Source organism: Muntiacus reevesi, chromosome 15 (genome assembly GCF_963930625.1).
Source record: "Muntiacus reevesi chromosome 15, mMunRee1.1, whole genome shotgun sequence".
NCBI classification, from domain to species: domain Eukaryota; kingdom Metazoa; phylum Chordata; class Mammalia; order Artiodactyla; family Cervidae; genus Muntiacus; species Muntiacus reevesi.
The window spans coordinates 24,459,300-24,524,413 of record NC_089263.1 but is presented as its reverse complement, the minus strand read 5'-3'; the positions used below and the strand labels follow the sequence as shown (position 1 = coordinate 24,524,413).

At 45.7% G+C, this 65,114-nt stretch overlaps 1 protein-coding gene and 1 non-coding gene across 3 annotated transcripts; one reads left to right on the top strand and one right to left on the bottom strand.

Moving 5' to 3' along the window:
* Window positions 1–17,928: 17,928 nt before the first annotated feature.
* On the top strand, window positions 17,929–61,746 carry CTXND1 (cortexin domain containing 1). 2 transcript variants are annotated; one of them, XM_065906345.1, is made up of 3 exons: window positions 17,929–18,063; window positions 60,675–60,837; window positions 61,034–61,746. In XM_065906345.1, the coding sequence occupies exon 3, from the start codon at window positions 61,096–61,098 to the stop codon at window positions 61,273–61,275; it is 180 nt and encodes a 59-aa protein (XP_065762417.1). In that variant the 5' UTR covers window positions 17,929–18,063; window positions 60,675–60,837; window positions 61,034–61,095; the 3' UTR covers window positions 61,276–61,746. The 2 variants fall into 2 exon arrangements, with proteins under 2 accessions (XP_065762417.1, XP_065762419.1); XM_065906347.1 differs by having other exon boundaries at window positions 60,987–61,746.
* Window positions 27,461–27,533, bottom strand: TRNAG-CCC (transfer RNA glycine (anticodon CCC)). The gene has a single exon. It is a non-coding gene; the product is annotated as a tRNA-Gly (tRNA).
* Window positions 61,747–65,114: the final 3,368 nt, after the last annotated feature.

Here is a 65,114-nt window from a genome sequence, read left to right as displayed (position 1 = left end):
TTTTCTCCTAAGCAATCCCCCAGCTCCTGGAAACTACTAATCTAGTTGTCTCTACAGATTTGCCTGTTCTGGACATTTCAGATAAATGGAATCATACAACATGAGGCCATCTGCCACTGGCTTCTGTAACACAGCATAATGTTTTCAATGTTCTCCCATGTGCTTCTTGACCATCTTGAACTGAGAGATGGTGATGAAGACTGACAGATAGATAGACAGATAAATATTCTATCTTGCACATATCTTTGCTGAAAAGTCTATTCAGATTCTTTGCCCATTTTTAATTGACTTGATTGTCCTTTTATCGTTGAGTTGCAGAAGTTTTTTTAATGTGTTCTGGATACAAGTTCCACGCCAGGCATAGGATTTGCATCAAATTGTGTTATTGAACTTAAACAAGTAATGGCAAGATAAGTGTAAACCTCCTCAGAAAAGGTATATTTCACATATTACGGCAAACAGAACATGCAATGTTTAAAAATTTCTTTGTGTAGAAACCATACTGGCTTTCAATCCTAGGACAAAACCCTTCCCACCGAACCCCCTGGTATGAAGTCAGGGAGGTTGACCTCAGATTATCTCATCTCAGATAATCAACGATTTCAGCCTCAGGGGAAGTGATGAAGGAACTAAAACACCTCCTAGCTTGGGGACAGTTTTCCAGTTATAGGCAAGGCCTTCCAGGAGGGACCATTCTTCCTCAAAAAATATGTGTCCAGAAATTCCCAGATTATAAACAAAAATCCCTTCACCATCAGACTGAAATCAGGGAGAATAACATCTGAATGGTGTTTGATCTTGCTTCTAGTGGAGGGTGAAGAGGTGGCAGGGAAAAAAAAGAAGCCTTTCTCTAGTCTCAAGTCTTCCAGTCTGGAAATCCTCTCCTATTTCTATGCTGTAAATAAATTGAAAGTTCCTCTGGGACCAAGGCAGATCTCAATGTGGATTTCAGTAAGGTCCTAAAATACCTCTATAATAATAGATTCTGCTTTACTCCAATTGCAATTGGAGCCATTTAAAGGACTTAAGCATTTAAAGGACTTAAGCCATTTAAAGGACATCCTGCTCACTTTCAAGGCTCAATGACCACCTCTGAACTGACAGCTCCCAACAACCAAGCTACCCTCTCTCTCCCGACCTTGATTTGAGTTATGAAAGATCATTTCAACCACATGATGAAGAATGGGAAGGGCCAGCCTGTAAATAAAAGTTAGGAGGTTGCTGCAATAATCTGGAAAAGAGAGGATGACGGGCAGACAACAGAGATGGAGGGAAATGGACAAATACCCCGGCTTGATTGTTGAGAGTGAGGAGTAGAGTTGAGCTCACGAATGACTTCTACATCTTGGATTTGAGAAGTTGGGTGGGTATGGTACCACCAACAAAGACAAAACACTTGGGAAGAGGAGAGGAGCTGGGGTAGGGAGGAAAATTATCAGTTGAGTCTAAGACATGAGGAGATAGACTGGCCTTATGCACAGCCAGTGGTGTTTGGAGGTGTGGGTTTGAAGGTCAGGAGAGGGTAGCTTGGTTGTTGGGAGCTGTCAGCATGGAGATGGTCATTGGAGCCTTGGGAGTGAGCAGGAGGTCTAGCTGATGGTGCATGGATGAGGCAAAAACAGGGCCCAGGACTGAGCCCTGCGTAGGGAGCTTCATTCCCTAAGAAGGACAGGCCAACTGGGCAGCCTAAGACAGTTACCAGAGAGGAGGAAAGCCACAGGAGATGGACACCGTGGAGTCAATGGAAGAAGGAAGGTGCTATGAACCGGACATTTGTGTCCCCTCAAATTCATATGCTGAAGCCCTAACCTGCAGTTTGACTAAGGGCTGGCAGACACCACCTTCTTCCTGTGTCTTTCCTTGGGAGAGGAAAGTGAGCTCTGGGGTCTCTTCCTCTAGTTATAAGGGCGCTAATCCCATCCTGGGGGCTGTACTCTCATGGCCTCATAAACCTAATTCCCGGGCTCCCGTGTAGAATACCAACTTGATAATAGCTTGAAGTGAGGCCTTTGGGAGGTAATTAGGTTTGTTTTTTATTTTTAAGTGCTTTATCTATTAATTTTTATTTCTGGCTGTGCTGGGCCTTCATTGCTGCGCTCCGGCTGTGTCTAGCTGTGGTGTGAGGGCTTCTCCTCGTGGCGGTTTCTCCTGCTGTGGAGCATGGGCTCTAGAGCACAGGCTCTGTAGTTGTCACACACGGGCTGGGCTGCCCCAAGACACGTGGGATCTTCCGGGACCAGGGGTTGAAACTGTGACCCCGTATTGGCAGGTGGATACTTAACCCCTGGACCACCTGAGGAGTCTGGGAATTAGGTTTAGATGAGGCCATGAGAGTAGAACTCCCAGGATGGGATTAGAGCCCTTATAAGAAGAGGAAGAGACCCCAGAGCTCACTCTCCACCAAGGAAAGACACAGGAAGAAGGTGGCGTCTGCCTGCCCAGGAAGAAGACCCCCGCCAGAAAGAGAACCTGCCAGCACCTTCATCTTGGAGTTTCCAGTCCCCAGAACCACGAGAAAGAAATGCATGTTGTTCAAGCCCCCCAGTCTATGGCATTTTGTTATAGCAGTCCAAGCTGTGTAAGACAGAGGACATGGGAACTGAGCTAAATGTTGGCAGAAGAAAGAAAAGGAAGGAAGAAGGGAAGGGAAAGAAAAAACAATAGGGCTGTTGGATTTAGTTATTTAAGGTCACGAACACCATAGGTAAGATAAGCTTTTTGGAGAGTTATGGGTAGGAAGTTGGACTGCAATAAATTGAGGGAGAGCTATAGAGAGAAAGTGCAGAGAACACACTTGAGAAGGGAAGCAGTGATGGAGAGGTGCCTGGAAGACCCAGTAGAGGACTGGTGATGTAATCTTATACTCCGTCTTCTTGGTCATCCAGAATTTAATACCCTGCAGTTGAACTTCACTTGATAATGTGTCTGCCTCCCCAGTTGGTTGGTAAACAGTTTAATTCCAGGGACAGTCTTATTTCTGTCTATTGCCCCAGTGGTGCCTAATACAGAAGAGCTGATCAATAAAACAGGGAGGATTTTAGTTTCTATTTGTCTATATGACAGGTAGTGTCTGGGGGAGAGGACCCCCTGCCCACTCCCCAGGGCAGAGTGCACGCTATGTGACCTGTTTCCATAGCACCTGGAAGGAGGTGACTGTTCCTCCACTTAACAGAAAAGCATACTGCGCTGGCTCAGTCACACGGGGAATTCATTGTTCTTCCCACCATATGGCCCGGTGCTGACAACAACCGGGGGAGACTCTGCTGGCTCCCACGAGCCCCAGGATGTGTGAGAGTGATGTAGAGCAAGGGTAATAACACAGCAAGATCGAGAAGCAGCCTAACATTCTTGCTAAGTCCAGACCCCAAAGATCCACTCTTTGCTGCCATGGCAACAACTGTCACAGACCCTGGGGCCGTCTGTACAACATTCTCTCAAGGACGCATTTGCCGGGACTTCCTTGGTGGTCCAGCAGTTAAGACTCTGCCTACTTTACTTGTTTATTTTTTTAAAGAGTCAGACAGGACTGAACAACTGACAAACAACAGTTAACTGTATTCCCCACGCTGTATGTAATGTCGCGTGACTTCTTATTTTACAGCTGGAAATTCGAACCTCTCAGTCCCCTTCACCTATTTTGCCCACCGCTCACTGTCCTCCCCTCCTCTGGTAATCGTCAGTTTGTATCTCCGAGTCTCAGTCTGTTTTGTTCATTCATCTGTTTTGTTTCTTAAACTCCACCTATATGTGAAATCATACAGCGTTTGTCTTTGTCTAACTTATTTCACGGAGCATAATACCTTCAAGGTTCATAAAACTCTTAGAAGAAAACACAGGCAGTTAGTTCTTTGACATCAGTCTTAGCAATTTTTTTTTTTTTTTTTTTTTTTGGATTATGTCTCCTTGGGCAAGGGCGACAAAAGCAAAAATAAACAAATAGAATAGCATCCAACTGAAAAGCTTTTGCACAGCGATGAAATAAAATTTATACTTTAAGGCAGGACAAAGAAAAATTAAACGTAAAATTCTCTGTGTGTGTGCCTGTGGGCCTTTGCCCTCCCTCCCTAATATGCAGTGTGCATCTATGTTACACATTAACCAGACCTCCTCGGAGATGCGAGTGCCTGCTCAAGCTTGAAGATCAATTTTCTTCCTTCCTTCTGATGCCAGCAGTGAACTTCTGAAAATAAAGACATTCTTTCCCGGCTCTGTAGGGGGTCATGGTGACTTGCTGCTCGCTTGGTACCCATGCTTCCCTGGACTATGAGTCTCTGGTGAACTTTATGTAAATATCAGTAGGTCATCTTGATGAATGATCCTTTATCTAGAAAACGAACATTTTGTGCTTTTGACTTTTAACAGGCACAATAGTTCTAAGAGCCTCTGAGAGTCTGTCTCCTGGCTTATCAACCTCAGTCAGGCCTGAATAAATTTTCCTATTTTTATTCTAAACTTGATTGCTAATTGAGTTTTTGAGGACAACAGCAAAGGAAACCATCAACAAAATGAAAAGGTAACCTGCTGAATGGGAGCAGACACTTGCAACCAAAATCTGATGAATTGATGACCCAAACTAGACAGGGACTTCCCTGGGAGTCCAGTGGTTAAGACTGGAAGACTTTGGACATTGGAAGACTTTGCCTGTCAATGCAGGGTATGGGTTCAATCCCTGGTTGGGGAGCTAAGATCCCACATGCCTCATGGCCAGAACCCCAAAATATAAAACAGAAGCAATATGGTAACAAATTCAATACAGACTTTAAAAATGGTCCACATCAAAACAACTTTAAAAAATTAAAACAATATTAAAAATATATAAAGAACTCATACAACTCAATATAAAAAAACCAACCTATTTTTAAAATGGGCAGAGGATCTGAAGAGACATTTTTCCAAAGAAGACATACAGATAGCTAGCAGGCACATGAAAAGATGCTGAACATCACTCCTTATCAGGGAAATATAAATTGAAACCACAGTGAGGTACCACTTCACCTCTGCCAGCCTGGCTATCATACAAAAGACAAAAAATAACAAGTGCTGGTGAGGATGTGGAGAAAAGGGAACACTTACATTCCTAGGAATGTAAACTGTGCAGCCACTATGGAAAACAGTATAGAGGTTTTCAATAAACTAAAAATAGACCTACTATACGATCTACTACGAGCAACGTTACTTCTGGGCACTTTTCTGGAGAAAATGAAAGCAGTTATTCAAAAAGATATACGCACCTCAACATTGATTACAGCACTATTTACAAAAAGCCAAAATATGGAAACCACTTAAGTACCCATTGATAAATGAACGGATAAAGAAGATGTGGTACATATACACAATGGAATATTGTTGTTGTTTAGTTGCTAAGTCATGTCTGAATCCTTTGCAACTGCATAGACTGTAGCCCGCCAGGCTCCTCTGTCCATGGGATTCTCCAGGCAAGAGTGCTGGAGTGGGTTTTCATTTCCTCCTCCAGGAGATCTTCCTGACTCAGGCATTGAACCCTCGTCTCCTACATTGGCAGGCAGATTTTTTACTGCTGAGCCACCTGGAAGCCTGAATGGAATATTACCCAGTCATAAAAAAATTAAATTTTGCCATTTGTGATAACAGGAGTCCTTTCATTATCACTAAACCTTGCTGATGAAAAAGCTAAAACTCACTAGTTTCATACTTTCTTTATTCTTTAAAACCTTTGCCCTCTCCTCTGTCTCCCCCATTCTCTGAGTATCAGCTGGCCTCATTTTTCACAGAGAGGACAGAAGCCATCAGACAGGAACCTCCTTGGCATCCACAGACTTGCCTTCATTTGCTCTCAGGCTTTGTCTTCCCACCTGATCCCATAGAGGAGCCCCCTCAATCCCCGCCTCCCAGTAGCAGTAAGCTCCTCCCCCTGCACCCCACTCCCAGCTTTCTCAGGGTTCTAGAATCCCCCATTAGCTTCACCAGCCTCTCCCTCTTTGTTGGATTCATCCTATCAGCCTCCCACTCCTTAAGTCATTCCTAGATGAAAAAAAAAAAAAAAAACACACAAAACAAAAATCCAGCAAGTGAAATAAACAAGAAGCCCTTTTCCTGAAGTTCTCATGCTCCCCCACCTCCACCACTCCTGGAGAGCTGTCAAGACCTTAGTTCCTCCACCTCACGCCCTCCTGCTCACTCCTCTGCCAGCTCCAACCTTTGTTCCCTCTACTACCCCCACCACACCTGTTCCAGTGAAGTTCAAGACTGTTCCCAACTCTGACATGCTGAGCCCCAGGCTTGCTTCTCCGTCTGCGTTGACTTGCTTTTCCCGGCCCTCGATGGCATCCAGCACATCCTCCTTGAAAGAGCTTCTCTTGGTGTAGTTGGCACCTTCCCCAAGATTGCCCTCTGCCACTCCATGCCCCTCTTCTTAGCCAGTTCATCTTCCCCCCTCAGGATGTAAACCCTGGAGCCCCGCTCTTGCAGTCTCTGCTGTCTCCCAGGCAGGCAGTCTGCTGCAGGACTTCAGTTACCCACACATCCCTACAATTTTGCCTTTCTTCTGAGCTCCTGTTCTGTGGATCTCATCCCACTTGAGTACCCCACAGACACCTAACACTTGACATATCAAGTCTGAACCAAAGATAGATTGTCCCCAGATTCACTCCTGACCTCAGGGAAGGACTTCTCGGCCCCAACCCCGCCTGATGGCTCAAGCTAAAACCCTGAGCGCTGTCCCTGGCAGGCCGCTCTCTCAAAACACCCAAAACTAGTTCCCACCGAGTCCCATTAGCTCTGATCTCAAACATGTCTGGATGTCCCCCTTCTCTGTCTTCCATCCTCACCGCCACCCTGGTCCCTCTGAATGGACACCTGCGTCCACCTTGCTCTCTTGTAATTCTCCCCAGGCGGCTTTAAGATGCAAATCTGGAGACTTCCCTGGTGGTCCAATGGTTAGGATTTCCTGCTTTCACTGCAAGGGTTCAGGCTCGATCCCTGCTCAGGGAACTAAGATCCCAAATTCAGTGTAGTGTGGCCAAAATAATAGTAATAATAATAAAAACTTTTCTTAAAAAGATGCAAATCTGACCAAGTGTCCCTCTTCCTAGAACCATTCTCAGGCTACCCACTGTTCTTAGAATGAGGGCAAAATCCTTGTGGGGCCTCCAAGGTTATTCATGTCTGACCTCTGCTCCCTGCTCTGGCTTTATTTCCTGCCGTGCCCACTCCTACCCTAGCCCTCCTTCAGCTGCTCCTCTGCTACATGGAGCTCATCGATACCTCAGGACCTTCACGCATGCTGCTACCTCCCTCTCCCTAATCCTTGCCTTCTATTAATAACTCCTTCTCACTGTAAGTATCCGCACAAATGCCACTGCCTCCAGGAAGCCTCCCCAAGTGCCCAAATCCTGTTACATTCTCTTAAGACACCCTGTGATGCTCCATGATGACATAGTACAATTGCAACCTGGTCTGCTTGCCTCACAACAGACCAATAACCAAGAGGTGAGGTGCTGAGACAAAGAACAGTGACTTTATTTGAAAAGTCAGGCATCTGAGAAGATGGTGGACTAGTGTCCTAGAGTACCATCTTACCAGGATCTGAATGCTGATTTTTTAGAGAACAGAGAAGGGGAGGAGGTGAGGTGGTAAAGTAAAATGGTCATGAGTCTTATAAAACATCTCCTGGCTTGGCCAGCACTGGGGACAGGATGTGTTAAATGGGGATGTGTTAATTCCTTCTTTCCTGTAACCACTCACATGTGGGCAGGGTCAGGGTGTCTCCCTGGGGGCTGAACAAAGGCACTTTAGTTTAACATCAGGCAGAGAGCAGGGTTCCCCGAGGCAGGCCATTATACGTGCTTATAGCTATAGACAGCATCCTTTCAGAGATGAGTGCCAGTAGCAACAGGAAGCAAAGGTTAAAGTAGAAGAAACAGATCCAATGTGGACTTAGGTTTTGTTCTTCTCTGTGGCATGTACACATTTCTTTAACGCAACTCTATCCACTGGATTATACATTTTGTGAAAACACAGACTCTGTCTTCTTTACTCACTGAATCTACAATGGCAACCTGGTAGAAACTTGTTAAATGAGTGTGTGTATGTATGTGTGTGTGAGAGAGAGAGACAGAGACAGAGGCAGAGGCAGAGAGAAGAGGGAAGAAGCATATATGTGTGTGTGGATAGGGAGGGAGAGAGAGAATGAGAGAAATATTTGTCATCCTTTGGCAGGCTTGTGGGGAATATGAAATTACCAGGCACAGGATAAGAGAAGAGCAGACAAAAACAACTGGGGTCCCCCTCCTTCTTCTGTAGCTAGAGACGGTATGTCATTGCCCTGCATTCTGAATGTTCAGGCTCTCTGGAGGCAGGTCATCGAAGGGACATCGGCAGTGATCATGGCAATAGAAATTATAGTAAAGGGTACCCAGAACTCTCGTCCCACTACTGTCTGGCTGACCCTTTTCAATGACAAATTCATCAGCCTTAGGGGAGAAGATAAGAATTGATGACAGACAGAGATTTGAGTGGTCTGAGATTTCATTTCAGCCTCTCTCCTACCTCAAGCTCAAAGCTTTTAAAAAGTCTTATCTCTCAGCTCTTCCTGTCTTCCGCTGGCTCATACCTTCATGGGGGCACAGCTTCCTTGAATTAGAATTGCGCCCCATCTGGCAGAAAATGCTGAGGTTTGGAGCCTGGAGTCAGAGGATCTGGGGAGATGCCAGTGGTGCCTGGCGCTGAGCCTTCATACCCAGCCCCGAGGGGAGCAGGATGCCTGGGGATTATGAGGCAAGTGATCCATTCGGGAGCGGGGATCCTTAGGGCTCTGCAGGGGACTGTGGGCTTTTGAGGGCCTCCTGGGAAGCCTCCGTCCAGACCCACCTGCAGGAGAGTCAGGAACCAGAGACCTAGGATCTGACTATAATGAGAACTCTGTGAGTCCCGGAAACTCTGCACTCCACCCACCCCTAGCCATTTGTCATTGCCTTCTGCTTGCCCAGAGCATCCCAGGAGCCCCTTAAAGCAACAGTGCGTGCCTGTCTCTGTGGGTAAAGCAGAAGGGAAGCTGGGGCTCAGTTCCACTTCAAGAGGAAGCCTGAAAGACAAGGTGAGATGGGGAGGCCACGTTCTCAGAGGAGGAGTAGCTCCAGGCTTCAGCAAGGATGGGAAAGAGGGTTCACAGTAGACGGGACGCTGCAGCATTAACTTCATCCTAATCTTCTTGCGGGCAGGAAGACACCTCAGCACCAGCTCTCAACACACATACATACACACATATACACACAGAGACACACATAGACACATATAGTTACATATACACACACATATGCACACATGGGCTTCTCTGGGAGCTCAGCGGTAAACAGTCTGCCTGCCAATGCAGGAGACTCAGATTTGGACATTGTACTGACTGGGTTATCCTGTGCAAAATGTAACTAACAAATCTCAGTGGTTGAATGCTACGAAATCTTTTTCTTGCTGAAGTTGTCCATGACCAGTAGGGGTCAGCAGGGAGCTCTGCTCCACATAGACCTTCAAGGAGCCTGACAGAAGTTCTACCACATTGCGGCTGTACCATTTGGAGTCCAGGCTTTTCTTTTTTTCTAATTACCTTTTATCAGAGAATAGTTGCTTTACAATGTTGTTAGTTTCTGCTAGTACAGCAAGGTGACTCAGCTATGAATGAAAGTGAAAGTGAAGTCGCTCAGTCATGTCCAATTCTTTGCAACCCCATAGACTGTAGCCTACCAGGCTCCTCCTTCCATGGGATTTTCCAGGCAACAGTATTGGAGTGGATTGCCATTTCCTTCTCCAGGAGATCTTCCCGACCCAGGGATTGAACCCGGGTCTCCTGAACTGTAGGCAGATTTACCATCTGAGCCACCAGGGAAGTCCAGCTATATGTGTACATATATCCCCTCGTTTTTAGATTTCCTTCCCGTTTAGGTCACCACAGAGCACTGAGTAGAGTTCCCTGTGCTGTACAGTTCAGTTCAGTTCAGTTCAGTCACTCAGTCGTGTCCGACTCTTTGTAACCTATGGACTGCAGCACGCCAGTCCTCCCTGTCCATCACCAACTCCAGGAGTCTACACAAACTCATGTCCATTGGGTCGGTGATGCCATCCAACCATCTCATTCTCTGTCATCCCCTTCTTCTCTTGCCCTCCATCTTTCCCAGCATCAGGGTCTTCTCAAATGAGTCAGCTCTTCACATCAGGTGGCCAAAGTATTGGAGTTTCAGCTTCAACATCAGTCCTTCCAATGAACACTCAGGACTGATCTCCTTTAGGATGGACTGGTTGGATCTCCTTGCAGTCCAAGGGACTCTCAAGACTCTTCTCCAACACCACAGTTCAAAAGCATCAATTCTTCAACGCTCAGCTTTCTTTATAGTCCAACTCTCACATCCATACATGACCACTGGAAAAACCGTAACCTTGACTAGATGGACCTTGTTAACAAAGTAATGTCTCTGCTTTTTAATATGCTGTCTAGGTTGGTCATAGCTTTCCTTCCAAGGAGTAAGCATCTTCTAATTTCATAGCTGCAGTCATTATCTGCAGTGATTTTGGAGCCCCCCAAAATTAAATCTGACACTGTTTCCCCATCTATTTGCCATGAAGTGATGGAACCAGATGCCATGATCTTAGTTTTCTGAATGCTGAACTTTAAGCCAACTTTTTCACTCTGTTCTTTCACTTTCATCAAGAGGCTCTTTAGTTCTTCTTCACTTTCTGCCATAAGGGTGGTGTCATCTGCATATCTGAGGTTATTGATATTTCTCCCGGCAATCTTGATTCCAGCTTATGCTTCATCCAGCCCAGCGTTTCTCATGATGTACTCTGCATATAAGTTAAATAAACAGAGTGACAATAACACTACTATACAGTAGTTATCTATTTTATACATAGTAGTGTATATATGTCAATCCCAATCTCCCAATTCCTCCCACCACCCTTTCCCCTTTGGGTAGCCATATGTTTGTTCTCTACTATGTGCCTATTTCTTTTTTAAGATTTATTTTTTCTCTGCCTCAGCAAGAAGATAACCACAGAAAAAAGTTGGGGCTCCCTAAAATTCCAAGTTGGCTACAAAAGTCTTCTTATCCTTTAGAGCCTTGCTAAACTCCAGAGGAAGAGAAGCTTGCAGCATCTCCTTGATTTCTCCCTACCTTTCAAGGGGAAAGCATGCAGCAGTTGTTCATCCTTAAGGGTCTCATTGGGGTTTCCCTGGTGGGTTGGACAGTAAAGAATCTACCTGTAATTCAGGAGACCTGGGTTCAATCCCTGGGTCAGAAAGATCCCCTGAAGGAGGAAATAGAAACCCACTGTAGTATTCTTGCCCGGGAAATCCCATGGACAGAGGAGCCTGGTGGGCTACAGTCCATGAGGTCCCAAAGAGTCGGACATTACACAGCAACTAAACTTCTTCTACTAAGGATCTCATTGTTCAGCCAAGACACACGTCTATTACAATGTCAACTTCTTTCTGTGACTTTCCTCCAATCCAAAGCAAAGAAGAATGAAGAGGTCAGACTATAGAAGAGCAGCATGTCCCTCTTTGGGGGACTGTGGGAACAAGGAACAGTGCCATGGGCTGGCCTGACACCTCCCTCCTGCACTTCCTCCGAACTTTGCTCCCTTCTCTGCGTTTCAGGCCCCGAGTGATGCTGAGCATCAACACCCTTGAGTCTTCCCCTTCAAGCTAAACACCCTGAGTTCTTGACTCGGCAGAACCTAGGGAGGTGGTAGACCAGGAGGTCTGGTGCCACATGGCCACACATTTGCAATGTAAACTTCAAGAGGAGGAACGTGACACTGGTAGGTCAGGTGGTTGAATGTGGCAGAAATTGCCTCAGATGAAGACTCAAAAGAGACAGCCTAGTTCTGGGAGTTGAGACTGAAGTCTCAGTACTTTGGACCAAGTACTTAACCTCTCTATACTCTTCCTTTCCTCATCTGCCAACTAGCTCTCACTTCCTGTCTCCTCTGCCCTGCCTGCACGGATTTTGTAGGAGAAAGGGCCCCGCATGCCCTGAGCTGGTCCAGCTGACAGGACCACCATCTCCTTTTCTGGAGAGAGCCCAGAACACAGACGGAAACACTACCAGGATTCAAGCAACAGCCAGCAGCTGTGGACTTTCCAAATCTTTCCCTCAAAAGCCGCTTCCTCCACCCATCCAGGAACGGAACGCCAGAGCTGAAGCTAAGGGTGTTCTAGTCCAGTGGAGAAAGGGCAACCAGAGAGAGCAAAGGGCTGGTTCCAGGTCATGTGCAGAATCCTGCCCCGGAGCCCTTTCCAAGCTTCTCCTGAAGTGACCCCTCTGGTCTTTCCTGGGGGTCTTTAGGTCTCCTCTTCTCAGGTCTATGAGGCAAGCAGCCTTCCTCTGGGCCACAACATGGCCAGACCCGGAGAAGCTCACAGCTGAGCTTTCACAGGCAGACCCCCTCTGCCAATGCCTAACACCCAGCATGGGAGGCAGGGGCTCTCTCATCCTCACCAAGGCAACAGGCTCACCTCCACACCAGGTACCCCACCTGAGCATCCAGGTCCTCAACTCAGGCCCATCGATAAAGACACAGAACCTAAGAAAACAGTGTCCTGCCCGTGTGAACATGCATGCAACTGAAGAGACAGACCACAAACAAATATACAAGTAAGTACAGCAGGGCTTCCCCGGTGGTGCTAGCAGTAAAGAATCTGCCTGCCAATGCAGGAAACATGGGTTCAATCCCTGAGTAGGGAAGATCCCCTGGAACAGGCATTGGTAACCCACTCCAGTATTCTTACCTGGGGAATCTCACAGACAGAGGAACCTGGGGGGCTATAGTCCATGGGGTGGGAAAGAGTCAGACGTGGCTGAGCATGCACATCAAGGATAAATGCTACAAATAAACAAAGCAAGGTAGGGGAGACAGTGGAAAGCTCAGAGTGCCTATTTTGCATACAATGGTCACAGGAGTTATCTTTGATCTTTGAGCAAAGGAAAGAGAGAAGGAGTTATTCTCATTGATCTCTGATGAAAGAAAGGTCCTGGTAAGAGGGAGCAGGAAGTGCAGAGGCCCCTGGGGCAGGAAGGATCTGAGGATGCAGAAGAGTTTATTGACTCTCACACTGGGGAGAAGCTGGAGCAAGGGTGGAAGGGGCTGGAGGGTAGGGTAGAGAAGGACCAGAGGGATCTCCTACATCAAAAGGCTTTGACTAGTATGCTGAGTGAAATGGAAAATCCATGAAGATTTTTGCAAAGCAGTGGAAGGTTTTTCATCTATTCATTTTTTTGTTTTGTTTTGGCAGCACTGGGTCTTAGTTGCAGCCTGTGGGATCTAGTTCCCTGATCAGGGATTGAATCCAGGCCCCCTGCATTGGGAACACAGTCTTAACCACTGGACCACCAGCGAAGTCCCTGTTTATTTGTTACAAAGAGACCTTTTGTTTTATTTATCTTTAAAAAAAAATTTTTTTTTTTTTGCTGCATTGAGTCTTAGTTGGGGCATGAGGGATCACCTTAGTTCCCCCACCAGGGATTGAACCCGTGTCCCCAGTATTGAAAGTTGGACTCTGAACCACAGGACCACCAGGGAAGTTCCAGCAGTGCTAGGTTTTTATGGAGGGTAGCTCAGACCGCTGCTTGAAGGGGTGGTCAAATTCTGAATGTATTCTGTAGATAGAACCAGAACTAGTAAGTGGAGAGTAAGAAAATACATGGAAAATGACTTGAGGATTGGAGGCAGAGAGGAGTCTGTCTTCTGAACCTCCTCACCAACAGCAGAGCTGGTTTCTCGGTCTATGCTCCCTCTGTGGGACTCAGGAGAAGACTTCAGTTGACTGACACCCGCAAGCAGCCAGCCACAGATGGCAGGCTGCCTTGCCCTGGCCTGGAGCATTAAGGAACCTTGGGTAGAGAAGGAACCTTGGAGACCAACCAGTACAACATTCCCCAGCCCCAAGCCCTTGTTCTAGGAAGCCCTCCAGGCAGTGGCCATCCTCCGATGGATGTTGTTGATTTGCTCAGTCAGACTCTTTTTCGATCCCAAGGACTGTAGCCCACCAGGCTCCTCTGCCCATGGAATTCTCCAGGCGAGAATCCTGGAGTGGGTTTCCATTTTCTCCCCCGGGAGATCGTGCCAACCCAGGGATCAAACATGCATCTTCTGCATTGGCAGGCAGATTGTTTACCACTGAGCCACCAGGGAAGACTGCTAACAATGTTACAGGTGATTTCAAGCCACCAATGGCTTACACACTGCCTTGAAATTTTCCAAAAATTTAAAATTGGCTCTTGCAAGCTAGTGTAGGCTTGTACTAGCCCCTAGGATACCACTTCCCTCCACTGTCTTGTTGAGCATCTCCTCAGATGGAAAACCTACTGCTTTCAGCCATAATCCATCCCGCGCTGGGTTAGAGTCAGAGACTTTGGAAATATTTTCCAACTGTCTGCTTGCAAATCCCACCACTGAAGTAAAAGGATCCCTGGGCCACTGGCAGGAACTGGGAGCCAGGACGCTACATGCCTGCTTCCTGATGAGGTCATAGTGCTTGTCACCTGCTGCAGACAATGCAGTGATACCTGTGAATTACTAGGCACCCAGGGAACAGACTGGGTTTTCAATGGCATCTCAGGGGGGTGGGGGGAGGGACAAATTGATGCCAGTGATGACATCTCCAAGCAGGCAAGAGCAGAGTCTGCCAGAGAAGGTTGGTGCCACCCTACTTGTGAAAGTTTTAGTTGATCAGTCATGTCTGACTCTTTGTGACCCCGTGGACAATAGCCCATCAAGTTCCTCTGTCCATGGGGATTCTCCAGGCAAGAATGCTGGAGTGGGTTGCCATTTTCTTCTCCAGGGGATCTTCCACACCCAGGGATCAAACCTGGGTCTCCCGAATTGTAGGCAGATGCTTTCCCATTTGAGCCACCAGGAGGTGATCCTACTTGTAGTCTCTCCAAAGAAGGCAGGCTTCCATGCAAGCCGACTCTAGCACTCAAAGAGCCACCAAGTGATGTCCCTGTTGTCATTCTCTTGATTACTAAAGGTAATACAAAACTGGGGCTGCAGGGAAAATACAAACTGTTAGGACTTAGATTGACAATGGTCAGTCAGCCTGACAGCAGATCCATTCTCAGGCTTTTGGAGACTATGATTACACTTCAGATTAGCAGTTCCTGAGTCAGAAAGTGAAAAACAGAGGCTACTAGAGGTCAGAATAACACCAGCACTGGAAGCGGTTGTCAGGAGGCATCACTTATCCATTGTAGAAAACATGGAACTTCAGGCAAAATTGTCAATAAAAATGACCTGTGAGAGATAAGTGCTTTGGTTTCTTACAGTATTTTTTCCTATGAATTATCTGCATAAGCATATATTGTATATTTTAATAAAACTAAAATTAAGATTGTAAGATATACAGCTTATATGATGCATTTTATCATTTAATATTAAACTAGAAGCATTTTTCCATATTATTCAATATTGGTTTATAATGACTAGATTATCTAGCTTGCTCTATATTCTTTTGCTTAGTAATTTTTGAAGTTTAGAATGACACACAGCTTGGTGAACCTGATTCAGCTTGGTGAATCAGGTGCAAGTGAGTGACACTTAACTAATTTTGTTGATGGCAACCTCTGAGTTAAAAACTCAACAGAAACTGGACATCCTTTTACAAGGAATGCCACTGATTTGCTCCCAGTAGATGGTGAGTAGGGGCAGTTGAGCAAATATCATTTTTGAAAGGTCAACAAGAGGACTGAGCCCATTCAGTGACACCCTGCTAAGTGGTTTACATTTTTATAATTTATTATTTTTAATGGTATTATTATTATTATTTTAGTTTGGCCATGCCATGTGGCATGTGGGATCTTGTTCCCCAACCAGGAATCAAACCTGTGGCTCCTAAAGCATGGAGTCTTAATCACTGGACCACCAGGGAATTCTCTGTCATTTACTTTTTAACTCATTTTATGGTGCATTTTTTAACAAAGACATTTGTATTTTTTAATAAATCACACCTATCAGTCTTTTATGTTTTCATGATATATTTAGAAAGAACTTCACAATCCCAGGTTTACGACAAATATTCACCTATATAGTCATCTAATTATTTTTTGGCTTCACTTTTTCACACTTAGTATTTGATGGATTTGGAATTTATTTAGGGCTAGGGAACTAGGTAGAAAATCAGCTTCCACTAATCTGATATCATTTTTGGGAAAATGTCTCTATCTAGCAACTTGAAGCACCACCTTTTAACACCACAGTTTCCTATGTACTAAATTTAGGCTCTTCGACCTGCTCTACTGAACAGTCATCTCTAGGGCAGTAACATGCTGTTTTAATTACCGTTGCTTTGTGATAAAGGCAGTGTAGTGTGACGGAGGCTTAAACACAGATGCATAGGTTATGGAAGCAGGGTGTCTGCCTCACATCTATAATCCCGCACTTCTAGCTGTGTGATTCTGTTTATCCTACAGAGCCTGCATTTTCTTATCTTGAAGTAGAAGCAATATTAGTAACTGCATCACAGGTATGTTGTGAGCATCAAATTGCATTAATACATGTAAAGCACTTCCTTAAGTGGTAAGGCTTCAGTCAATGCAGCATTTTATTTATTTACTTATGCATTCTTTCATTTTAACATCCAACAGGCCTAGTTTCTCTTACATTCTTCTTTATCAACATTTTGTTGAGTGTTCTGTCTTTACACTTCTACAGGAGACCTAGAATCATTAAGTCAAGTGAAAAAGATTCTACTTGGAATTTGATGATGACTGTATTGAATTTAAAGTAAAGAGAATTTGACAAGGTTACAGTGTTTGCCTCTTTTCATCCCAGAGTAAGCACTGCTCTTAAGAGATTCCAGTCTTCTGTGGTACCCCAGTAGACAGCAGTAGTTTTTAACAAAGTAAAAGATGTGGATGTGTGTGTGTGCGTGCGCACACGCAAGTACGCGCGCTCAGTTGCTCAGTTGTGTCTTTTTTCGACCCCACGCACTGTAGCCCGCCAAGCTCTCTGTTCATGGATTTTTCAGGCAAGAATATTGGAGTGAATTGCCATGTCCTCCTCCAGGGGATCTCCTCTACCCAAGGATCTAACGCGTTTTTCCTGCATTAGCAGGCCGATTCTTTACCTGGGAAACCCAAGCAAAAGACATTCTTGTACATTTATCAATACGAACCAGTTAGAAATGTCAGTGGGAAAAAAATCACATCCTTACTACTAGCAAAACCATAAAAAGTTAAGAACATAAATTTACCAAGTAGAAGATATTGCCTGGTAAATTTATACTCCTAGCTTTTTACAATTTTGTTAGTAGTAAAAATGGGAATTCCCGCCCCCCCCCCCCCACTGGCATTTCTAACTGTTTAGTAAATGCAGGAGAAGACTTAATTTGGTATCTTTACTTTGTAATCGGCCAGTTCCTTGGAAAAGGCTTCTATTTCATTCAATCTTCAGATTTTTCAGTTAGACAATCACTTCTGCTGCATATAGTCACTGTTTTTCTCCTACCTCCCAATATTTGAAAAGCTCCCCCTCCCATTTCTGGCTTCTTTACAAATGCACAACTTCAGAGTTTTAACACTCATTTCCTTTTCTTGTCTAATTGCATTCACCAGACTTTCCAGCTGGCCTCCTGGTCTTGCTCCTAACTTTGATGCAAACGTTGGTCTCACTAAAAAGCATAATGCAGGAAGGAGGATGCCCTGAGAGAGGTATTCGCTTTCCCATAAAGGAAAAATCTGAAGGGAGAGCTTGGGAAGAGCGTATCAGACAAGCCCAGGATGGTGTGTGCGCCGGCAAGGGGCTCCCGGGCCCCCTCCGCGCGACCCACGCTCTGCTCTGCCCCGGGGGCTGAAGTTTCTCCCTGCGTTTCCGCTTGAACAGCATCCAGCTGCCTCGCCTTTAAAATGCCAGGACGGCTGCCGCTCCGCTCAGAGCCCCCTCTCGGCGGCTGGCCGGGGCTCGCCCGCGCCGCCGGGGCGCTGACTCAGCCGCAGCCCTCCCAGCCCGGCCTGGGCAGCGCCCCCCGCGCCCCGTGCCCCGCGCCCCGCGGCACCGGCCAGCACGCGCCGCAGCGAGCGCACTGGACTGCCTCGCCAGGTAAGCACTGCGGGCGCACCCCGGCTCCCTGCGGGGCCCGGGCGCAGCGCGGTCGGGGGACCGGGGCGTCGCGCGGGGCGCTGGGGGAAGAGGGGTGGTCTCCGGCCGCGGAGCCAGCCGGCCGGCCGCGCGCAGAGTATCTGCTGGAGGAGACCCGCCGCTTCGAGGAGACCCGCACGGCCACTCGGGGCCGGGACCACCCCCCCCGCCCCCCCATGGTGGCACGGCGCCCTGGGTGCGCCTGGATGGACAGGGAGGCCGGCCCAGCGCCGGCAGGTAGCAGCAGCTTGGGGCGGCCGGGGTGGGAGCCTCGCCGGCTCTACGATGCAGCAGTCCGTGTTCGGCTGCGGGGCTCGGGTCTCTAAAGCCTGGAAGAGCGCTGGGCTGTGTTCCAAGCACCGTCACTCCCTCGAGCTGTACCGTCTCCCTTTGGGGTCCTCGGCGCCTCTCTAGGAGGGGTTTATAGGGAGTCTGAGTTGAAACTGAATCAAAGTTGGAAATTTGTTCTCCTCAAGTTCATTGCCTAAAACTCAGTCCCTTCTTGTGGCTGACAGTAACCTGGAACAGATCCTTCTCAGTGTAGCTGATGAAGGTCACATTTGATGTAACTTTCTGGGGAAAGTTCTGTTGGCGGCAGCCTGTCTAAAATGTCAAGGCTCCCTCTGATTTTGTCCTCATCTACAGCCTCATACAGCCTTTCAGGTATTTTTTCCCCCACATCAGTGTAGAAGTGGAGAATGTATCTGGGTGATTTGAGGGGGTGGGGGGCAGAACGCATTAGGGAGCTGAATTTTATAATCGTCTCTTGGCCCATAAGGAAAGTTCTGGAAAGGAAAACCTGTCAGGAAAGACCAAGGTGATCCACCTTCTCACTAGATGCTCAATAAGGTCACCGTGTGGCTTTGGATCCAGAAATGAAGTCCCAGGCAGGGTCTCCGGTCTGTTTTCATGTTAGTCCACTTCTGCATCAACTTGCAGCTCTTCTTAATCACCATGGGGGTTTACCTGAGCTTCACCAGATTCCAGTCAGAAAATCAGTGTTTAGGATGCGATCTTACTCCTTTGCATAAAGCATGGATTCAGGCAATTAGGGGTTCGGTGCCTTGAGTCTCCTGTCCTTTCCCTCCGTCTCCTTAATCCACCACTTGAGATGGATTGTAATGTAATGTAATGTAATGTAACTGTAATGACCTGATCTGTGGTCTCTGCAAACCTGCCCAGTGGATTTAGGACATCAGAAAGTCCAACATCCCAGGCCTTTGATGTGATTTACAAACTGGATTTGAATTACAACTACATTTTCAGGGATGGGTCAACCTAAGACATGTAGCAGCTTTGAGGACACACGAGAAGGAAAATTGTCAAGTGCAAACTTACCCTGGAAATCTATTCTGGAAGCTATGACTTCACATTTGTCCAAAAGAGATATTGTGAGTAAGCTGTCAGTTGATACTGCATAATCTTTAATATGTTCTTATTCCAAGTGATTAATTTCCCAGTCACTTTTTTTTCAGTTGTGTTTAATATTTCTGAACGCCGTTCAAGTAACGAATGCCTGAAGTATAATGTATCTCTGCACCCAAATATGTTTGGAAATTTACTGCAAATTTCCAGCCATTATATCGTTAAGATGTACATTTTAGATAGACAAGGTTATGGTAAAATAAAGGGTTTTAAAAGCAATATGAATCTGAATTAGCCTGAAAAGAAATATTCTATTAACTGCTTGAACGTTGTGATTTAGAGGACTAGCTATCACTCCGGTGTATTTCCTTACAGGGTTAATGAAAAAGGCAGCCATTCCGAATATAATGCCCTGCTAGTTAATCTTTCTTCAACAAATATTTACACTACCAGGCCACACCATCACAGCCCAGACTCAAAAGCTGCAGTCCAAGGTGGTTTGTGTAGTGTCATTTAGATTCGACAGTATTTCTACGATGTAAGTGGGAAATGAAATGGTATCAAGGAAAATGGCCCTAAATTATCCTGTCCAGCCACAATAGAAAGAACAGTGTTTATAAAACTGGCAAGATTCCAAGACTCTGAGGCTAATGCTATAATAACTCCTGATGTGGAGAAAGACCGGAAAGGTTCTGAATTTTGGCATCAGAGGCTCTGGAATTGGTCCATGTCAGTGAATTTTTTAGATAACTGAAGTTCACATTAAAACATCAAATGTGGCAATATTTTCAACTATTTCACTTGTTTGGGAAGGAAATATTCCTCAAGTGCATTCTGTGCTTCTTACGGTCAGAAAGCTTGATTGTTCTTGATGACTGGGGAGCAGTCCTGTGAAAATCAATTATCTTGTGTCCACACGGGAGAAGGAGCCCCGAGGCCTGCATCTGATAGATCAGCATTTAGTCCCTGCTCTGCCTCTGGTCAGATGACCTTAATTTCATTGAGATGCCTTTTTGAGCTTCCGTTCTCACATTCATAAAACCCCAGGAGAAGCCATACCTGAAAGTCAGTTCCATTTATTGGGCACTTACTGTATGCTAAGCATTTTCTATGTGCTGTCATTTAATTCCCAGGGTGACAATTATCATCCCCATTATCCTGATGAGGAAACTTACGGTCAGAGAAGCAACTTGAATTACTCAAGGTTAATTCAGGGTAGGAGAGCTGGTCTTCCAAACTGAGATCATTTGATTTTGAAATCTATGTTCTTCTCACCTATCATATGAAGTTGCCAAAAGGAAATCACTCCTGATGTAGAGTCAGCACTCAAAAAAAAAAAAAAAATATATATAGCTGCACTTAACTCTGATCTCTGATGATCAGTTCCACATTGTGAGGATGCAGTTAAATGAGGTCATTCACATTTGAGCCTGGGAAGTGGTCCCTCTGTAACCAGTCTCTGCTACAGTCAATTATTATTACTCCAGGGAATCATCTAACTCCTTCAGAGACTCTTTCCCTGTTTCAAACTTAGGAAGCTATCGCCTTCTTTGCTGGGTTGTTTTGGAAATCATATTTGGTGATATATCTGAAAGAGCCTAATACATGGTGCATGCTCAGTCACTCATTCGTGTCCAACTCTTGGCCCTTGGCGAGCCCATGGACTGCAACCCACCAGGCTCCTCTGTCCATGGGATTTCCAAGGCAGGAATACTGGAGTGGGTTGCCATTTTCTCCTGCAGGGGATCTTCTCAAACCAGGGATCAAACCTGTGTCTCTGACATCTCCTGCATTGGCAGGCAGATGCTTTACTACTGCACCAGCTGGGAAGCTATGCGTCTGCTGCATTGCAGGTGGCTTCTTTTACCACTGAGCCATCAGGGAAGCTTCTCTAACACACAGTAGGTGTTTACAAACGAAGTTACAAAGGAGGTCCTTGTGGACCTCCCCTTCCAAAGTCTGCTTCTAGCTTCACCATGGACTTCAGTGCTCTGTGGATTTCCTCTGTGTGTTCTCTTTTAAAAGTTTTTTTTCCCCTTATTTTTTGGCCTGAGTGTACAGCATGTAGGATCTAAGTTCCCCAACCAGGAATGGAACCCACACCCCCTTCAGTGGAAGCACAGAGTCCTAATCACTTGACCACCAGGGAAGTCTCTCCTATGTGTGTTCTTGAACACATGCCCCTGTGCTGGCCATTCCTGAAGGTGGTCCCTCCAGGGACGATGATGCTTCAAGCCCTCCAGATGGAGCCCCCTTGGAAAACTTATTTCTAGGGGAACATAGAGGGACAGCATCCTAGCTGGGAAGAGGTTAGGGTGGGACCCCTGATCCCAGCATCCCCAGCCTGCTCCAGCCATCTAAGAGGCCCCTCCTGTGGCACTGAAGGGGCGCCCAGCCAAACAAGCATCCTTCGCTGTGCCTGCCGCCTGCCCTCTTTAGTCATGTCATGCCTGCCTGCTGGCCCAGTGACAGAAGAGGGAATGTGCCCCTAAGTCTCAGTAAACAACTAGGCTCAAGGCACACATTTCATGTTCAGTATGTATTCTTGCCTGGGACATCCCCTGGACAGAGGAGCCTGGTGGGCTACAGTCCCTGGGGTTGCAAAGAGTCAGACATGACTGAGCAACTAAACCGCTGCCACCATGTAGTTTATACTCCGTTCTGGGAATTTTTAAATATTTTTAAATTCTTTTGATTTTTTTTATGCCTAAAGTATTTTTATTAAAACTTTCTTTAAAATATTGATTTATTTTTGGGTGTGTCAGGTCTTAGTCGGCTCAGTAGTGTGGGCTTCTCTAGTTGTTGCAGGCTTCACTGGCCCCCTGGCATGTGAGATCATGGTTCACTGACCAGGGATTGAACCCACGTCCCCTACATTGAAAGGTGGAATCATAACCACTGGACCACCAAGGAAGTACCTAGTTTAAAGTGTTTTTCAGTATTTTATCCTACTTATGTTACCACTCTGGGAGGAGGTAACCCTCTGTTCTGGGCCACACTCTTGCACCCTCTGTGGTGTGCCTGCCCCAGGGAGGGAAGCCAGGCTCCGGAAGGGTTTGGACCCTTCCTCTAAAAGATCTAACTCCTAATGCCTCGACTTATAGAACCCCACAGACTCGAGAATGGCATTTCGTCCTCCACCTTGGGACAGCGTGACACAAAGAAACCCTGAGGTTCCCCTGCAGACTGAGCAAGATCCAAGAAGCAGTCACTCCTGCAGTCCACGTCCATGGCAGACACAGGAGTTGAAATATGATGCTGTTTCCATGAACATGAACATGGACATGAATTTTCATGCTCAGGTGGCCATAACAGGTTGGCCAGAGGTGACATCTATTTATCATCTAATGGTTGGCATTGACAGCCAACAGGTGTCCTGGAAGTGCATGGTCTTCATCATCACAGCCAGCTCTCTTTGGCTACACTGACTTCTCCATGACTCAGGTTGAGCTCCTTATGTTCTAGAAGCTGCAGATAGATTGGACACGTCTGTCATGCCTCCTCTGCTTGCCCGGAGCAGACATGCTGATCAATCATCACATCCTTTCCCACGCAGCCAGAAGGAGGTCTCAGAATCCTCAACGACTGCCTGGAGTTGGCTCATAAAATGGTATTGCACTGGGCACTGTAGACAGGTAAAAGACCCTGAGGAGTTTTAAGACACAGCAGTAAGATGACAGGGCCTCCCAGGTGGCGCAGTGGTAAAGAATCTGCCTGCCAGTGCAGGAGATGTAAGAGACACAGGGTTCGATCACTGGGTCGGGAAGATCCCCTGGAGGAGGGATGGCTACCCAGTCCAGTATTCTTGCCTGGAGAATCCTGTGAACAGAGGAGCCAGCGGGCTACAGTCCATAGGGTCTCGAGAGTCGGATGTGACTGAGCACACATACACAAAATAAGATGACAGCCCCCTCACCGTTCCTTAGGCCCCTCCTATAAGCCCTGGGGACAGTGGCAGAAATCTATCCCTTCGCAGCTCAACGTGTCCCCAGACTTGCTAAGACGGAAGTGCCAGCTCTAGGTGGTAGCCTATCAATCCTACCAATGCAGTGTTGCTGGTGTGCCTTGGGGAGGTCACCTGTGCCCACCTTGGGCTGCCTGCATTGAGTCAGTTGTTTCTTGTGCAACCAGGACATCTGTGTTAATTTCCTAGGGTGTCATGATAAAGTACCACAGGTTGGGGGTGGGGCTTAAATAACAAGAACTTATTTTTTCTCAAGGCTGGACGTGAGAAGTCTGGGATCCAGGTGTCAGCAGGACTGGTTTCTTCTGAGGCTTCTCTCCTTTGTTTGAAGACAGCTGCCTTCTCCCTGGGTCTTCATTTCGTCTTCCCTCTGCGTCTGTGTCCTAATCTCCTCTTCTAATAAGGACCCCTTGTGTGTGTGTGTGTGCACGCGCGCGATTAGTTATGTCTGACTCTTTGCAGCCCCATAGACTGTAGACCGCCAGGCGCCTCTCTCCGTGGAATTTCCCAGGCAAGAATACTGGAGTGGGTTGCCATTTCCCACTCCAAGGGATCTTCCTGACTCAGGGATCAAACCCTCGTCTCCTACACTGAGGCAGATTCCTAAGCACTGAGCCACCTGGGAAGCCCTGTAAAGACGCCAGTCATATTGAATTAGGGTCCACCCATATGGCTTCCTTTTACCTTTGTTACCTCTTGAAAGGCCCACATCTCCAAATACAGTCGCATTCTGAAATCCTGGGAGTTAAGGTCTTGAACCTATGAATTGAGGGGAGCAGGGGACACAGTTAAGTTCATAACAACATCTGAGAGAATGATATTTGAACTTGGCCCGTTGGAGAGGGTGTGGTCCAGGCTGGTACAGCAGTGAGGCCCATACAGAGGAACAGCCTCTGTACCAAGCCCCAGCAGGGCATGGGTGAACCTGAATCCAGACCTCCATCAATACAACAGTTGCTCAGCTTTCAAGACAGCCCTCCTGGGAATTCCCTGGTGAGCCAGTGGTTAAGAATTCACACTTCCAGTGCAGGGGGTATGGGTTTGACCCCTGGTTGGGGAATTAAGATCCTGCATGCCTCACAGAATGGCCAAAAAAATAAAAATATTCTTTCCAAGATGGCCCTTCTGTTGGGAATAGTCTGCTCCTTGTATTGTTTTTAAAGATAACTCTGATATATTTTTTTTAAGATTTATTTATTTATTTTTGGCTGTTCTGGGTCTTTGTTGCTGCGCGGGGGCTTTCTCCAGTTGCAGAGAGTGGGGGTTACTCTTCGTTTCAGTGTGCAGGCTTTTTATTGCAGTGGCTTCTCTGGTTGTGGAGCACAGGCTCTAGGCAGGCGGGCTTAGTTGCTCTAAGGCCTGTGGGATCTGCCTGGACCAGGAATTGAACGTGTGTCTCCTGCATTGGGAGGCTGATTGTTAACCACTTGACCACCAGGGAAGCCCTCTCCTCTCTCATTAACTGATGCTCGGGAGGGATGCTCCTGTCCGGTGGACCAGTGGACTGGCCAAATAGACGTTCTGGACTCAACTCCCTGGAGGAGACCTGGACTCCATCCATATCAGCCACAAGGCAGAATTGTTTGCTGATGATCAAAGCATATGTCTCCCGTCCCTGGACCCCAGTTAAAACATTAAAATATCCATCTCAGTGTCTATAAAAGAATGGAGAAATGTGGGCACCTTTAGCAAGCCCAGCTTCGAAAATTCTGCCTCTCCCCAGTGGCCACATCTCCAAGCGATCAAGGACATTATCATTAATCGATCTACATGCTCAGTGGATTCTGATTCTTCTAAAACCTGTCTTCTTGTTCAGCAATTTCTTTGATTTCTGAGAATGCTCCTTAGAATGTGTTGTGGGTTGCCATTTCCTCCTCCAGGGGAACGTCCAGACCCAGATTTTGAACCCATGTCTCCTGTGACTCCTTCGCTGCAGGCAGATTTTTTACCACCTGAGCCATGATTTAAACCATGGACCCCACCAAGCCCCAGCTCATTCTGTCTGGACAGAAGCACAAACATCCTCTCTCTCCTTCTAGACCCAGAGAGACACATTCACTCCCTCAATGGACAGCACTCAAGGCATCTTATAATTTCCTGCTTTCCACTAAAGTCATGACACAGCCAGTTGTCAGCACTGCCTGTATACAAAGCTTTGTTGTCCAGGCTGACATGGCCTCAGTCTCCTCTATCCCAGCCCTGGAAAAATCACAAAAGGACAAACAGTGGAGGCCGTGGCTGAAAAAAAAGCCCGTGCTTTTAGGTCTTAGATGACTGTGTCTTTGACCTTTACTTCTTTATCACCAAAGTCCTATTTCAATCTACTGCTCCCATATCAATCTATGTGTGTGTGCATGCGCACTCAGTCATGTCTGACTTTTTGCAACCCCATGGACTGTAGCCCACCAGGCTCCTCTGTCCATGGGATTCTCCAGGCAAGAATACTAGAGTGGGTTGCCATGCTGTCCTCCAGGGGTTCCTCCCTACCCAGGGGTTGAACCTGCGTCTCTTGTGTCTCCTGCACTGACAGGTGGGTTCTTTACCACTAGCGCCACCTGGGAAGCCCTCATGATCCTTATTTTTCCTGAAATAGAGATCCCTTAAGATCCTGCATATCCTCCTGGGAGAGGTAGGTCTGGCTCTATGCCCCCGTCTTACCTGGGGAGCAGACAGCTACAAGCCCAACCTCTCGTAGTCAACCATCCCGTTTGTCAGGCCCCTCCCTGTCGTTCAGTTTATTGGGACTAAAAAGAGGAGGTACTTTCCAGGTGGGTCAGTGGTTGGGACTGCATGCTCCCATTGCAGGGGGCTGCAGATTCGGGCTTCTCTGGTGGCTCAGTTGGTGAAGAATCCACCTGTAATGCAGGAGACCTGAGTTCGATCCCTGGGTTGGGAAGATCCCCTGGAGTAGAAAATAGGAACCCATTCAGTATTCTTGCCTGGAGAATCCCCATGGACAGAGGAGCCTGGCGGGTTATAGTCCTTGGGGTCACAAAGAGTTGGACAAGACTGGGAGACTTAGCACAGCAGGTTCAATCCCTGTTCAGGGAACTCAGATCCCACATGCTGCGAGGCCAAAAAATAAAAATAAATAAAATAAGAATAATTAAATATTTTTAAAGAAATACTTAAAAAAAGAATAATAAAAGGATGGCTGTAGGGTCTATTGATTTTGACACATTATTCACCAGTGCGTCTCCCACCGTCCTGAGCTTGGGTCTTTTCACATAAGTTCTCATGCCTCATCTCTTCACTCGACTCTGGCTTGCTGGTCTCAGAGAAGAGAAGGCATTATTAGTAGGGTATGAGAAGATTGCTTTGTGTTCTGCAGAGAACAAGCCATTTTAAAGGACTCTAAACAGAGAAAGGTAATTAATAATTAATGGTCTGGACTGATCTTCTCATTTCCCACACCCTTGGTGACTGGGATGTGAAATTCAGCCAGGTGCTGAGTGGCAGTCCCTGCATGGACGTGGGGACCCAGAAGATGGACAGTGTGCGGCAATGTGCTCCCTCAAAGCCGGGCTCCTCCCGCTACCCAGATGGTCTGGAGTATCAGACTCCTGCAGCACCTGTGGCTCTCCACAGGGAGGGAGCTGGTAACTCACGCTTGTGCAGAGATGCTCCCCTATGTTCCTGCTCTGTGTAAGCTGGCAGCTCTGAAGGATGGGGGTCACCCACCCCATTCTTGTGAGGAAGCTCAGAGACCCACCCAAGCCTCCTCACTGGTCACTACTCAGCAGAGCCCAGTTTGAGACAACCACATCTACATCCCATCTCATCTCATGGGCTCGCAGTTGGGAGGCATTCTTTACCCCAGGGGTGCAGGAGAGAGATGGTTTTGCATCTGGAATTTTGCAGGAAAGGAAGGAAAGCAAGTAATGACACTAAAGAGTCTAGATTCTCTTTTTTATTAATTTTTAAAATGTATTTATTTGGCTGCACTGGGTCTTAGCTGCAGCATGAGGGATCTTTGATCTTTGTTGTGGCATGCAGGATCTTTCTGTTGTTGCAGCACCTGGGATCTAGTTCCCTGACTAGGAATCGAACCTGGGTCCCCTGCATTGGGAGTGCAGAGTCTTAGCCACTGGACCACCAGGGAAGTACTGAGTCTAGATTCTCTTAAGATGTCACTGCCTGCCTGGCCCTAGAGAATATCCCTGGCCTCTTGTCCAAAGTATTTACTGCAGCTCTTGGGCACTGACCCGTGAAAACTTTGCCATTGCAAGGTCCCACCCAGCCCATTCCTCTTCACTCACCCATCCAATGGCCACCCATGCCATCTCTTCTAGGGCTTCAGAGACATGGCCCAGAGAACAAGCCAAGGTGACAGTGAACCAAGGGAATTCCGTGGGTGGTAAAGTATCTGCTACCCATCGGGTTGCTGGGACAAATATCAACAGCCTCAGATATGCAGATGATACCACTTTAATGGCAGAAAGCAAAGAGGAACTAAAGAGTCTCTTGATGAGGGTGAAAGAGAAGAGTGGAAAAGCCAGCTTAAAGCTCAGTATTAAAAAAAACTAAGATCATGAATTCTCATCCGATCCCATCACTTCATTGAAAATAGAAGGGGGAAAGGTGGAAGCAGTGACAGATTTTTCTCTTCTTAGGCTCTAAAATCACTGTGAATGGTGACTGCAGCCATGAAATTGGAAGATGATTTCTTCTTGGTAGGAAAGCTATGACAAACCTAGAGAGCGTATTAAAAAGCAAAGACATCACTTTGCTGACAAAGGTCCGTATAGCCAAGAATATGGTCTTTCCAGTAGTCATGTACGTGTGAGAGCTGGACCATAAAGAAGGCTGAGCGCCGAAGAATTGATGTTTTTGAACTGTGGTACAGGAGAAGCCTCTTGAGAGTCCCTTGGACAGCAAAGAGATCAAATCAGTCAATCCTAAAGGAAATCATCCTTGAATATTCATTGGAAGGACTGAAGCTGAAGCACCAATACTTGAGCCACCTTATGTGAACAACTGACTCATTGGAAAAGACCCTGATGCTAGGAAAGACTGAAGGCAAAAGGAAAAGTGGGCAACAGAGGATAGGATGGTTGGATGGCATCACCAATTCAATGCACATGAACTTGGGCAAATTCCGGGACATGATGAGAGACAGGGAACCCTGGTGTGCTACAGGTCATGGGGTCACAAAGAGTCAGACATGACTTGGCAATTGAACAAAACCCACTGGATGGCTACTGCCACATATGTAAATTCTCCAGCGTATGTTGGAGAGATCTAACTTTGCATTTACCAAGCTGGGAGCACTTACTGCAGCCCTTGATAACCAGGCCACACAGGAGACCCTGGAGCCTCCTGAAGCCGGGCCTTGCTGACTATGCTGACCCACATCTGTCCAGGGAAATGGGCAAGTGAACTTTACACAGCCTCCTTCTGGAGTGAAGAGGAGGTGGTTGAAAGGATTGGTGGATGGAAGCTGCAGCTCATGTGGTCACAGATGAAATCTTTGCCAAGCCTAAGGCTCTTGACCTCACTGTGTAGCAAAGATTGCATGTTCTGCAGGCTTGTGGACACAGTGGGGGAAGGACAGGGAGGGATGTATGGAGATAGTAGCATGGAAACATGTGTCTTACCATAAGTAAAATAGATAGCCAGTGGGCGTTTGCTATATGAGGGACACAGGGAGCTTAACCTGGTGCTCTGTGATGACCTAGAGGGTTGGGATGGGGTCGGATGGGGTTGGGGGTTGGAGGGAGGTTCAAAAGGAAGGGGACATGCGTATACTATGGCTGATCCATGTTGATGTATGGCAGAAGCCAACACAATATTGTAAAGCAATTAAAAATAAATGTTTTAAAAAGTCTGTACGTTCTAACTCACAGTCTGCTTCTTTAAGCAACACGTGCCTCGCAAGAGCAAAATCAAATACCTCCAGAGGTTGGGCAGGAGACGTGATGACTGAGGGAGGCTGGGTCCAAGATGATAGGGAGTGGTGAGGACTGTGGGAAAATGAGACTCAGGAACAGTCTGAAGGAGACACTGACGGGGGACTTCCCTGGTGGTCCAGTGGTTAGAATCTTCCTTGCAATACAGGGGACGTGGGTTCAATCCCTGATCACAGAACTAAGATCCCTTATTCCACGGAGCAACTAAGCATGAGCATGGCAACAACCGAGCCTGTGAGGAAAGATCTCTCATGACACAGTGAAGATTCCGCGTGCCACAATTAAGACTCAAGGCAGCCAAATAAATAAATATATTTTTTTAAAAGGTGGGGGACACTGGCAACTTAGTTCTGACTGCACGTTTGCAAGTTAAGAATCTTCCTGCCAATGCAGTAGCCTCAGGAGACCTGGGTTGGATCCCTGGGTCGAGAAGATCCCCTGAAGGCAGGCATGGCTACCCACTCCAGTATTCTTGCCTGGAGAATCCCCACGGACAGCGGAGTGTGGTGGGCTATAGTCCACGGGGTTGCAAAGAGTCAGACATGATTGAACAGCTGAGCATGCATGCACACATTGCAAGGCAGAAATAGAGGCTCAGGGCAGCAGATCTGACAGTCTTCCAAAAACAGAGATTCTAGATCTTATGTAAAATCTCCTAGTGGCCATTTCTTTAAAATTAAAATGAAAGTAAACTCACAGCCATGCTGCAGCCCGAGCATAGCATCCGTGTGTGCTGTCTCCTGCATTGGCAGGCAGATTCTTTACCAATGAGTCACTTGGGAAGTCCTTGAGTGTAACGTGTTTTTGCCCAAGTCTACCAGAGGATGCTATTGTGACCTTGGACATAGACACTATCTGGCGCTGTCTCATGAAGTGGAATATGAGGCCTGATTTAGAAAACAGACCATTCAGAGCTGTTCTGGAGAGGAGCAGCCAGACGGACCATAGCTTGGCAGCCCTACGCTGCCCCAGGGTATCAGCCCTGAGACCATTATTGACTGATTCTTGCCTAGGCTCACAGGAGCCCCTGGTGGCCCAAGGGAGCCTCTGCAGTTTCAAACTTGCCACCAAATCCCTGAAAACACCCATGTCTACTCGCTCAGTTGTGTCTGATTCTTTGCGACCCCAAGGACTGTAGCCTGCCAGGCTCTTCTGTCCATGGGATTTCTCAGGCAAGAATACTGGAGTTGCCATGCCCTCCTCCAGGGGATCTACCCGACACAGGGATCGAACCTGCATCTCCTGGATCGGCAGGCGGATTCTTTACTGTCTGAACCATCAGGGAAGCCCCCTGAAAACACGGTGAAGGGCATCTGGGGAGAAGGAGCTCCTTTCAGGACCCATCCCTCTCCTGCCTCTCAACAGAGCCAGTCACTTGGAGTGAGCGTGATGCAGTCATAATGAAACCCCTGTCCCTCTTTAGGGTGTCCCCAAGTCTTCTCAACCTATGTCACACGTCATAGGCTCACAGAGGGATCTGCTTGGGTTGGAGGCTTCTCTGAGCCTTGCTTTCCCCATCTGTAAAATGGGCACACTAGCTGAATATGTATAGATGTATATAAAGCAGACTAGAAGAATATTCAGCAAAATGAGGGAAGTTGTTACTTCTGAGGATTGAGATTATTAATTTTTCTATAGTGTTCAAATTTTCTACAACCATAGAAGTTATCAGAAAACCTTGTAGTGGATATTTTTCTATGGTATGTACATATTTCAATAGCGCAATGTAAAATTGCTATAAAATATCTTGCTATATGGTTTTTACCCTAATTTTTAAAGTGCATTTTCCTACTGTGGGTACTGGGCTTATGTCTAACTTTGTTTTGTAAGCACTGCTACAATAAACTTCTGAACGAAGTGAAAGTATAAGTTGTTTAGTCATGTCCAACTCTTTGCAACCCCATGAATTATACAGTCTGTGGAATTCTCCAGGCCAGAATACTGGAGTGGGTAGCCTTTCCCTTCTCCAAGGACTCTTCCCAACCCAGGGATTGAACCCAGGTCTCCCGCATTGCAGGCGGATTCTTTATCAGCTGAGCCACGAGGGCAGCCCAAGAATATTGGAGTGGGTAGCCTATCCCTTCTCCAGCAGATCTTCCCAACCCAGGAATCAAACCAGGGACTGCTGCATTGCAGGCAGATTCTTTACCAGCTGAGCTGCCAGGGACAAACATAAATAAATAATAAATACAATATGAATATGAGTCCCCACTCTGCCCACCTCCCAAGGGCATTCTAGGAATGAAAATGGGATGTGGATGTGAAAGTGTTAGATGTGGATGAAGGCAAAAGACAGGCCAATATTGTATTTTGCGGATCTGGTTCTTTTTTAGAAAATATTTATTTATTTGGCTGCACTGGGCCTTAGTTGTGACATGTGGAATCTAGTTCGCTGACTAGGGATGGAACCCAGGCCCCCTGCACTGCAAGCATGGTGTCTTAGCTATTGGACCACCAAAGAAGTCCCTAGTTGGAGAAGAAATTTTAACATACCTTGTAAAACAATTCTGAAGTTGAAGGAGATAATTAAATATTATTATGATGAACTAATATGAATGGCTCAGCTGGTAAAGAATCTGCCTGCAATTTGGGAGACCTGGGTTCGATCCCTGGGTTGGGAAGATCCCCTGAAGAAAGTAAAGGCTACCCACTCCAGTATTCTGGCCTGGAGAATTCCATGGGCTGTATAGTCCATGGAGTCATAAAGAGTTGGACATGACTGAGTGACTTTCACTTCACTGTCTTATAGGGCTTCCCAGGTGGCGCTAGTGGTAAAGAACATTCCTGCCAATGCAGGAGACATAAGAGACTCAGGTTCCGATCTCTGGGTCGGGAAGATGCCCTGGAGAAAGAAATAGCAACACACTCCAGTATACTTGCCTGGAAAATTACATAGACAGAGGAGCCTGGTGGGCTACAGTCCATAAGATCGCAAAGAGTCAGACTGTCTTATAGGTGAATTTCTTAAAAGTCACTAAAGGTAATAACAGAGTTGTAGTTTATCTATGTTCATACCTGTGTGATACCCAAGGAACCAGTTTCTTTCTTTCTAAAGCAGAGGTACCATGATTTTCCCTCACTTCCAAGACCTCGACCAGGGAACAGTCCATGAGCACTAAGTCTTTCTGACACAGCAGCTGGTGCTGGCCGAATTCCAGCACTTTCCCCTGTAGGGCTGGTCTCCCAGGGGCCTGTTAGGAGGCAGGACCAAAAGGAGCCGAAAGCCAGGTTTCTCTTGCGGACTTGTCTACATCCCAGGATGTCTGATTGACTTCAGAATCACGATGCTGGCTGCTAGAAAGAAAATAACATCCGTCATTAAGGGCTCCTTGAGCGTTTACACGCTTGTTTTATTTTCCCTTAAATGTGACATTTACCACTGATTTTTATATCTTGTACAAAGTGCCGCCAATAAACAAATGTATTTTTAAAGAGCTCCCATCAGTGAATCACTGAGACAAATTAGCTTCTAAAATCCTTCTCCCCTTAACAGATGTCTGGAAAGTCCTCAGGACTTCCAGAAGGGATCCTTCATGGAGAGACGTCTCACTTTACCAGGTGATCAGGAACTGATTCTGCTGCAAAGAGTGTGGCGTGATGTGTTCAGAGCTTCATAGCCGGTTTCGCAGGTGTCAGTATTTCATGCCAGTTCAGTAAGAAATCAACAGGAGCCCCATAGATGGCTTGGCCAGGCCATTTCAGGTTGGAAAAGCTCCCACACAAGACAGTGGTGTGGAGTCCACTTTGGGGAAGTGGGGTGTCCAGGCTGCTCAGGGGCCACGAGACAGGAAAGCACATGGGAAGAGATGGAGAGTGGAAAACCGTGTCCGGCGCTGACCGGGCTTTGGAAACAGACTAACCAGTGTTTGCTTAAGGAAGCAGGGACTTCCTTGGTGGTCCAATGGTTAAGACTCCACCTTCCAATGCAGAGAGTGTGGGTTCAATCCCTGCTCAGGGAACTAAGGTTGCACATGGAGTAGTTCGTTTCCATCGCTCAGTCCTATCCAACTCATTGTGACCCTATCCATGGACTACAGCACACCGGGCTTCTCTGTCCATCACCAGCTACAGGAGCTTGCTCAAACTCGTGTTCAGTGAGTTGGTGAAGCCATCCAACTTTCTCATCCTCTGTTGTCCCCTTCTCCTCCTGCCTTCAATCTTTCCCAGAATCAGTGTCTTTTCCAATGAGACAGTACTTCACATCAGTTGGCCAAAGTATTGAAGTTTCAGCTTCAGCATCAGTCCTTCCAATGACTATTCAGGACTGATTTCTTTTAGGATGGACGGGTTGGATATCCTTGCAGTCCAAGGGTCTCTCAAGAGTCTTCTCCAACACCACAGTTCAAAAGCATCAATTCTTCGGTGCTCAGGGTTTTGTTTTGTATTTTTCCCCAGCTTTTTTTATAGTCCAGCTCTCACATCCATACATAACTACTGGAAAAACTATGCTTTGACTAGATGGATCTTTGCTGGCAAAGTAATGTCTCTGCTTTTTACTATGCTGTCTAGGTTGGTCATAATTTTTCTCCCAAGGAGCAAGCATCTTTTAGTTTCATGGCTGCAGTCACATTCTGCAGTGATTTTGGAGCCCCAAAAAACAAAGCCATTTCCCCATCTATTTGCCATGAAGTGATGGGATCAGATGCCATGATCTTAGTTTTCTGAATGTTGAGCTTTAAGCCAACTTTTTCACTCTCCTCTTTCACTTTTCATCAAGAAGCTCTTTAGTTCTTCTTCACTTTCTGCCACAGTGTGGTGTCATCTGCATATCTGAGATTATTGATATTTCTCCCAGCAACCTTGATTCCAGCTTGTTCTTCATCCAACCCAGTTTGTCTTATGATGTACTCTGCATATAAGTTAAATAAGCAGGGTGATGATATACAGCCTTGATATTCTCCTTTCCCGATTTGGAACCAGTCTGCTGTTTCATGTCCGGTTCTACTGTTGCTTCTTGACCTGCATACAGGTTTCTCAGGAGGCAAGTAAGGTCATCTGGTATTCCCATCTCTTTCAGGATTTTCCACAATTTGTTGTGATCTACACAGTCAAAGGCTTTGGCATAGTCAATAAAACAGAAGTAGGTGTTTTTCTGGTATTCTCTTGCTTTTCGATGATCCAACAGATGTTGGCAGTTTGATCTCTGATTCCTCTGCCTTTTCTAAATCCAGCTTGAACATCTGGAAGTTCACAGTTCATGTACTGTTGAAGCCTGGCTTGGAGAATTTTGAGCATTACCTTATTAGCGTGTGAGATGAGTGCAATTGTATGGTAGTTTGAACATTCTTTGGGATTGCCTTTCTTTGGGATTGGAATGAAAACTGACCTTTTCGAGTCCTGTGGCTGCTGCTGAGTTTTCCAGAGCTACTGACATTGAGTGCAGCACTTTCACAGCATCATCTTTTAGGATTTGAAATAGCTCAACTGGAATCCCATCACCTCCACTAGCTTTGTTTGTAGTGATGCTTCCTAAGGGCCACTTGACTTCTCATTCCAGGATGTCTGGCTCTAGATGAGTGAACACACCATTGTGGTTATCTGAGTCATGAAGACCTTTTTGTATAGTTCTTCTGTGTATTCTTGCCACCTCTTCTTAATATCTCCTGCTTCTGTTAGGTCCATACCATTTCTGTCCTTATTGAACCCATCTTTGCATGAAATATTGCCTTGGTGTGTCTAATTTTCTTGAAGAGATCTCTAGTCTTTCCCATTTTATTGTCCTCTATTTCTTTGCATTGATTGCTGAGGAAGGCTTTCTTATCTCTCCTTGCTATTCTTTGAAACTCTGCATTCAAATGAGTATGTCTTTCCTTTTCTCCTTTGCCTTTAGCTTCTCTTCTTTTCTCAGCTATTTGTAAGGCCTCCTCAGACAACCATTTTGCCTTTTTGTATTTCTTTTTCTTGGGGATGACCTTGATCACTGCCTCCCGTACAATGTCACAAACCTCTGCTCATAGTTCTTCAGATACTCCATCAGATCAGATATCAGCACATGGTGCAGGGTGTGGTCAAAAATTTAAAAAAAAAAAAAAAGATTCAAAAGCCTGTCATGACCACCATACAAGCCAATACAGTAGAGTCTAAAGATCAAGTCAGACAAGCTATGGTTTGAATCTTGCCACTTTATAGCCAGGAAAACCTTGCTACGCATGGCATCTTTATACACAAATCTTTGTGGACCATGGAAATCCACTCCAATTGAAACTGAATGTGTTTCCAACTGAACTTCTTCTTGACCTGATCCCCCAAATGCTGCTGATTCTCAAAGGCCTTAGACTGGAGGGTACATGAGCCCAGGGGTAAGGAGTTGGAGTAGAAAGAGGCAGTGTTCTTTTTTAAAAAACAAAAAACAAGTTCATGTATTTATCTATTTATTTATTTATTTGGGTCTGCATGTGTGTGTGCTCAGTCACACAATCATGTTTTTTCACCCACCGAGGAAGGCCCAAAAGGGTTATGCTCCAGTGAGGCTCAAACTCACAACCTTGGCATTGCTCGGCATGTACTACTGTATAAGTACCATGTGCTAACCTGTTGTGCCACTGGAGCTCCTAGTTGTGACCAGAATGGTCACGAGCATTGTCCCCTCATGAATGAAATTAGCATCCTTATCAGAGAGACCCCAGAGAGTTCCCTGGCCCCTTCCACCCTGTGAGGACGCTGTGGGAAGTCTGCAACCTGACAAAAGGCCCTTATTTGTCCTTGTGGGTACCTTGGTCTCGGTGTTCCAGCCTCCAGAAGTGTGAGAAATACATTTCTGTTGTTTACACGCCACCCAGTCTGCAGGATTTTGTCATAGCAGCCAGAACAGACTGAGGCCTCAGCAAAAGATAAGTCCATATAGACAGCTGGTTGGGGAATATTATATAGTATTTGCTATGAACCAGACATGTTTCTTTCTTTTTTAAAAGTTAATTAATTAATTTTGTTGCTCCAGGTCTTGCTTGTGTCACAGGGGAAATTTAATTGTGGCATGTGGCATCTAGTTCGCACACTAGAGTTTGAATCTGGGCCCCCTGCATTGGGAGCACAGAGTCTTAGCCACTGGACCACCAGTGACATCCCCAGATGCTTTTCTAAGTGCTTTGTATATATATTAATTCTTCTTAGTTCTCATTAGCACCCCTTGGGGTAGTTACTTCTGCTGTTCCCATTTTGCAGATGAGCAAACTGGGGCTCAGAAGGGTTCAACAGCTTGCTCCAGGCCATCATGAGGGGACAGAGATAGGTTCAAGCCTGTGAGAAGGGAAGGTGTTGGCAGAGTGGTGCTGCGATGTCGGGGGGTTGGGGGTGGGTGGAGGGCTATCTAACTACTGAACTATACCAGGGCACCTCTGTGTGGCCAGGAGCAACAACTAGGACATCCCAGGGAGGACGTCCAACTGGCTAGATGGGCCCTCAGGACAGAGGTCCGGCTGGAACTAGAAACAGGGACTTGGTTTCCCCTGCAGCCTTCCAGAGTGACGTGATGCCACGCACCCCCGCTTCTCCCCGCCAGACAAGCTTACAACTAGGTTATGCAGATGAACACGAGTTGGGGAAAGCTCATTCTGAGATGCTGAGCTGAAGAGGTCAGTCAGGCTGGCCAGTTCCTCTCCCTGGGAAACACATATGCACACAACATGGCCAAAAGATCGAGGTGCGGGGAGTGGCCTCTGTCCTGAATCTCTTCTCTAACTTGGACTGAAATGCCCTTCAGGTACCAGAGAGAGTCATTCTCTAGGTTTCTGCTGCTCAGGTGTCTTACCGAGTCCCTGGAGGCACTGGGGTAACCCAACAGGATACCCTAAATGGAGGAACACAGGAGCCTGTACACTGGTTCTCCTGCTTGACTAGATGAAGGTTCTCCTGCCTCATCATCTCCCCGTGACTCCACAGGGAAGAACAAACAGCTGAGGGGCAGGGGGAGGGGACGGACTCTGGTTGCAGAGCATAGACAGGCCATACAACCTGACCAAGGTCACACAGCCATCAACAGGCAGAGCCATTACTCAAACTCCGCGGGGGTTACCCCTCAGCCTGCTGCTCTTTGCAGCTCACTGTCCCTGCCTCACTGAAGAAGGCTACAGCCAAGCAGAAGCCTTGTGTTCAGAGCTGACCTGGGGTATCCGGAACACTGGAGTATTGGGGAGTGAACCAGGGAAGCTGCAGTTGTGAAGAGAGGGGCATTAAAAAAAATTTATTTATTTATTTTTGGCTGTGCTGGGTCTTTGTTGTTGCACCAGCTTTTCTCTAGTGTTGGAGAGCCGTGGCTGTTTGCTAGTTGTGGTGCACGGGCTTCTCATCGTGATGGCTACTGTCGTTGCAGAACATGGGCTCTAGAGCGTGGGCTCAGTAGTTGTGGCACCACGGGCTTGCTTACTCCAAGGCATGTGGGATCTTCCTGGATCAAGGATCAAATCTGAGCCCCCTGCCTTGGCAGGTGGATTCTTTACCACTGAGCCATCAGGGGAGTCTGAGAGGGACATTTTGACAGAGGCAATGTGACACACCCAAAGCGTAGAGTCCCAGTTTTGACTTCTAGATGTTGTGCATGATAACAAGCAGCCCATCTTACTCTGTCCTTGACCCAGCTTCTGCCCAGACTCGCACCCACCCCTGATCCCCTCATTTAGCACATTGCCTGTTGTTTCTTTTTTAAATATATATATATGTGTGTGTGTGTATATGTATATATATTTAGTGATTTTTTTTCCAAGTTTCATCCAAGTGCCCCCAGTCAGAGGTTCAGCCTCCAAAAGGTCAAGTTGCCATATTCAACCCTTGTCACCACCCCACCCTACCCCACCAAGAAGTCTGCAAATGCATTGAAAGAAGAAGGCTGGTGGTCCTTGGTTTCTGGCTTCCACATGGTGCCCTGCACACAAGGACAGAATCCCCCACAACAACCTCTGTTTTCCTGGTGAGGATGCTGGGGCTCAGTGACTTGCTCAAGGTCATTTGGACTTTCCATAGCAGTTTGCTCCCACTCTGAAGGATGCCTGCAGGGGCATCATCTGTGCTCACAAACATCTTCACATGTGCAGAGGAGTCTTGCAGCTCCGATGCACACAGCCACTGTGGCTGCCTGCCTTGAAGGGGCCGTCAGTTTCAGGGAGATTAATTACTCCCGGGGACAGCCAAGTCAGTGTCCTGCAGCGTGCCTCTGCTGGTCTGAGTCATTTTGGAGACACTGGCTTGTGCGGCTCCCCTGAACCCCTCGTATCAGCAGGTGCAGCCAGCGGAGTGCGGCCCCCAGCCCTCTGATTCCAGCCTAGGTCACTCAGTCATTGTGGGGTGTCCCCTTGTCAGAGGACACCAGGTGATCTGCCATGTGGTTGTCTGTGTCCTGGGGAACCCAGCGCTGAGAGCAGGTGTGCAGGCTGAAGGATGGGATCCAGTTTACTCCTGCAGTCAGCGGGGGCACTGACACCTATGGAGTGTATGCGTGCTCGGTCACTTCAGTCCTGTCTGATTCTTTGTGTCCCCATGGACTGTAACCCACCAGGCTCCTCTGTGCTTGGGATTCTCCAGGTAAGAATACCGGAGTCGATTGCCATTCCGTCCTCCAGGGCATCTTCCCGACTCAGGGATTGAACAAGTGTCTCTTTACATTTTCTGCATTGGCAGGTGGGTTCTTTACCACTAGGCACCACCTGGGAAGCCCTGAGATTTGTGGGCTATCATTATCCCCCTTTTAAACATAAGAAGATTGATGCCTGAAGAAGTTACATCACTTGTCCAGGGTCATCTAGCCGGTAAGCCAGGTGGCCAGAATCTGAGTCTGGACATCTTGTTCTAAGACCTGAACTTATAACCACTTCTCTCCCCTCCTAAGAAAAGAACTTCCTACAAGTGTCTGCTGTTTTCCCATGAGAAAGGGCTTTGAGATTTTAGCTATGGTGGTGAGAATTAACCGGAGAAGGCAATGGCACCCCACTCCAGTACTCTTGCCTGGAACTCTTGCCATGGACAGAGGAGCCTGGTAGGCTGCAGTCCATGGGGTCGCTAAGAATCAGACATGACTGAACGACTTCACTTTCACTTTTCACTTTCATGCATTAGAGAAGGAAATGGCAACCCCCTCCAGTGCTCTAGCCTGGAGAATCCCGGGGACAAGGGAGCCTGGTGGGCTGCCGTCTATGAGGTCGCATAGAGTCGGACATGACTGAAGCGACTTAGCAGCAGCAGCAGGTGAGAATTAACAGCAGAAATGGCTCAATATGCCTGAGACAGCCTGATTATTTATGAAAAGACACCCCCTGCTGAGGCTTTTGGTGGGGGGAAGTGGGGAGGGGGAGAGGAAGACTGAGCAGAGCTGGTTGTATCACTTCCCTGCCAGGGACTCACTGTTCTGCTCATCCATGTCCTGCAACCCAATTTCATTATGAGGAGATGAGAGGCTGATTCTCTCCCTTTATTATTTTTTTAACAGATTTATTTATATTTATTTTTGACTATGCTGGGTCTTTATTGCTGCACAGGCTTTCTTTAGTTGTGGGGGCTACTCTCTAGTTGCAAAGTGAGGGCTTCTCACTGCAATCATTTCTCTTGTTGCAGAGCACAGGCTCAGTAGTTGCAGCTTAGCTGCTCCTTGGCGTATGGAATCTTCCCAGATCAGGGATCATATCTGTGTGTCCTGCTTTGGAGGCTGATTCTTTACCACTGAGCCACCAGGGAAGCTCCGATTCTCTTCCTTTAAAAGAAAAATCTGTTAAAGGCTCTTTGCCAGTGTTGAAAAGGTAAATAATTACAAAGGAAGCAAATGAAATGGCACTCAGATTAGAAATGTAGGTTCGATTTCCTAAACATCTCTTTGGCTACTGGTCTGATTTAAGACATTTAAACCGCTCCAAATGAGTGAGATTTGTAAATGAGTTCTCTGTGCTTTAGAAAAAGAAGGGAGGGACAGAAAAGCCAAGGGTTTTCCCTTTTTCACTGACCTCTTTGTCCACACTTTGCTGGTCCTCACTGCCACTGCCCTGGTTCACAACCCTCACTATCGCTCTGCTTGTTGACGGCATGTCTTCAGGTGTTCAGTGTTCAGGCAGATCGCACCCCATTCCTCTAGCCTGGCTGTCCCCATGCCCACCTTTCAAACATATGAAAGTAGGAACTCCTCAGAGTCACTGTGGATCCCCACTTCCAATCCCACTCTGGTCCCAGAAGCATCACACCATTTACGTGCCCAAGGCTGAGACATAATTTCATGAACCTGCTTAGCTCAGTAACCAAAGCAATCCATTGTTATTGCTTTAACAACACCATGAGTGGAAACCCTATTCCAAAATAAAACCTCTGTACAGGTATTGACCATGGCTGCTCTCAATGTGCACAGACCCTTCCCTGGTTGCAAGAAGGGAGGTATTTTTACCAAGTTAATGGGATTTTCTCTTTCACCTTCACCTGATTCATCCTGGACAACAATCTGCTGGGGAAGAGATTAGAATGCTACCAGCGGCATGCAGAAAGGAAGGCCACACTCATATTCAGTTCCTGACACAATCAAAAATATGATTATGCAGCAGAATAATAGCCTTGCAAGCCAGGCTATTTTCCTGAGAAGAAATTTTCCAAACTCCCTTATTTTCTTCTTTATTTAGCGTCTCACAAACCAATTTAGAGGACTTGGCTCATAAATTTCTCCTGTGGTTTAGAGCCTTGTCCATATTCTTAATGAGATATTAGCTGCATTCAAGAAGGAGAATTAGACCCAGGGGAAGTAAAACTTAAAAAAAAAAGAAGACAAGACAAAAAAATGGCAGACAAAATGGAGAAAGAGAGGTTGAAGGTGATGAGATGTGTCCCCCAACTTTTCTTCTCTCTTGGACCTGGAGGGGCAAGGCGCATTAGATAAGTTGAGGGATCGCTGAGGACGGGGGGTCCCTGCCCCTTTAGGACAGTGGGATGGACACAGAGAAGTAGTGGTCAGACTTCAAAGCAGCATTAAACTCGATATCAATAACAAGAAGGCAACCAGAAAGTCTCTAAACGCTTGGAAATTAAGCAACACACTTTTAAATACCTATAGGTCCAAGAAGGATTTACAATGAAGATTTTAAAATATTTTGAGGACTTCCCTGGTAGCACGGTAAATAGGAATCCATCTGCCAATGCAGGGGACACAGGTTTGATTCCTGGTCTAGGAACATCCCACATGTCTCAAAGCAGCTAAGCTGGTGCATCACAGCTACTGAGCTTATGTTCTGGAATCCAGGAGCTGCAACTACTGAAGTCCATGCGCCCTAGAGCCTGTGCTCCTCAACAAGAGAAGCCACCTTGGTAAGAAGTCCACATACCACAACAAAGAGCAGCTCAGGCTGTCCACAACTCAAGAAAGCCTGCGTGTAGCAGCAAAGATCCAGCACTGCAAAAAGAAAAATAAATTTCTAAGTAAATACAAACTTAAAAAAACTTTGAGCTTGTGGGTTATAACTAAAGCACTACTTATGGGAAAATGCGTAGCTCTAAATGCACAGGTTGGAAAAAGAAGAAAGGTCCAACATCCGTGATATATGCTTCCAAGGGAAGGAGGTGGAAAATGAATGGCAATATCAAAGGAAGGATATAGGAAAGTCAAGGTAGATCTCAATTAGATAGATAGCAAACATGCATCCAAACCATCAAACCCAAACATGCATTTTGAAGAGATTCATAGAATTGATAAACTGATAAAGAAACAGAAAGAAAATGCTAATTACTGATAACAGGAATGAATGTGGAATCTAGAAAAATAGTATAGATGATCTTAGTTGCAAAGCAGAAATAGAGACACAGATGTTGAAAACATATGGATACTAAGGGTGGTGGGGAGTGGGTGGGATGAACTGGGAGATTGGGAGTGATATTACTGACTGATACTACTGACCCATCATATCAATGCTACTGACCCATCATATTACTACTGACCCGTAGTATCAATACACACTATGTATATAATAGATATGTATACATACACATATATACATATGTACATATATATGTATACATGTATTCCCAACCCAGGGATCAAACCCAGATCTCCCACATTGAAAGCAGACGCTTCACCAGCTGAGCCACAAGGGAAGCCCTGTATTTTTATACTCGGTATAGAATAGATGACTAACGAGGACCCGCTCTGCCGCACAGGGCATCTACTCAGTGCTCTGTGGTGACCTAAATGGGAAGGAGCTCCAGAAAAGAGGGAGTGTATGCATTTGTGTGATTGATTCACTCTGCTGAGTAGCAGAAACTAACACAGCATTGTAAAGTGACTATTCTCCAATCCACATAAGTTAAAAAAAAAAAAGGGGAGGGGGTGGGATTAAAGGGCTGCATTACAATAGCTCCTACAGATATTACAGAATAGTAAGAGAGGGGTATAAACAATTTGCGGTCAATTTGACAATTTGGATGAAGTGGACTTGTTTAAAAACACAGCTTACCAAACGTAATGGTCTCAGTGAGGTGGCTGTGGAGTTTGGCCTTTTCCAGCTCCAGGGTTTCTGTGTGTCCTTGGAGCCAGTGCTGAGGCTCACCATCCTCTTCCGGAGCTGCACAGATGTCAGGCGGATGGAGAAGAGAGGAGGGTTCAAAGACTCTTCAACCTGGGCGAGCTGGTGAGAAGCCATGTCAACCAAAGAACTGAAACACCAGCCTCAAGTTACCAAAGCCAACAGCTTGAACAGAGAAGAGCTGGGGGAGTCACAGAAACCAGGATGACCAGGAGACACAGAATCCACCCCCTCTACCTCCCTGGAACCCAGGTACCACCTTCTGTGTGTGCTCATTAGCTCAGTCCTGTCCAACTCTTTTGCGACCCCATGGACTATAATCTGCCAGACTCCTCTGTCTGTGGGATTCTCCAGGCAAGAATACTGGAGTGGGTTACCATTTCCTCCTCCAGGGGATCTTCCTGACCCAGGGATTGAACCTGCATCTCCTATATCGGCAGGTGGATCCTTTACCACTGAGCCACCTGGGAATCCCAGTATATAAAGTGAGCAATGATTTATTCAATTCATTAATGAAGGGACTATCAGGCTGGTAAGGCTGACTCCAAGAGAATTGGAAAAAATAAATTGTTCCAAGTCCATGAAAGCAAGACTGCTTGAATACAACTGCTGATTTACAGGCAAAATTTCTAACATGCTACAGAGCAATAAACTGTAACCTTTGGGGTGATTTTTCTTCCAGGCAAAATTCTTTGCCTTGCTACTGGGCAAGAATCATCTGCATTGCTATCAGTTTTCCACAAGTTACATCCACTCTTCAGATCTGTAAAATGGTCTAATCAATAAATAGTAAGGAGTGGACCCAACAGAGGCCCACCGGCTGAGGTGGTGCTCCTGGCTCCCCACTGCCTGTGCACAATGGTCAGGGCACCCAGACATCACTAAACATCCTGGGTGTCACGTGTGAGACGGGCAAGAACCCAGGGGTGGGAGAAAGTGAGACCATGGAGGACGACCTGGAAACAGGCAAAGCTCGTCGTTCCAAAGGTCCAGAAGGGACCAGGAACACTCCAGCAGTCGCCCTTCCAGGACCAGAAGCCAGCAAGGATCCAGAGGCGGATGCTCGGATCTGAAGATCCTTCTTTTTCACCACTAGGCCGTCTTAACACCTCATACAGCCAGAATCAGCTGGAGGAAGAGGAGGGAGGAGAGAGAACTCAGAGAGCCTGCTCGTTTACATAAAGATACGGGCCATTGAGCATCACCAACTCAATGGTAATGAATTTGAGCAAACGCCAGGAGATAGTGAAGGGCAGGAGAGCCTGGCATGCTGCAGTCCATGGGGTCGCAAAGAGTTGGACATGACTGAGTGACTGAACAACAGCACCAGCAACAATGGACCATTGAAGTCAGCCTCCGTGTGAAGTGGGCAGTTGAATGACAGATAAAGAATGAATAAAGGAAACTGAAAAGCTGAAGTAGAAGACTGATATTTACAGTGGAAGACTGTGATATTGTTGATGAGTCAGTGTCCCCGACTGCTCACCAAGGTGGGTGCCTGTGAAGGACATTCAATCTACTGTAGGAAACACAGGGACATTTTCTTTGCATGTCAGGTTTACTGTGTTTGATTTGTTTTTCTTTGTAACATTAAGGAAGGAGCTGGAATTCAACATCCGGAGGAAGCACAAAGGAGATTATGTATTTCACAGAACAGAGGTAAAATTTAAATAGAATGTGCTGTGCTCACTCAATAAAACTCAGTAAACCATGATCCCCAGAAATAAGATACGAAGACTAGACTGGTTAATAGACAAAAGAGCAAAGATATGGGTGAAAGTGAAAGTGTTAGTCACTCAGTTGTGTCTGACTCTGCGACCCCATGGGCTGTAGCCCGCCAGACTGCTCTGTCCATGGAATTTTTCAGGCAAGAATACTGGAGTGGGTAGCCATTCCCTTCTCTAGGGGATCTTCCCAACCAGGAATTGAACCTGGGTCTTCCATATTGCAGGCAGATTCTTTACTACCTGAGCCATCAGGGAAGCTCTCAAAAAAGATATGGGTGGGAGGGGGACAAATCTTGCTCATTTCAAAATGAAGAATTGATTATGTTTTTCCTTCTCTTAGTTCTTTACATCCACTAAAATTACCAAAGCAATAAAATATAGACTAAATGGGTTCTTCTCTTGTAGTCCACTGGTTAAGAATCTGCCTTGCAATGCAGGGGACCTGGGTTTGATCCCTGGTCAGGGAACTAAGATCCCACATGCTGTGCATGTGATGCAACCAAATAAACAAAAATTTTTTTTTAAAAGCTGACAAAATGTAGACGCAGACATCTGTAGCAGTGCTGGAAAAGGAGTTAGGGTGTCCTCAGTGGAGCAGAAGGGTATAAAAATTTCTGGAAGCTGTGAAGCAGACAGAATCAGGTTGACACCAATGACTGAATGCTCAGCTCTTATGTCAGGGGCTGACTCCCACAAGACAGGAGTGGGTGTGTGTCCAGCAGCAGCAGAAGGCTCAGGGCCAGAGCAGCAGGCATGAGCAGCAGGAGTGCTGGAGCACTCAGCCCCAGGGAGCAGGAGAAACTGAAAAACTCCAATCTGAGAACCATGCCAGGGCCTCCTGCAGGAGAACCTTGCCAATTGCCCCCAGCGCCTTGTGCATGGACTGCTTCCTAAACGAGGTGGAGAATATGCTCTTGGAGACTTGCTAAGCCAAGCAGGAGAGCCAGGGAGAAGAGCAGGGGGAAGGGACATTTGGCGCCCCCCACCCAGCAAATACTGAGGGGGAGGAGAACTCTTAGGAAAGACCTCACAGCAGAGACTTCCCTGGTGGTCTGCTGGTTAAGACTTCACCTTCCAGTCCCCAGGTTTGGGTTCAATTCCTGGTTGGTAAACTGAGATCCCACATGCCTTGGGGCCAAAAACCAAAACATAAAATTGAAGTAATGTTGTAACAAATTTCCATAAAAACTTTAAAAATGATCCATATCAAAAAAATCTTAAGAGAGAGAGAAAAAAAAAAAAGACCTCAGTGCAGGAGTTGGAGGAGAAACCAGGTTAGGCGGATGGATATTAGAGAAACATGGGTCTTATAAAGCTCTGCCCTCAACCCATCACAGAGGAGCCAAACCAGGAAGATGCCCTGTTCTTTCTTCTTTTTAACTTTTTATTTTACATTGGGGTCTACCCGATTAACAATGCTGTGATAGTTTCAGGCGGACAGTGAAGGGACTCAGCCGTACATACACGTGTATCCATTCTCCCCCAAACCCCCCTCCCATCCAGGCTGCCACATGACATTGAGCAGAGTTCCCTGTGCTGCACAGTAGGTCCTTGTTGGTTATTTGCCCTATTCTTTCTTTATTGGCTGTGATTGGGGATTTGCTTCTCAGAGTGGCTTTTGAGCTGCCCACCTTCCCCAGGGAGGTGGGAAGGACTAAACTCTTCCCTCTGTGTCTGGTCCAAATTCTCCGAAATAAAACTCACCCACATAGCTCCTGGTTTCAGTCACTGTGCCCAGGGTGGAACCCCGCAGCTCTTAGAGCAGATGCCTGGGGGTGTCAAACCCAAGTAATTGCTGAAGGAGCCACAGTGGCTTCCAATATCATTTCTATAGCTCCTTTCATAGAAGTGAGCAGACAGAAATATGAGGATATCCAACATCCCAACAAGCTGAGCACGACTTAGGAAAAAGCTAGCATAAGAAAATGTGGTTTTGCTAAAAAGGAAGACAACAGAACCAGGATAAAGAAGTCCAGAAATAGACGGTTCTGGTCATCTATTACTGTGTAATCAACTACCCAAATCTTGACTTATTAGTAACTGTTTAACCTAGGGGAGTGGGTGGGGGTGAGTGGGAGGGCGGCCCCAGAGGGAGGGGCTATATGTAGGCGCAGAGCTGATTCACTTTGCTGTACAGCAGAAACCAGCGCTACGTTGTAAAGCAATTATCTGCCAATTAAAAATAATTTTTAAAAATAGTAATCATTTATTTTGATCACATATCTGGGAGCTGAAGTAGGCTCCACTAGGCGGTTCTGGATCTCTTAGGCCATGGCAGGCAGATGCTGGTTGGGGCTGGGGTCTCCAAGTCTTCTCACATGGCTGGCATGTGGGTTGGGAAGACGCACACAACTGAAAAGGAACAGCCTCGGCAACGGGTGGTCTCAGGCAGTCTCTCCAGGTGGCGGCCCCAGGCAGCTCCTGGCATGATGGCGAAAGGCTCCTAGAGCCAGTGTCCAAAAGAGACCACAAAGGTTATATGACCCTTTCTAACTCAGCCCTGCAAGTGATACGACATCACTTATACCTCATTTTATTCCTGAGGCAGCCACAGAGGCCCATCCACATTCAGGGGGCGGGACCATGGACTGCCCCTTTTGGAAGGATTTGGGGACATATTTTTAAATCATTACATCAACCTGCTTATATGAATCACTTGACCTGTAATACAGTAAGAGAAAACATGGTGTTATCAGTAAATGGTGCAAGAGAGATTGATGTCTGGGGAAAAAATGTGAACCTTACTTAACACCAAACATGAACATTCATTTGCTCCTAGAAATTATATATTTTATAATTCTGGGATATAATATATAATTTTAGGGAGCAAACATAGGAGATCTTCATGATTTTGGGGTAGGAAAAAAATTCTTACATAGGATGTGGAAAGCACTAACCATAAAAGGAAAAATTAATGATCTGTATTTTATTAAAATGTAGACCTTCTGTTCACTAAAGACATCAGTAAGGGAAGGGAAAGGAAACACAAAGGCTGAGAGAAGATATTTGCAATACATGGATCTGACAAAAGATTCTTATCTAGAATATATGTCATGCCTACAAATCAAAAATAAAAAGACACATAGCCCAATAAGTAAATGCTCAAAAGACATGAATAGGCATTTCATAGAGGAGGCTAGACAAATAGCTAAAAAAAAAAAAAAAACCCTTTTCATTTCACATTAAGGAAATGACCCACAATATACCCATCCGAATGGCTAAAATGTAAAAGTCTAAAAATACCAGATGCTGATGAGGACACAGAGGGACTGGAATTGCTGAAAGGCATGCCATTGTGCATCTAACTTGGAAAACTCTTTGGCAATATCTGCAGAAGTTGAGCATACAACTACAATACAGTCCAGCCTCCTGACCTCAAGGAATACAACCAATAGTAATGAGTACATATATTCACCAAAAGATAAGCAAAGAAGTACAACAATTTCTTAGCAGCACAGTTCATAAGAGGCCCAAGCTGGAAATAACCCAAATGGCCAACAGCTGTGGAGTGAATAAATAAATTGTGCTGTGGTCACACAATGGAATACTTCACAGCAATAAAAATGATCTATCGATAGATGCGGAAATGTGGTTAAAAAGTCATAGACCATAATTTTGAGCAAAAGAAGTCAGACACAAAAAAATACACACTTGGTTTCATTTATATGAAGTTTATAAACAGATAAAACTAATGCATGGTGATATCAGAATAGTGATTTTCTTTGAGGAACAGGATACATGCATGTGTGTGTGTGTGTGTGTTGTGTTTATGTGTAACAAATAGGCTTAAAAATTTACATTACATAGTCATAACTGCAATTCCTCTATCATAACCAACATAAATTAACTCTAACTCTAATTAACCCTAACATCATACAATATTCAATCTGTGTTCAATTTTCCCCAATTATGTCAAAGAAAATCATAACATATATATTAAGTACTCAGAAATAAGCAGAAAATAAGCATTTTCACATAGAGAGAATGATGAAAGATGATCAATGAACCTGTATGAGAGCCTGAATAACTTTGTCACGAGTGGAAAGACTCCATGCTATCAAGATGGCAGTTCATTGCTATTATGAATTCAGTGCTATGCCAGTCACCATCCCAGCAAAATGATTCTAACATATATGAGGAGCCAAGGGGCTCTTGAATAAAATTACAAGATGGAGGACTTGGACTAGTATATATCAAGATGAACTATAAAGTTTTTATGATGGAATTGAAGACAGCATGTACTGGCACAAGAAGAGACAGTAAACAAATTTAAAAAGGATAGAGAGTCCAGAAGTGTGTAGATGGAAGCTTAAGGTTGTGTTACAAATCACTGGGGAAAAGATAGACTAGTCAGTACATGGGATAAGATGATAGTTTATCCATAGGGGGAGACATAGCTCTAAACTCCGTATCAGATAACATGAAAATCAGTTTCAGATGGATCGAAAATCTAAGTAAGAAAAACAGAATTTCAAACTTCTAGAAAATATATATAGGAGAATATATCCAAGACATCAGGATAGGAAAGGATTTAAGAAGTCACAAATGGGACTTACCTGGTGATCCGGTGGTTAAGACTCCACACTTCCAATGCAGGGGACAAGAGTTCGATCCCTCGTTGGGGAACTAAGATCTCACATGCCGTGTCAGTTCAGTTCAGATGCTCAGTCATGTCCGACTCATTGCAACCCCGTGGACTGCAGCACGCCAGGCTTCCCTGTCCATCACCAACTCCAGGAGCTTGCTCAAACTCATGTCCATTGAGTCCTTTTCTAGTGAGTCAGTTCTTTGCATCAGGTGGCTGAAGTATTTGAGTTTTAGCTTCAGCATCTGTCCTTCCAATGAATATTCAGGGCTGATTTCCTTTAGGATTGACTGGATTGATCTCCTGTAGTCCAAGGGAATCTCAAGCATCTTCTCCAACACCACAATTCAAAAGCATCAATTATTTGGTGCTCAGCTTTCTTTATAGTCCAACTCATATTCATATCCATTATATCCATCACATCACATCCATCATATCCATCACATCACCTCTCACAACCACATACTGTATAGCATGGCCTAAAAAAAATGTTACAGAAATATAAATTATAAAGGAAAAGGTGAATGAGGCTGACTACATTAAAATTTAAAACAATTTGAGCAAGTGTAAATAAGATTCTCTGAACAAAGTTAAAGGACAAGCCACAGGTGAAGGGTGGGGGAGATTTTGCAAAGCACAGGACCAAAAAAGGAATGATATCTAAAATGAAGAAACAAACAAGAAAAAGAAAAGTAACCCAACAATTCAAAAAGAGAAAAATGAAATGCCCAGTAAATGTAAAAAATATACTCAACATCATTAGAAATAAGGGTAATGCAAGTTAAATCCACAATGACATACATTCACACCACCAGAACAATACCAAGTCTGACAATACCAAGTCCTACCAAGGGTATGATTGGTAGCAGCTTCTAAAGAATGCTGGAGAAAGTGTGGATTAGAGCAACCACTTTGGAGGAAAAGTTGGCAATATACAAGGGGCTTCCCTGGTGACTCAGATGGTAAAGAATATGCCTGCAGTGTGGGAAACCTGGGTTTGATCCCTGGGTTGGAAAGATCCCCTGGAGAAGGGCATGCCAACCCACTCCAGCATTCTTGCCTGGAGAATCCCATGGATAGAGGTGGGGTCACAAGGAGTCAGACACTACTGAACGACTAAGCACAGCACAAGGGGCTTTCCCAGTTGCTCAGCAGGTAAAGAATCTGCCTGCAATGCAGGAGGCACAGAAGATGTGGGTTTGATCCCTGGGTTGGGAAGATCCCCTGGATTTGGAAATGGCAACTCACTCCAGTATTCTGGCCTGAAAAATCCCTTAGACAGAGAAGCTTGGCAGACTACAGTCCAAAGGGTCGCAGAGAGTCAGACACCACTGAGCTACTGAGCACAAGAAAGTTAGAGATAGTCTAATTATAGGACTAAAGAATTGCAGTCCAGTTAACACACCATAGCAAAAAAAAACCTGGCCCAATGGTATATGCATAAGAAAGTTCATTGAAACATTATTTTCATCATTAAAAATTTGAAATAATACAAGTGTTCATCATTTGGAGGGGAAATTAACAAATCATGGTCCAACCACAGAATTCTATGCAACAGAGAAAACATATGAACTAGCATGTATCAATATGGGAACTGAAAAGTGTGAGTGGCTCAGTCATGTCTGACTCCTTGCGACCCCAGGGACTGTAGCTCTCCAGGCTCCCTGGTCCATGGGATTTTCCAGGCAAGAATACTGGAGTGGGTTGCTATTTTCTTCTCCAGGGTGTCCTCCCAACCCAGGGATAGAACCCAGGTCTCCTGTATTGCAGGCAGATTCCTTACGGCTGAGCCACCAGGGAAGCCCCAGTAAGAGAAGATCATTACAATTTTATTTCACTGAATATTTACGTAATATGGACAATTTCTTCCTGCAGAAAATTGTTTCCCTAATTGCTATAAGAAGAAGTAGAAAGTCTAAATATGCCAACATCCAAGGGTCTGGTACAGCATCATTAACTAAATATGCCAACATCCATTAAAAAATTGAAAAAGAGGCTTCCCCGGTGGTCTCATGGTTAAGAATCCCCATGTCAATGCAGAGGACACGGGTTTGATTCCTGGTTTGGCAATATTCCCATAAGCCCCTGCACCACAGCTACTGAAGCCTTTGTGCCCTAGATCCTGTGCTCCACAAGAAGAGAAGTCACTGCAATCTGCAACTAGAGAGTAACCTCTGCTCGCTTCAATTAGAGAAAGCCTGCATGCAGCAACGAAGATGCAGCACAGCCAAAATAAATAAACATTTTTTTAAATTGAAAAGTATTCTTCATCACGCATTTCCAAAAAGATCACACAAGTTGAGTTCAAAAAACTTCTAAGGAACAGATATGAACTACTGGAGACAGAATTATACAGAAATCTTCCTTTTGTGCTTAGAAATTAGCATAACCTTGATACAAAAATCTAACAGAATAGCACACAAAAGAATCAATAGATCCATTTTACTTAGTCATAGTTGTAATATCCCCTAGATAAAATATTAATATTTGAATCCAGCAGTGTTTTAAAAATAGTATACCAAGTAGAATTTATTCCAGGATGTAAATTTGGTTCAACATTAAGGTATTTATTCATAGACAGTGAAAAGTCCACAAGTTCATCTCAAAAGATCCTGAAAATTGTTAGAATACTAGAATTAATAGGAACAGCTAGCATTTATTCAGCATTTACTTGGTGTCAGTTTCTGTGTTGAGAATTTCCCATGTTTTATTTAATCCTCACAATAATCCTATCATCCCCTTTATTTCTACATAAGGGAATGAAAACTTAGAGAAATAAAGCTTGCTTAACTTGGTGGAAATTATTTACCAGGAACCAATAGCCACCACCATAGTCTTTTTTTTTTTTTTTTTTTAACTTTTTATTTTGTATGGCAGGGTAGCTGATTAACTATGCTGTGATAATTTCAGGCTCACAGCAAAGGGACTCAGCCATAGGTATACAAGTATCCGTTCTCCCCCCAGAAATTCCCTTCCCATCCAGATTGCCACATAACACTGAGCAGAGTTCTCTGTGCTGTACAGTAGGTCCTTGCTGGTTATCCATTTTAAATATAGTAGTAAGCAAATACCATAATCATTGAAATAGGACTCTGACCCCTTGCCTGCTTGAATCTCCACCAGCCCTCATCCTTGGCAGTTTTGTCTCAGTTTCCTACATTTTTCTTTTTAGAGCTGTGTTGCTATGCAATCCATAGTAGGACAGAGGCCCAGCTTATCACTGGCACAGACAAAAAATACAAGATGAATTTTACACCTCTGGTCCTGGCACTAGCACCTACCTTCTGCCATTGGAAGGAATTCAGGAAAACCAGAGATGTTTGTTGGAGTGATCGTGGAAAGTGTCACGTCACTGTCCTCTGCAGCAACCAGCATTCCCATCGAGGTCTGGCGGTTAAGACTCTACACTTCCACTACAAGGGGCTTGAGTTTGATCCTTGGTTGGGGAACTAAGATCCCACATGCTGCATGGTATGGCCAAAAAAAAAGGAGTGTTGGTCCTATAAAGGGATTATTAGTCCCATCCTTTGCCCTCTCTAAGCCTCAGTCTCCCTAACTCTAAAATAATGGCACTGGGTTGGATGATGTCCAAGTTCATTGCTTCTGACTTTACACTGAAAGACTGATTATCCAAAACAAGGCTCAAATTACTTTTGAGAATTGCAGCATAGAAAATGTCAGCTTGTTGGCCCCCCTGCTGCTAGATAACACTTGTAAAATTTGTAAGAAGGAAGTGCGAACATCTCAACTCATGGCTGGAAATGAATTACGTTCTTTAGAAAACTTGCCAGTTTGCAAAACTTTGGGCTCTTGTTAGTTTACCCTTCAAATGCAGGAAGGCAATTTGTGGAGCTCTGCAGAGGGGATTTGCGTGAATTTGGGGGAATTACTGTCAACAGAAAGTGTTCTCTTGCCATATGTGTGACACAAGTAGAGGCAGAAAACATATGCGCCGTGCAGCTGACGGAGCCCCAGCCCTCTCAGACAGGAAGACGGTCTTCAAAGTTCTCTATCGCTAGAGGAGATAAAGACAGACATTTTTTAAATGCCATGTTGGTTCTGTGTGGCAGAATATTTGAAGAGGTGGAAATCTGACATTTCTTTCTGGGAAATAAACTGCTGATGCGCAGACCTAGAGAGGTGCTGGGAGAGGCGGGCATATTTGCATGAGTCGTCTGAGAGCCTCATGAATGGATACTGATTGAGACTCTAACCCTTTGCCCCTGAGATTCACGTTCTGGAAATCTGCCTCAGTAGCTCACGCCTTGCCTAAACAATATCCGGAGGGAGGAAAGAGCAACACAGCCTCTGAAATAAAGTCATCGTGAGGATAAAAGCATTAGACTTTGGGGCAGGTCCCTGCCTGGAATTGGTGGTCTCTTAAGAAAGGAACAGGTTGGTGTTTGTATTTTTTTTTTTAATTGGATGATAATTGTTGTGTTGGTTTCTGTTGTACAAGAGGTATGCTTTTTTTTTTTGCTTATTCTTTTCTTTTTTAATTTGGATGGTAATTGTTCTGTTGGTTTCTGCAGTACCAACAAAGTGAATCAGCCATAGGTATACATATATCCCCTCCCTCTTGAAGGGGAAGGAGAGGGTGGGATGAATTGAGAGAGTAGCATTTTAGTGTTTATTTGGCTGCATCAGATCTTAGTTGAGGCACATGGGATCTTCGTTGCGGTGCTTGGGTCCTCTAGTTGTGGCACATGAGCTTATCTGCCCCAAGTCATGTAGGATCTTAGTTCCCCAACCAGGGATTGAACCTGCATCCCCTCGCATTGCAAGGTAGATTCTTAACCACTGGACCAGAAGGGAAGTTCCAGGAGAGGAATGGTTTGAACCTCTGAGGCTGTGGATCCTGGGATGGGTGGCAATCAGCCATACTGGAGGCTAACTAAAGGCCCAGGAATATGGTTGGTGTATGGCAACAAAGCTAAGAAGCTGTGACGTGGGGTCTCTTGACAGAGCTCTTGGGAAGGCTGGAAGAGCCCACACCTGGAAGAACCAGCTATGCTGTAAGGTAAAAACTTCCTAGCTGTTAATATCAACCATCTTCCCCAGGTGATGTGGCATCCTTTGGGTACTAGAAGGACACTCCATCTGGAAGGCATGAGCCAACTGGCCCTCTAGTCATAAATAAGCACCTTGGGGACTGCTTAGTCCCAGGAAATGTATTCAAACTTGGTGACGTTGGAGCTTGAGCTGTTCAGTAGAAATATTGGCAATGAATGTGTTCTTGTTTTGTAATCTCAGAGTGGCAAAGGGGAGCACAGATGTACGAGAGGTGAGGAACCCTAGTGTGGCTCCCAGGCTATCCCCAGTTCTCAGAACAAGGAGGGGTGCCCTTCAGTCCAGGGGGACTCCAGGTAGACCACGATGCACTGGAGGACTTCATGCAGCTTCATGGGCTTGACCTTGGTCTGGCTGCTGTACCCCAGTCCAACTTGGATTACTTAGACCCTCTTGACAAACACCTCTTGGAGAATGCTTAATTTTATGTTCCAGTACATTTTAAGTCCATTTTGACCATTTACACTCTAGAAAACATCTATATCATTGAATTTTTCAAATGTACTGATGGGTTTTACACAGCACCACCGCTTGTGCTTTTAATCTCCTTAGCACGCATGGTTATATCCTCTTTCTCACTCCTGTTGTTCAGTCGCTCAGTCGTGTCCGACTCTTGGCGACCCGGTGAACTGCAGCACGCCAGGCTTCTCTGCCCTTCACCATCTCCCAGAGCTTGCTCAAGCTCACGCTGATTGAGTCGGTGATGCCATCCAACCATCTTATCCGCCCCCTTCATCTCCTGCCCTCGATCTTTCCCAGCATCTGGTTCTTTTCCTGCCAGTTGGCTTTTCTCATTCTTAAAGGTGTATACTTGTCTTTTCTCTCTTTTTCTAGATTAATTTTGCCAGAGGTTTATCCAGGTTCAAACTATTATAAAGACCTTTCTCTGTGGTTTATTTTTAATTCTACTGGTGCTCTGTTTTGTGAATTGTTAAATTCTGCTTTTAATTTGACTTATTTCATCTTCCGGATTTCCTTGATGCTGTTTTTATAATGGTCTCAGTTTATTTCTCCTTTCCCTGCATTTAATTCTTCTTGTTCAATCATGAAAGCTATGGTTTTGGCCCTGAGTATAATAAACAGCTGTCATTCACCTCACTCCATAACTTCTAATATGTAGTAGTCTCATTAGAGTGATTTTCTAAATATTCTGTAATTATACTTAATTTTCTCATCAGCTCAATCTTTATTTTTTAATGTTATTAAAATCAAATAGCTTGTTGGTTTGTTAGTTTGTTTAATCTTTTGTGGTCAGAAAGTATAGCCTGTAAAATTTCTACTTTTTAAAATATATAGATGTTTTCTTTGTAAATAAACACCAAATCAATTTTTGTAAATATTCTGTAAACATTTGAAATCAGTATACATTCCCTATAGGCAATAAAAATGTCTATTCAGCTAACTAATTTAATAGTCAATTATTTTATATCATTCTCCTGATGTTATCTTTAAATGTTCAAACACATATCTTAAACTACACTGTTCTATCAGTATTAAAATAAAATTTGCATTAAATTATTGAATTAATTAAAATTATTAAAATATTTATACTACCCAAATTATATAAAAATGTTATTACATCTTGATTTAGTTCCACCTTCCCTCTACTAGTTTTTATTGAAATAATGCAGAATTTTAGATACAAGTTATCTTTATGAAGTTTCTGTTATGTAACTTTTATTTTTTAAATTATTAACATTTACATTGCTTTATAGCTATATTTGGGCTTCCCAGGTGGCTCAGTGGTAAAGAATCCACCTACCAATGCAGGAGACCCAGGTTTAATCCCTGAGTGGGGAAGATCCCCTGGAGAAGGAAATGGCAGCTCACTCCGGTATTCTTGCCTGGGAAATCCTATGGACAGAGGAGCCTGGTGAGCTATAGTCCATAAGGTTGCAAAAGACTGGGATACAATTTAGGACTCAGGTCAGTTCAGTTCAGTTGCTCAGTCATGTCCAACTCTTTGTGACCCCATGGACTGCAGCACTCCAGGCCTCTCTGTCCATCACCAACTCCGGCAGTTTACTCAAACTCATGTCCACTGAGTCGGTGATGCCATCCAACCATCTCATCCTCTGTCATCCCCTTCTCCTCCTGCCTGCAATCTTTCCCAGCATCAGGGTCTTTTCCAATGAGTCAGCTCTTCGCATCAGGTGGCCAAAGTATTGGAGTTTCAGCTTCAACATCAGTCCTTCCAATGAACACCCAGGACTGATCTCCTTTAGGATGGACTGCTTTGATCTCCTTGCAGTCCAAGGGACTCTCAAGAGTCTTCTCCAACACCACAGTTCAAAAGCATCAATTCTTCAGCGCTCAGTTTTCTTTATAGTCCAACTCTCATATCCCATACATGACTACTGGAAAAAACCATAGCCTTGACTAGATGGACCTTTGTTGGCACAGTAATGTCTCTGGTTTTTAATATGCTGTCTAGGTTGGTCATAACTTTTCTGCCAAGGAGTAAGCATCTTTTTATTTCATAAAAAATTTAGGACTAACAAACAACATATACACTTTAACAATGTAGCATTATCTTTTTTTTAAAAAAAAACCTGCTCCTCATAACCAGTAGAAAGTTAGTGCCCTTCTTGGCACTATTCAATTTACTGCCTATCAGAAATGAAGATTTCTTTTTGACAATCATCTAGAGTCACTAGACAGTAGTGTTTTCTATTGGAGAGTGATTCTATAAGGAATAGAAGTTCACTAAGGTTACCACAAATAATGGGTCTGTTAGTGTAAGGACACGAAGAACCTTGATCCTGTTCTCTCATTGTTCCTCATGGTCTCTTAGTGATGCCCTTCCTCTGACTGTCCTTGTTGTTTTTGCCACCACCAAGGCTATGACTGCCACACCTGATGGATCAGCAGACTGGGAAGGGCACCAGACTTTCTTCTTTTATTTTTTCTGCCATACCACACCACATGCAGAACTTCCCCAGTCAGGGATCGAACCTGTGCCCCCTGCATCAGAAGAACAGAGGCTTAACCACTGGACCACCAGGGAAGTCCCATGCCTCAAATCTTGATGTTACAGTGTCAGCAAGACTGCTGATGAAACCCTCCATATCTTTGTGCGGTTTCTTTCCTCTCCCTATATGGCTACTTTTATCCATGGAATTCTCCAGGCAAGGATACTGGAGTGGGTACCCATTACCTTTTCCAGGGGATCTTCCCGACCCCAGGATCGACCCCAGGTCTCCTGCATTGCAGGCAGATTCTTTACCATCTGAGCCACAAGGGAAGCCCTGTCTGACTGCAAAAGTGCCCAAAGATGGTATACTCTTGTTCCACCTTCATTTTAGTTTTCCTTTCCCTTCTAAGATGCATTTTTCCAACAGCCTCCCAGTGGGTCGCTCCTTCTCTAGTAGCTGGACAGTGTGTTCTTGTGCACCTTTGATTGATTTGTTTGCATTTTTCCGTACCTGGGGAAATAGAGCAAAAATAGCCCATGTTTTTTATAGATCAAACATAAGAATCAAAATATTTAAATATTAGAAAATAACAAATTCTCTCCACAATATTGCATGAATTCCATCCCCTCCATGCATCTTTCCATCCTTGCTAGTAGTTATGGTCTGTACTTATGGATATACCATTTTATTAATATTTAAATTTCACCAAGAGTTAAAGTATATGCTAGCTTTATGTTCAGATTTTTGAAATGAAGATTAAAATGAACAAACAGCTTAAGGGTGCAGTGTGTTTAACACTGCACAGTATATTGATTTGGCATTCCCAGGTGGCTCAGTGTTAAAGAATCCGCCTGCCAATGTAGAAGACACAGGAGACATGGGTTCGATCCCTGGGTCAGAAAGATCCCCTGGAGGAGGAAATGGCAACTCACTCCAGTATTCTTACCTGGAGAATCCCATGAACAGAGAAGCCTGGCGGGCTATAGTCCATGGGGTCCCAAAAAAATCAGGCACGACTGAGCACACATTCCCAGTAATATTAAGCAAATAGACGATGTAGGGGGTGGTTAACTGTCCCCTTAGGAACACAAGTATAGGGACAAGGCCTGCCAGTGGAGGTAATACCCACCATTCAGGTCTGAACAGAAGTCCTTGGTTGCTGACAGAATCTCCCCTCGACCTCAAATTTGAGACAAAGCATGGAACATACAGAACTTGATTGAGATGTACCACGCAGTATACCAAAATTGACTTCAGAACAGTAACAGGATAGACTGGGCAGAGCTAGTTTGGGTTGTGGGGGCCAGTCTGTAGCGAGCAGGGTTGCCCGGAGGCTGGAAATGTGGCAGCTGAAGCCTAGAATAGGGAGATGAGAGCAGCCGTCTTCTAAAAATCGCTGATTTCCAAACAAATTCCTAAGTTGTTTCTGGTCTTAATTATCTCTTAGCACAGACTCATCATCTCCCTCTGGCAAGCCTGTTAATTGCTCTGAGGAAGGAGTGGGGCCCTCCAGTGCAGTCCCGCAGGACAACACAATCAGTGTCGGGTTATGACACTGGGCTTCTTCTGTGTCCTGAGCAAATGCCTTCCACTTAACCCATCTGTCATCTGGGGAAGTGATTCTGACGGGTCACCTTTCATAATGGCTCCGCCACTATTTATAGAACCAGCAGATTACTGCGCGTGGTCAGCTCTGGTCTTTGTTACCTGATTGAATTCACGCTGTCGATACAGCTGATTGTTTATCCCCAAAGTAATAAGTGACGTGCTTTTTCAGTCTCCTTGCCTTCCTACTATTGGTGTCCGGAGGGCAGAAGCTAAGCAAGTTTGCATCTTCTCTGACATTTCCTGTGAACCCACAAGGCGGGGGCCTGTCCTGGGTCCAGGTTGGTAATGGCCCTTGGTCAGACTTGGACCCTGCCCTTGAGAAACTGACATGCTGCTCTGACTGCATTGTGTACCCCCAAAATCATATGCTGAATTCCTGACACTCAACGGGATTGTAGTTGGAGATAAGGCATTTAGGAGAGTATGTACTCAGTCTCATGTCCAACTCTTTGCAACCCCATGGACTGCAGCCCACCAGGCTCCCTTGTCCATGGGTTCTCCAGGCAAGAATACTGGAGTGGGTTGCCATGCCCTCCTCCAGGGGATCATCCTGACCCAGGAATCGAACCCATGTCTCCTGTGTTTCCTGCATTAGATTCATGACCACTGGCACCACTCGGGAAGCCCCCATTTGGATCTGCTGCCCCCAAACCCCAAAACCACTCGCTTTCACAATTGTGCCAGGTCAGCCCAGCAGCCGTTCCCTTCAGGGTCGCTCACTGGCCCAGATCAGAAACGCTGACTCTGGAGCAAGTTCCCCTCCAGCCACCCCAAGAAGGTGGCAGATGGAGTGTCTGGCCTGTGCAGGCTCTATGCTGAAGGACGGTTACATTCTGCTGGGGACCACTGAGCTGACTCCTAGGAAGGTCGGCCCCTCAGATCCCAGGGAACGGCAGCTGAGTTCAGCTGCATCACTGCTGGGGGTCAGGTCCTCAATGGGAAGCGGGGCTGGAAGGGATGTGTGTCCGCCCTGTAATTAACGTTAATCAACGCACACCATCTGGAGGGTGGAAGAATCTGTTCTTTGCATCCACGCTCTTGGCTTTCATCCCAGCTGAAGGATCCAGAAAATGTCGATAACCTTCCTCTGGGGCACGTTGCCAGGTTATAGGGCCCAGTTCTGGCCCCAGACTAGACAGGGGAGAGCCACCAGACAATTTCTCCAAGGTCTGACTTTTACAATCGGTGCGGGGTCTCTGATATTAACTTAGGGCAGACGCTGAGCCGAGGATTTCAGTCTGTGTTTGAGAGGCCAGACTTGAGTCCACCTGTGAAACGCAGCCCTAAAGCCACTGTCCTGTGCACCTCACCATGGTCACTTTGGTAAATTTTATATTATGTATACTTTACAACAATTTTTTACAGTTGTATTTTTATTTTATCTTTAACTAATTTTTATTGGAATATAGTTTTACAACATTGTGTTAGTTTCTGCTATATAGCTGAGAGAATGGGACTCATATCCATACACCCCTCTGTTTTGCATTTCCTCCCCATTCAGGTCACCACAGAGCGGTGAGCAGAGTTTCCTGTCTGTACGGCAGGTTCTCTGTAGTTATCTATTTTACACATAGTATCAACAGTGTGTATATGTCAATCCCAATCTTCCAATTCATCCCAATTGTTTCATGGGCACAGTTTCAGTTTTGCAAGTTGAAGAGAGCTCTGGAGACTCTGGTGATGGCTGCCCGATGATTTGAATGTCCTAAAGTCACTGAACTGTACACTTAACCATGGTCACCATGGTAAATTTTATGTTATGTCTATTTTATCACAATTTTTAATGTTATATTTTTTAAAAGAGAGAAGGAAAGAAAAAAAGCATCGGTGTAAAGTGTGGCTGCTCCCACCACAATGCCCAGGCAGGAACTCTCCAGGCCAGACTTTTCTGCCAGTCCAGCTCAAGTCTGGGCATCGTGGGAAGTGACCAGCCTTTTTCTGTCCTATTCTGTTTCAGCTGCTGCCAGTTTGGGTCCCTGCTCTCTAAAGGAAAGGTCACTGCTCTCTCTGGCTTCCAGCTGTGATGTCTGGTCACCCCCGCCTCCCTCCTGAAGCAGTCCCACCCAGGGTGTGTGCCCACCCAGTGGCCCTTATGAAGTGGTAATCACTCTGACCAGCAGGTGAGTGCCCTCTGGGAAGAGACCTCAGTGGGCACAAGGTCTCAGCTCTCATGTGCAGGAGGAAAGGGGAAGGAGCCAACTTCCACTCCAGGGGTGCACATAAGAACCCAGGGTTGTGCTCTGCCCCCCCACCCCTACCCCCACTGCAGGTACGTGGGCATAACCCTCTGATCTGCACTGCCCTGGCTTTCTGCAGGGGTGGAAGATGGTACCAGTCAACCCTGCGCCGGAGGAGGAGCCCGAAGCCGCCACTGAGAGATGGAGGAACCCACGCCTGAGCCCGTCTATGTGGACGTGGACAAAGGACTGACCTTGGCCTGCTTCGTCTTCCTCTGCCTGTTCCTCATCGTGATGATCATCCGCTGTGCCAAGGTCATCATGGACCCTTACAGCGCCATCCCCACGTCCACCTGGGAGGAGCAGCACCTGGACGACTGAGGCGCGGGCAGGCAGGGGCAGTGGGGAGGGACCGAGACCCTGGCGCTGTCTGGATGAGGTTGCCCCGGGACACCTCCGTTCCCTGGCCACCAGCCTGCCAGCGCCTGGAGGCAGGCGGGAGCAGATTCGGCCGCCGGGGATGGAGAAGGTTCACCTTAGCCTTGTCCACGCTCACACGAGCAGCAGGCCGAGATGTGTGGTGTGCTGGGGGCAGTGCCATGGCCGGCCAGTCTGGGGATGAGAGGACCGTGAGTCCGTAGCCCGGGTCCAGGCTGGGGACCCTGTGAGACTGTGGGTAATGCCAAGCCCCATTTGGCATTGGATACAGGACAGATCATTTAGCAGTGGTCGGGTTTTAAGGACACCCTTGCCCTGATCATGCCAAGTAGCACACGCACTCGCCCCAGGGGTGCAGAGCTCAGACATCCACCTGAAATCCCCCCCTTCCCACGGGCTGGCAGTGGAAGCGGATGAATTCAAATTCACAAAAGGCACAGGGGCTGCTTCCCAGCAATATTTTTTTAAACTAAAATATAGAAGGGTATATTTTTTCTTGTTATAAATGAAATGTGTATTTTAGAAGTTTGGAAAAATACAGATAAATAATAGAAGGAGAGGGGGGAAATAATACTTATAATCCCACTTCCCCAAAGCCACCATCTTGATATATTTTCTCTCAGTATTTTTACATATATTTTTCAATAGTCAAACTGTGTGCATGGTGTTGCATCACTTCACATTAGAGCATGAACACGTTCTCATGTTATCAAACCCTCTTCAGAGCCATCATTATTCCATTGGTGGACAGGTCATGGTGTAATAATTATCTCTGTTGGTCATATGTTTCTTTTTTCCTCCACTATTCTTCATGCAAAATTATTTCACCCAGTGACCTCTTGAGAGCACACAGTATATGAGATGAATATCAGACAGGAAGACCTGGGTTCTACTCTTGTCTGTCACTCTAAGGCTGTGTGACCTTGAGCAAGTCACTTTACCTCTCTGTGCCTCCGTCCCCTCGTATAAAGGGGGAGGAAAAACCTTGCCCTTTTTGTTTTGTGTAAGCCTCATGTGAATGAAAGGGCAGGAGGGGGAGTGCTTTGAATGTAAATGTGCCATGGGGGGAGACAAGGAATAAGTTGTTGATTATAATGACTCCTTTCCCTCTATTCCCACCCTTCTCACCCACCTCACACTCTATCACCTAAATCTAAGGACTTGCAGCAAGAATACTGGATCAGAGTCCACAAACCTGGTCCCAAGTCCTAACTCCTCTACTATCTTGACCTATAATCCCAAATAACTCAGCCTCTTTGATCCCCAATTTCCTCATCTGTAAAATGAGGGAATAACATCTACCTCTCAAGGTTGTTGTGAGGGTGAAATGAGAGAACATGGGCAAACATTCGTGTCTTTTCTTGATTTTTACCACCCCCAGGAGAAGCTAGGGGTCTGAACTGGGAGAAGGAGGGGTCTGGATTCCCCTCTCTCAGAGGAATCTGGAACCCTGGATTTTCTTCAGTTCCCAGGGCCCTTCTGAAAGGCCAGACCTCCCAGCCAGGACCTGGTCAGAGGAATGCTCACGGCAATCTCTCCCACCCAGCACCTCAAGGAATATGGTGTCTATTAATTTAAGTAATCATCATTGTCACCAGTAATCCTGCAAACACAATATGAAGTTAAGTGAGACCGCCTGAACACCCCCTGACTCTGAAGGTATTTATTCCATCCCTCTAAGGCATGCCTGCCATTTCCCTCAGAAGTGACCTGCAGCTGGGAAGAAGCTCAAGGCTCCCCTTCCCATCACCCGCATCCCCGCCATCAGTACCGCCCCATCCCGGGTCACCTGGGAAACAGCTTTCCAAAGCACCGTCACCACTAGGTGACCTGAAAGTGAACAGGGGCACCGCTGTGCAGGCGGCATTCCAGGGCATTTCCAGCTGTTCCCCACGCCACCCCCCACTGTGTGGGATGCAGAAAGGGACAGCTGGCGAAGGCAGTGGACAAATGCATTGGAGGCTCCGTCTGAGGGGACGATTTAGAGCAAGGACCCTGTACATTGCCTCAGGCCCACAGCAGCCTTCACTCTGCAGCCTGCCTCAGAGATAGCAAGCACTTCTGTGAAAAGCTCATCAGCCTGGATTTACAGTGCCAATCAGAACCAACTCCCAATCGGCAAATAACAGATCCCGAGGAACAAGAGGTCTTGAAGACCTCACTTGGAGATATTTTAGAGCTCTAAGGAGTAAACAACAGGTGCCCGAGGGCTGTACTACTCAAACCATGATGAAGGACAAATAGCTCCTGCAACATTGAGGAACTTGCTAGAAATCCAAAATCATGGACCCCCTACTCCAGACCTCCAAAACTCTAATCTCTGCGGGTGGGGCCCAGGAATCTCTTAGCAAGATCCACTGAGTGATTTCTATGCACGAACCTGGGCTTCGCAGATGGCTGAGTGGTAAAGCATCCTCCTGCCAATGCAGGAAACTCAAGTTCTATTCCTGAATTGGGAAGATCCCCTGGAGGAGGAATGGCAACCCACTTCAGTATCCTTGCCTGGAGAATTGTATGGACAGAGGAGCCTTGCAGGCTACAGACCATGGGGGTCACAAAAAGTCGGATGTGACTGAGCATGCACACACATTAATTAAATGTATCAATATGTTTTTAGGGAGGGATATGATCAATTAGTTTGAGAAGCTCTGCCCTGGGGGTCCTCTGGTCTCACTAATTTCTTTCCCACACCTAGAGTTGCTAATATTTCCCACCCTATCTCTTTTGACATTTTTTGGTGGCAAAGGGAAATAATAACATTTCAGCAAAAGATGGAACATTTCAAAATCACTCCTATTCTAAGCCTCCAGATAATAGTGATTTCCATTGTGTGTCCATGTGTTCCCTTCTCATCTTTGTCCACATGCAAGATATATTTTTTCACAAAAGCCTCCTGTTACAACATTTTAATCAGATCTCATAACATTTCTGCATAAGCATGTTTCTGCTACAGTCTTCCTATTTATCATTTTAGTGGCTATAAACCATACCATCTAGTGCATGTGTGTAGTTATCCAGAATCCTGTTATTAAGTATTTGGATTGCTTTCATTTTTCCTTAGTATCCATGTTGCAAAATAAAAATAAAGGCAGAAAGCTTAAGACAGATATGATGAACCCTGGGGCTTGCTCAGGATGGTGTATAATAAATATTTAAATGACACCCCCTGCAGCTTAGAGACACATGGGGGAGGGAGAGCCATCTAAATATTTGATCATAATAAGGGACAACCCAACTGAAATTTCAAGCCTTTGTTGTTGCTTTAGCTGCTAAAGGATGGAGGAGATGGTCCTTTGTCATCAGAGTATCTTAGCCGGTTTATAGCTGGCTGAGATGAAGTTAGGGCCTCAGATGGAGAGGTAAACTGTTCAGTGAAAGAAATGGAGACAATTTTTGAAGACTGGAAGCTGGCAGAGAGAAAATGAAAAGCATCAGAGAGAAAGAGGTGTTGACCTCAACCCAGGATTTAAGGCAAAATATGATCAGAGAAAAAGTCCCTGCTGCATGGTATGGGTGATGGAGTCTCCAGACAGTGGTGTCTGGTGGCTGATTTTAAGTTGTTGCCTGTTCTGTGCTCTGCTCCAGTCCCTTCCTGTTACCCCAAACTCTCAGTAAAGTCTGATACACAATCCACCTTGTGGCCGTGGTGTTTGCGGGGCAATAAAGACATCTGGTGGGGGGCGGGGAGATAAAAGACATCTGGGAAGTGGGTGATGTGAAGGAATGTTATCTGGAAAGGGATGTCATGCTAGGGACAGGTGAGGTAGAGAAAAAGAGCAGAA

Coding starts and splice junctions, on each gene's coding strand:
- CTXND1 (XM_065906345.1), top strand. CDS start 61,096: ATGGAGGAACCCACGCCTGAGCCCGTCTATGTGGACGTGGACAAAGGA.